The sequence below is a fragment of the Squalius cephalus genome (assembly GCF_949319135.1).
Source record: "Squalius cephalus genome assembly, chromosome: 13".
Classification (NCBI taxonomy): Eukaryota; Metazoa; Chordata; class Actinopteri; order Cypriniformes; family Leuciscidae; genus Squalius; species Squalius cephalus.
The window spans coordinates 8,193,034-8,265,122 of record NC_137134.1 but is presented as its reverse complement, the minus strand read 5'-3'; positions in this window follow the sequence as shown (position 1 = coordinate 8,265,122).

The following is a 72,089-nucleotide window of genomic DNA, read 5'->3' as shown; positions in this document are numbered from 1 at the left end:
GCTCAGTGACAGTTATGTTTAGGGGTGGACCTTCATGCCTTCATGCTTATTTTTTTCTAACAATTGTACATTTTCTGTACGATTCACATCAAAATCGCCACCTTGTAAAATAGTGATGTTTTTCATAGGAGATGGAAAACACTCCTGAACTATCTGGACTGGTTATTTATTCCACATTGTCAGCAAACACAACATGATCTGTCATAAATAATATTGTTTGCCGGGAAAACACTCTGTAATTTTATTGAGAAGGACAAAAAAACCCACTTTGACTAAAAGCATGAAGTCAGAAGTGCTTTGATTGACTGGTGCTTTGGGAGGTTGAAAGTCGAGATGCACCTGGTATCAATTTGTAGCTCATATCATTGTGTTTGTGCAATGCAGCATTACAGTGAGAGAATCTGCAGAACTTGGAGTGAGTCCACAGCCTCCAGCACCTGCCAAACTCTCTTTCAAACTAAAATACTCTACATACTTCCGGAAAACCAATTGACCAAAACTGTCTATTTGGGACTTTTTTTTTTTTTTTTTTACGCAGATGCTTGTGTTTAATCAACTAACTACAAAGTATATTGGGAAATTTTATTCAGATGTTGAGAGAAAAAGTTCAGAAGACAATTATCTAACAATATTTTTTTTTCTAAAATATATTTATTTCGATTTTATTCAATAAAGCCCTTCAATGGTAGAGTAAACAATGATACTACCATGGCACTTTGATATATATACTATGATATGGATTGACAGTAATATTTATACAGTATATACTATGGTATTTACAAAGTACTCCCAAAGAATATCATGCTATTACCAAGTTACTACTTTTGACCAATATGTTTTTTTTTCTTCAATAATCGATACTGATAGAGAACATGATTGGCCAGTGGCCAACACACAGATTCATATATTTTATAGTATAATATATACATTATATTTAATGACACCTTTATCAATGCTTTATCAATAAAATTATTATTATTATTACTACTACTAATACTACTAGTAGTAGTTGTTGTTGTAGTAGTAGTAGTATGAGGAGGAGTGATAGCAGCAGCAAAAGTTTTATTATTATTATTATTATTATTATTATTATTATTAGTAGTAGTAGTAGTAGTAGTAGTAGTTGTAGGAGAAGGAGGAGTGGCATCAGCAGTGGGATTAGTATTATTATTTTGATGAATGAATTTATTGAAAAAATGAAATAGCCCTAGTGAAAATATTTGAAAACAGAAAAAAAATATTTTGGTGACAAGTGATAAGGTGGTTCACCAACACAAAGAGGAACTACCAAACTGGCAATACTGGCAATTATAAAACATCCAAATTATGAGATTATCTGCACAGTATTCTCAACATTAGTGCGACTGTTCCCACACTATTCCACACCTTCCCAACATTCCCGTCTCCCACATATTAATGTAATTAGAACATTAGTCTCACTGAACGCATATCTCCTCATCTTTTGTGTGTCAGGAATCCATTTATCTGATAGCAGTTTCCTGAGCCGGTCTCTCCTCCAGTAAACCATTACTGGATCAGCTGAACCCAACCCAACCCAGCGTCCGTCTGTCCAGTGAGAGAGTCTGCACAACTTCTGTCAATTAACCCCAAAAAGACAAAAATAATGATTTTCCGAAAAAGACCAAGAGTTCACTAAATGGGACAAACACCCAATAGAGACTCTCCAGACCGAGCTGTGCAAAGTCTTGCTACGAGTTCAGCGCAAAAGCCCAAATAATGCCTTTAGAGCAGAATTAGGATTATGATAACTATTCAAAAAAGTCCTGCCAAGAGCTGACGCCAGAGAAAAACACCCTCGGCCGATCGGTGTTAGAGCTGACGTCACAAACTGAAAATAAAAACATAGCCAGACCAAACCGAATCATTAAAACACAAAAAGAAAAATACCTCAAACATTGGACAGACGCAACAGACAAACAGAGTAAATTGGAATGCTATCTGGCCCAAAACAGAACGTATGAATTGGCAGGATACCTGAGTACAGTGAGCGACCCTAAACTGAGAAAAGTCCTGAGCGTGTACAGACTCAGTGAACACAGTCTGACCATAGAGACAGGCAGACACACAGACACAGACACACACACACACACACACACACACACAGCCCTCGCTGCACAGAGAATCAGGTGGAAACAGAGCTACACTTTTTGACATCCTGCCCCAATTACAAACATTAGGGACACTATTACATATATATATATATATATATATATATTTATATATTTATATATAAATATATATATATATATATATATATATATATATATATATATATATATATATATATATATATATTTTTTTTTTTTTTTTTTTTTTGTATAGTGTTATGAATGCTTTGGCAATGTAAAGATTTATTTCACCATGCCAATAAAGCTATTTGAATCTTGAATCTTTACAGTCTGTCAGTCCAGTGAGAGAGAGAGAGAGAGAGAGAGAGAGAGAGAGAGAGAGAGAGAGAGTCCGTCCAGTGCTGTTACATGCTAATAAGATTCAGTACTGCTGTTCTGCTGAGTTTTTTTCGCTTCACTCGAACTCTAGAGTCCCACAGTCTTCAAACTACAGCTAATGTTATTAAAGCCTGAACTAACATTAGCTCCAATGAAAATAAGCTGTGCAGAGCAATTACGCCTAGTACATGTTAATTTTAGGCTTACATTGTCAGTCTTTCTAATCGTGCAAAATTAAAAATGAAAAATCCTGTCATCATTTACACACCCTCATGTCATTCAAAACCCATTTGAGTTTCTTCCATGGAACAGGAGATGTTTACGCTGCCCACAGACTGTCAAGCTCCAGAACTGACAGAAAACTATCATACAAGTAATCTGAATTTATGCACTATTCCAAGTTTGCGTCCGCACTATGTTTGATATGTAAATATAATACACTATAAATAGAATGTGTGAATAAAATTGAAAATGAATATAGAATATAGTAGGGGGAAAAAAAAAAAAGTATTTATTTATAATACTAATACTAATTCAATAATAATTATTATTATAGGCGAGTGTTGTGTTTCATACTATAGATGTGACATCTGAAATTCTCACAATCTCTCTTTTAATGCAATTTTATTTTCCTTAACCTGCGGAGGGATTTGGGATTGGCTCCATTACACTCACTGTCCCCCTCACCTGGGATTCACTAATCTCGAGCAGTTTTATCTTTAATTAGTCTGACTGGTACCTCAGCGCTCACTCATCTGCTTTCGATTGGTAGATGAAAGACTTTTATAATGCGGTTGGCACGATTCCGGACCAAAGTTAAATAAAAAATGACTGTCGTTGAGAGTCTCGCTGAAGTTTGGCAAACGCAGCTGTAACTTGAATACTCTACACGCCTGTGTCATTCAGTTCTTCGTCCTGGCGCTCGGAGGTGCTGCGATTCGAGGCGTCACCGCTGTCGTTTCACAGAACAGAGCCGCGTCTAATCAAAGGAAGGTGCTGAGGATTATTAGAAAAATGTCCTTGAGTTAAAGATTAGATGGGAGACAAGCGGCCACACGGTAATGCAAGCCAGACCGATCTGTCCAACCAAATTACTGAGTGTTAAAACACGACACAACGGCTGCGTTGCGGTGTTTACAAAATCCTTCTTATTTTCTCTGTATCTCTCTCGCGTTTCAATCAAACAAAGGAACACATGTGATGAATGAAAACAAACTGAAAGTCAATGAAAGTGAAACTAAAGATGAATAAGTCCAGGTAACTGTGACACATAGAAATCGTAATTGCAACTTGTGGACTGTGGAATTTTCTGAGATCTCTGACTTCGAGCACAACGTCACATGTTGTCATCTCATAATTACAGTAATTACGGCATGGCGTGAGCATAACTTGCATTGATAAATAAATATACTACGTGACTGTTGAATGCATAACTCTGATTGGTTGATGAACGTTCTTAGAATCAATTATTTTCAGGGAAAATTATTTTCAGGGAAACGCACGGCTAAAGTAGTTCCATTCGGTTTTGACTGAATTACAGTTCCATATCACTTCGCCAAATGATTTCGATTTCAATTATTTCAAAGGTCCTTAAAGCCGTCAACAGAGTTCTCACGAGAGCACAAGTTGAATTTGCTCAGCGAGTTTACTCTGTCGTCGAGTATTGATGCTCATTAAATATGCCCTTGTATCCGAGCTGCACCAATCACATCGGGTTATCTGATATAGGCGGGCCAGAGGCGAGCTAAACAGATGACGACAGCGCTGTGACGTCGCAGTCATTTGTAAACATTGCAAGGTGGCTATGGATGAACACCAGTTGTTTGAAACGGCTTTGGCCGCTATAATGAACGAGTTAGACTTGGCTTTTTATCTAAAACAGGAACAGAAGACGGCGCTCGAATCATTCCTTTGTAAGAAGTGCGTTTTTGCTGTTTTGCCGGCTGGATACGGTAAGAGTCTAATCTACCAGTTAGCTCCGCTGGTAGCTAAGCGAATGGGGCTTGTTGTGATTGGTCGTAGTGTTATCCAATTGTGTGCAGTGAGATTTTCAAATGCGTGTTTGGTGCCGCCCCTCGAGCTGGCAGATTTTCATTAGTCGACGCCAGACCCTTAATCTTTCTGGATTTCCAGGCTAGCCGTCAACAGCAAAAGAACCAAAACCAACAACGACACTGACCATGCAAATAAATATAGTAAACAATAGGATAAAAAGAACAAATTATGTCCATGTTTTTGTGCCACAAAATTACGTTTTATTATGTATAGAAAGCACATACTTTCTTTCTCCCGCTCAAACGCACACACATACAGTACACATACACACACTCGCACAGAAATGTGTTGTGAGCGCTACTCTGACGATTTTATCACTAAAATAGTTTAACAACTTATAAGCTACATGACATTTCTCACTAGCGAGGTAAACGGCGCTGTTCTTGAAGCAGACAAACTTACAGTTTCTCTATTAGTAGAGACGCTTCTGCCGAACATGTTGAGAGACGCACAGACTCATGTAGGAGTAGCGTTAGCTGTGACGCCTCTCGCAGTTCAAACAAACAGGGCTGGGCAACAAACTCAAGCTCCTCCCACATTTCTCCTTATTCTTCTAATTCGTGACCTGTGTTTTGTTTTACTCTATTCTCTGCGCTTCCGCGTTCGTCAATACGTCATGCGCTGGGTCAGAGGTCACTCGTCATGCGCCAGGTCAGAGGTCACTCATCCACCGGAACTAGACTCGCATACGGCCGCTAGCGGAAGCCAGTGATTATAGTTTATAAAGTTATAAATATGGATATTTTTTCTTACAAAAACGAATCTCTTCATTTTTGAAGGCCTTTATTAACCCCTGGAGTCTTATGGATTACTTTTATGATGGATGGATGCACTTTTTTAGCTTTAAAAACTCCCATTATAAAGCTTGGAGGAGCCAGGATATTTTTAAATTTAACTCAGATTGTGTTCGGCTGAAAGAATAAAGTCATACACGATGGCTTGAGGGTGAGTAAATTATGAGATAATTTTCATTTTTGGGTGAACTAACTATGGAAGCTTGTTTCCGCCACTGAATAATAAATAAATAAATAATAATTGCGACTTTTTATCTCACAATTCTGACTTTTTTTTCTCACAATTGCGATATATCAAGTCAGAATTGTGAGATATAAAGTCGCAATTGCGAGATATAAAGTCTCAATTCTGAGAAATAAAGTCGCAATTGTGAGATATAAAGTCGCAATTGCGAGATATAGTCGCAATTCTGAGAAATAAAGTCGCAATTGTGAGATATAAAGTCGCAATTGTGAGATATAAAGTCGCAATTGCGAGATATAAAGTCGCAATTCTGAGAAATAAAGTCGCAATTGGGAGATATAAAGTCAGAATTGCATGATATAAAGTCGCAATTGCGTGTTATAAAGTCAGAATTGTGAGATATAAACTATTCTGAGGTAAAAAAAAATTTTTTTTTAAAAGTCTGTCTTTTTTCCCTTAGAATTGGACTTTATATCTCACAATTGTGAGAAAAGATGTCAGAATTGCGAAATATAATCTCGCAATTATGTGTTATAAAGTCAGAATTGCGTGATATAAAGTCGCAATTGCGAGAAAAAAAGTCAGAATTCTGACTTTATAACACGCAATTCTGACTTTATATCTCGCAATTTTGACTTTATATCTCGCAATTCTGAGAAAAAAAGTCCGAATTCTGACTTTATAACACGCAATTGCGACTTTATTTCACGCAATTCTGACTTTATATCTCGCAATTCTGAGAAAAAAAGTCAGAATTCTGACTTTATAACACGCAATTCTGACTTTATATCTCGCAATTTTGACTTTATAACACGCAATTGCAACTTTATTTCACGCAATTCTGACTTTATATCTCGCAATTCTGAGAAAAAAAGTCAGAATTCTGACTTTATAACACGCAATTCTGACTTTATATCTCGCAATTTTGACTTTATAACACGCAATTGCAACTTTATTTCATGCAATTCTGACTTTATATCTCGCAATTCTGAGAAATAAAGTCAGAATTGCGAGATGTAAACTCGCAATTGTGAGATAAAAAGTCGCAATTATCTTTTAAAATGTTTTATTTTGTGGCGGAAACAAGCTCCCATAACTAACCCTTAGATTATCCAAGATAAATTAGCGTAATATCGTAGCAATGCATTAATTATAGCAATGATTCCTGTTGTTTCATAAGAAATGCACTGTATTAAGATTTTCAACGAGCTTCCACGTGCATTCCTGTCCCGATTAAATCATTTATTGATCAAAAGGCCATGCATTGCTGACAGACAGGGTAATATTGTAGTTGACACGCTCCTTCTGTGTTTGCGCAAGTGCTTCCCTGCTGATGGCTAATTAAAACGTTAGCACAAACGAACAGCGTCTCAGGGTGCCAGAGGACAGTATGGTTAGCAGACTGTGAGGAAAAGCCTGCTATGGGACCGAAGAAGCGCTTTGATGATGAAAATGTGGGGCAGAACGAGAAAGAGTCTGCGAGCTGTATTTGTTTTTTTCTTCATCACTGACAAGCAGAACTTCAGCAAAGCGTTTTCATGTTATTATTTTGTTTACTATAATTCCAGCACGTCTCTTTGTTGAAGCTCAAGTCTATAATTCGAGGAGCATCATGTCAGATCTGCGTCCATCACACCAGGCTTTTATTCGGTTTCGTGTAGTAGTGGACACAGCTGTCACTTTGACGGCTCTCAGACCTCACAATAAAGTGAAGTTAAAAATATCTCTACTCTTAATTGAAACCCTATGGAACAATGAAACGCCATTTAAAGCGATCAAAGTCTAAACAAAGCACAAGGGGATGTAGGATTTTTTTTGTCTTTTTTTTTTGGGAAAAACATATTGATCTGGTTTACAAACAGAGACTCATATTAGATTAGTATGCAGTGTGTTATTACCACAGAAAGATAAATGTGCTTGTTTCTTTAACGGTTATAATCGACAAGCTTTTACTTTCAAGTTGCACAGTGATGGTTTTGTTGTTTGGCCAATTTTCTATGAAGAGGGTAGATCATATTACAGTAAGTAAATATAAGTAAGAAAAATAAAATCTATCTATCTATCTATCTATCTATCTATCTATCTATCTATCTATCTATCTATCTATCTATCTATCTATCTATCTATCTATCTATCTATCTATCTATCCTAAGAATGCTTTTTTGAATTAAAAAAACTAAAATGTAAAAGGTTTTTGATGGTAAAATGTTTGGAGTGTGTTGCTTTATAGTTACTTGGGTATTCCAGTGTTGTTGTTAACTGAAACTTTTTTTTTTATTTAATTAAAAATAAAACAGAATTTCTGTTTTATTAAAATGATTACTAATTGTTTTCAGTAATTGAAATAAAGCTGATGGAAAACTTAAACTTACAAAACTAAATGAAAATTAGTTGTGTTGCCTTGACAATCAAATGAAATAAGTTAGTGAGATTTCGTAATCTCTACCTCTAGGTGAAGATCATGAGTCATATTTTCAGCAGTTGCATGCGTATCTTTTCTTTTCTTCAGCAGGACAACGTCCCTGTGCCCAGAGCGAAATACATAAAGAAATGATTTACTGATCTGGAAGAACTTGAGCGGCCAGCACAAATCCCAGACCTGAACTGAAACGCCAAGTTGACGTCAGATCCCATCGCTAGACCTCAATGATGATCTTGAGCCTGACACCACTGTAAAAAAGAAGTGCACTTTTGCTTTTAAAAGTTATGAAAATAACTTAATAATAGGATATACTTAAGTGTGAACTGAATGTAATGTTTTTGGACACTTAAGTGCATGTTATTTACTATTAAATGAAAATGTATTTGCATTATAATTTATGTTAAATGCAATTAGTTGAAAGTGTGTTTTTTGACCAACTTAAGTAGAACTTCTGTACATTTTTACAGTATGTAATTTCATAATTCTATTTTCTTTAAAATACAGTTAAACTCTACTGATGAATGTGCTGACAATCATTTATGGTTATACTATGACTATATATGTCATTTGAAACTTGTATGTCATGTATTTAAATTTATCTGTAATTACACATTTGTAATGAAGTACATACAAATATATTAACTTTAAATGTAATATCAAACAACACACTGGAGTTAAAATTATAATCACTTGCTTTAGTAGTCAACACATCAAAATGATAATTAAAATATAATGATTTAAAATGTATTTAAAGGTTTTCATTTGAGTGCTAGAGCAAATGTTTTTAAAGTGTACTTAAGTGTGTTAAGACAAAGTCATGAAAGTGTATTATCTTTAAGTACACTTAAGAGACCTTTTATTTCATTGATATTTTAATATCTGCAAAAAATCCTTTTAAGATTTCAAGTGCACATTTAAAACTATTAAGTGCACTTTTTTTACAAGGTTGGGAACATTTCTCTCAGCCATATTCCAAAATTGAATGCAAATCCTTCCATGAAAGGAAGGTAACATCCAGTAACATGCCATTTCTTACTGTATGCATTTTAATGTAAACACCGTATACTTTTTTTTATAGGTTTTTGGTGTCATGGACTGAACTGCATTCAATGTAGTTCCACCTTTTACCACCGCAAGGCAGTATCCTTACAGATAATCTGAGAAAAAGCCAGTGAGAAGATCTCATTTCCTGAAGGATGGAAATACAGACCATCTCAAACCTGATCTCATAAACATGTTCAACATCGCAATATTCTCTAAATGATATTAGTGCCTATATAATGCATCAGTGTCCTCTAGAAGATCACACACCTTGAAGCGAACATCGCCGTTCCCATCCCATGATTCTCAGCTAAATTGCACGGGTCAGCCCAATCTACTGGAGTGCTCCTATAAAAGAAATTGAATGTTCCACTGAGGCAAATCTGGATTGTGATGGACACAGGCAGAACCGGAACGCCGCGCACATCGAGGTTCCCGAGGGCCGGCAGGTGGAAGTTCAGAGGGAAAGGCCTTGGACGGAATTCATAATGAGCTCCAGACTTGCAAAGATGTTGGACGTCCAGCTCACTTTCTCCTCTTTTGCACACTTCCTCTTACCTGTCCGTAGAAGATAAGCCTGTCAGGTGTTGCATGGATATGCTTGGCTAGTCTGGAACAATTGGAATTGCAGATGGGTTGGAGGACGGTGGGGACAGATTCACGGTTTGACAGACTTGGCAGAAATTTTCGAGACAAAATCTATCCACAAACAAGAAATAGAACGGATTCATCTTCTAAGAAAATATCAGCAACTACAATTAGAATAGATTTCCACTATAAATGTCACTGTAAACAGTTTTTTGTTGGTTTAACTTAAAAAAGTAAGTTACTTGCCTTAAAATTTTGAGTTAATTGAAATAAAAAAATTGAGTTGATACAATGAAAGAGATTGGTTTATAAATAGAAACTCAAAATATTATGTTATCTGAACCACATTACGTATCTAAGTTGATTCGACAAAAGATAAAAAAGTTGTAATAAAACATCATGAAAATATATATTTTTTACAGAGTAGTTTAAAACTCATGCTTTATATTTGTGTTGGTTTCATATGGTTTTGAAAAAAAAAAACGTTTACACTATTTTCAGAGAATATTTACACAAAATTAAATAAAAAAGTAATGTGGTATAACAAACATTTCTCTTACACTTTGAATATCATTTTCTTTTTCTTTTTTTATAATTTTTGAGGTAAAAAATAATTTTAATATAATCAAATATCATTAAGTTTTTGGGGAGTCGCACCACATTACACGTCACAACCTGAACTAAACTAAAAGCTAAACAGAAATATAAAAACTAATGAAATTGACTAAAACACAATTACTAAAACTTAAACTAAAATGAAAATATAAAAGCTAAATACAAACATTAATAAATAGTATATTACTATATAGTGAAAAATTACAAATTAGTATTCATTCAATAAGATTAATTTTGTAAGAACATTTTTCAGTAGATGAGTATGGTTTGCAAGCACATTAATCTTCATATTCAAGCCTTATGTTAAATGTTTCCATATGCTTTTATATATCTTAGACATGGCTTAAACACTTTAACAGATAGATAATAAACAGAAGTTGATTGAATGCGTTTTTTTTTTGTGTGTGTGTTTTTTTTACATTTGCTTAACATTATACGTGCCATTTTAGATGCTTTGCATTACAAGGACATTACATTAATAACCATTTCTAAATGTCATGAACCCCCCCCCCCCCCCCCCCAAACATTATTTATCATACATATAATTTCATCTGTCAAAGTGTGTGCATATTTGTGTTGGGAGTAAAGGAAGCTTTGATGGGAATGTTGCAATAATCGATCTCTCTACAGATTTGGGGTGGAGATAAATTTAATTTCATAATGATTTCCATGTGTTTATATTCTAACACAACCTGTGTCTGATCGTGTGTTGTATTGTGCTGTAGGTTCTGTGAGACTCAAAATATTCTCTCTACTTTTTCCACTTACAGTACATGTAGCAGGAGAAGCAATTTATTGAAAACGCTGAATCCATTTAGCATCCACAAAACAGGTGGCAAGTCCAGTTAATTGAGGTCTAAAGCACTGGTGAATAATGTTCATTTACAGCAGGGATTTCTGGGTCAGCTAACTGAATGTGGGTTTCATAATAGAAAAGTTGCCTGGAACTTAAATTAGTTTCTAAAACAGACACTACCTTAAGTAAGCACATTTAAGCCCAGCTATTTCCCAGCTGGAAACTTGGGGGTCTTTAAATCAATCTATATTTTGGTAACATGAACTATTAAATGAACACTAATAAATGAATCAGACAAAATAACCTCACATGTGTTTGTAGACATAACATTACCAGGTCCATCCGGACCAAACGCTCACCGGCGCAGCCAAAACATTTTATACACTCACTCAAATCTACAAATGTGATACTAACCTGTGCTTTTTGCACTCTAATGACATCATTTACCTCATGGCAAGACTACTTTATGCTTGACGCATTTACAAAAGTACGCCAGCCCAGATCTTACCGTCTTTGTTTGAAGTTTAGCACATTGACGGAATAATTGACGCACAAATGAAAATTGTCATTATTTCCACACGCTCATTTTGGTGAAAAACAACATGATATTTAAATCATGGCAGCCTCCTTTGGTTTTTTCTTTCAACACTTCACCCTCCAGTCCAGTAGATGGCGGTAGAGTGCCTTCATTTTCCTTTGGTGTGCATTTTCTGTGTTGTGATGCAGTTTGAGAAACAGATATTTTCAACCCGATCTCATGGCAATTCGTACGTATTTTACGAGGTGGCTAATTTGTAAGAATTCGTACGACCTCACTCGTACGAATTTGTACGATTTTTTAAAAAGCGTCATCAGGAAGGACCACTCCTAATCCTACCCATCACTGGGGTCTAGAAAAATCATACAAAAACGTACAAGTGAGTTCATCCGTATTCGTACAAATTAGCCACCTCGTAAAATACGTACGAATTGCTGTGAGATTACGTTGATATTTTTGTGAACTTTCGGGTGTTTACGTCTAGTTAATATGACAAACCTATAGCCAAATATTTAAATATATAAGTAATATTGTTAAAATTGTGATGCAGTTTGAGAAACAGATATTTTCAAACCGATCTCACGCCAATTCATACGTGTTTTACGGGGTGGCTAATTCGTGCGAATTCGTACAACCACCCCTAACCCCGCCTATAAACCTACCCATCACTGGGGTCTAGACAAATCATACGAATTCATACGAATTAGCTACCTCGTAAAATACGTACGAATTGCTGTGAGATTACGTTGATATTTTTGTGAACTTTCAGGTGTTTACGTCTAGTTACTATGACAAACCTATAACCAAATATTTAAATATATAAGTTATATTGTTAAAATTGTGATGCAGTTTGAGAAACATTCTCACGTATTTTACGAGGTGGCTAATTCGTACGAATTCATAAGATTTTTCAAGAAGCGTCATCAGGAAGGACCACCCCTAAACCTACCCATCACTGGGGTCTAGACAAATCGTACGAAAACCTACAAGTGAGTTCATACAAATTCGTACGAATTAGCCACCTCGTAAAATGCGTACAAATTGCTGTGAGATTTCAGGTGTTTACTTCAAGTTACTATGACAAACCTATAGTCAAATATTTAAATATAAAAGTAATATTGTTAAATATGTCACAATTTAGTACATTTAAAATATAAATGTAATATTGAATAACACACAACAGATGAATTTATAATCAAGTATAAATCCCTTTAGCATTTTAGTCAACACATCAAAAATAAGTGTACTTCCTTGAAAGCATGGCAATTTTTTTTTTCTAAAACATAATGTTTTAAAATGAAGTAAAACGTTTAATTTTGTCAATCAGTGCACTTTTTAAAAGCATGCTGACACAGTCATGAAAGTGCCTTTCATGTTATTAATATTATCAGCAGGTGCAGTTTTTTAAATACTTATAAGATTTGAAGTACACTACAAGTGCACATTCAATACAATTAAGCAGGGTATGTGTGTCTAATCAGTGCTGAGTCATGTTTAGGGAGCAGATCTATGGTTAAAGCTAATTGTAGACTGCTAATGTGTCTGAAGTTGACCCAGAAGGCCACTGGTGTGTTGCATAGACGGCTCTCAGCGTCTCTGAGGTGTGTGTGCGCCGTCTGCGCTGCTTCGTGCCAGAGTAAATGTGTGTCAAACATAAACAAAGCTTTAATCCATTTCTTAAACTCTAGCTTTGTAAAACAAGGTATTTATTTGTCTTTGTCTCCATTCTAGGTTGTATTTCATGTTTCTGCATTTGTGTTTATAATTATGTGTTCATCAGCATTGGTTCGCATCAACTCGTAAACCAATTTAGCTCTTGGCGCCCTAAAGCAGCTCTGGCATGACGCGGCGATTGCTGCGTTTCAGACTTGTTTTCCCCTTCTCTCTACCAGTAAATGTTTACATTTGCTTCAGGTTCTTTTAAACATGTCTCTGTGCTTGACTGGCACAGATAAGATTGAGGTAGATGGACTATTTGCAGTCCAAAAGCATGAGGAATGTTGTTAATAAGGCTAGAAAGCCTCAATGTCTTCTTCATACCTTGTAAAAAAAAAAAGTGCACTTTTGCATACTTTTTAAAAAGAGTATAACGCAAATATAAGTGTGAACATAATTTACAGTTTTCGTACACTAATCGCATGTTATTTATGATTAAATGAAACTATGTTATAGTTTCAATTTATATTAAGTGAATTAGCTGAGCATTAGAGTATATTTTGACCTAATTAAAGGGATAGTTCACCCAAAAATGACCATTGACTTCCATAGTATGTATTTTTTTTTTCCTACTATGGAAGTCAATGGCGACCCTCAACTGTTTGGTTACAAACATTCTTCAAAACATATTTTTTTGCAGAAGAAAGACATTCATAAAGGTTTGGAAAAACTTTAGGGTGAGTAAATGATGACAGAATTGTCATCTTTGTGTGAGCTATCACTTTAAGTAGGACTACTACTACACACACACACAAAGATTACTAAAACAATGATTTAACCTTCTGGTGCTGTTCGGTCATCTTTGACTTTTTTTAATTTATTTAAATTTAATACTTCATAGGAATAGTACAAAACTTGGTAAAGGTTTTGGCACTTGCTTTGTGAGCATTAAAAAATCATTGCCATGATACAAAAAGGTCAAATGGTCCTGAAAAAAATAGTCACACTTGAATTGTTCGCGGTCAAACATGAGCGCATTAGAAATTAATGGGAGATTCATTTCGTTCACTTCCACATCAGCAATAATCTGCCAAGTGTCCCCTTTAAAAAGAGACCAAACGTAAGTCTGTGCGCCAAAGCATTTAAGATTTATGACAGTTTAAGTTAGAAATTTCCAAGTTTAATGCCAAAAATGACCTTTTTTTTTTTTTGTTATTTCAATTTAATGATTGTACTATATCTTTTTTTTTATAACCCTTGTTAAAAGAAACAGTTATGAAAGAGTACTCTCTTTAAGTGGCCTTTTATTTCATTAGTATTATGTTATCGACAAGTACCGTTTTTAAAATATATACTATTAACATTTGAAGCACACCACAAGTGCACGTTCTTCAATATAATAAAGCAGTGCGCTTCTTTCTCACAAAGGATATGCTTGAAGAGCATTTTATTGTATTCAGATCATTCTCACTTCTCACTGATTAAGCGAGGATTCGCTTCAGGATGAAACAGAATTCATTGGAGAGCAATGAAAAGACCTTAATTCTGGTAATTGAATCCCACCAGGGCCAGTTTGACCCAGCTTTCTCATTTGTTCCTTAAGGATTTCAGATCCGTGTTATTGGTGTGACTTGATGCAGCTGAACACACAAAGCAAAGTCAGAGTCTTTCTCATAAAACGCAGCCATTAAAGATGTACGGGATTGCCGTCTGATTGCGCGGCTTCATGGTTGTGTGAGCTGTGTCTGCGGGTCACGCTCAAGGCAGATGTGCAAATGACTGATTGTTAGGAGGCAACAGTAGGGCTGGAAAACCAAGACAGGAAAATACCAGAACGGAAGTGAATTTAGTGAATAATTTGGAGGTTTAGTGAATAATTTGCTGTGTACACTAGGTTTATGGTACGTATCAGTTGCATACAGTAAAGCAAAGCTTCCACTGAATTCACAACAGGTGTGCATGCATGTGTATTTGATGTTGATGAATCCGGATTATTCACTATAAGGTAGCGTGTGCATGCAGTTGGTGTAATTAGCATAATACACACTCACAGCATCTTGAAAAATTGAATGAATTCATATTTGCAGAACCTGTGTGCAAAATGTAGATCTTTTTATTAGGGCTCTCAAAACTATTAATCGCATCTGACATAAAGGTTTGTGTATATATATATATATATATATATACACACACACACACACAAGTAGCAAAGTAGATATTAAATGGTGATGTGACGTGATCTCATGTTTCATAAAGCATTCTCTTCACTGACTTCATTGTTTCCTTCAACGCTATCTCACGACCAATTCGTACGAGTGATAAAAAAGTGGCGAATTCGTACGAAGTCGTACGACCTCACTCGTACGAATTTGTACGATTTGTCTAAACCCACGTGATCGGTAGGTTTAGGGGCGGGGTCAGGGGTAGGTCATTCGTATGAATTCATACGAATTGGGCAATTCGTAAAATATGTACAATTTAGCAAAAATCGTACGAATTCGTACGAGTGAGGTTTTATGAATTCGTAAGAATTAGCCACCTCGTAGAATTCGTACGAACTGCCGTGAGATCAGGCTGTTTCCTTCGTAACCAATTACACAATTTTTTTTTTATGAAAAAAAACAAACAAAAACATATTAGTGACAAAAAAGGTCCCTAAAACGGCCATGTAACACCCATTTATTATTAATATTATTATTAATAGATTACTTGACGAAATGACATAAGGATAAATGGATTAATCTGCCATTATTATCTGCTGCTGGTTGCATTAACAATAACAAGATGAGTAATGAAATGTGCATTACACTTACATAAAATTTACTTTAAAGAGTAAATTTAATCTATAAAGTAACACATCATAAATGTATAGGATTTTCCTCCCAGTTAATGTAAATTGATTCCCCATTCTAATCCTCGAGGAGAGTCCAGGAGCAGGACACAATGACCCCGTGTGATAAGCGGGGCCCCTGGAGACAGTGCATTAGTGTGTCTAATGATTCCTCTGATTGCTAATCAGAACCAGCTAGAGAAGATTGTAGGTTTGGAGACACAGACAACAGCAGAAGCGTCATTACATCACTGCATCATCTTCTCAGAGGAAGTGTGTACACACGAATATCATGTTGAGATCTATAGGCTCTTGGGGGAAAAAAGGTACAACATTTGATTCTTGAATACCAAGTCCCTGATGTATGCGTTGGACAATAACATCTAGGTTTTTACTAACGGCTCTCTCGAACGCTTAGAAAGCAAAGCCTGCAATCATTAGAATTGGGACTATTAGAGTTAAGAGCTGCTTTTTTGCCTTCTAAAGTTTAATTCATTAAAGAAAAGAATCTTGCAGAAACGTCTCGCCACAGTTTGGAGTGGGGCTCAAATTACTATAGATTTATACATTTGGTATTCAAAAATACATAATGTCCCGTTTTCACTGTGTAAATTATATTTTAACGGAAACTTTTGCAGAAAAATTATGAACAATAATGTGGTGTTTTCTTTTTTGTTTTTGTTTAATCATGCGTTTAACTTTGTTTTTTATTTATTTATATTTAATTAATTAATGAATTTGTTTATTTATTTATTTATTTATTCATTCATTCATTTATTTATTATTTGAAAATAAAAATTATTACAACTATATGTATTACAAATTGTCACTCATGCCAGTTCTGTCTATTTTTTCTTATTTTATTGTTATTATTATTTAATTATTTTCATTGTGAGATTATTGTTTATGTTAATAAAGGAACCTCCCCTCAAAATTCTTAATACCATATTCATTATACATTTAATTTTTGTTTTAAATTTTGTTTCTAATTTCATTCTCACTTCTGTTGTGATTTTGGATATATATATAGATTTTGAATAGATAGATAGATAGATAGATAGATAGATAGATAGATAGATAGATAGATAGATAGATAGATAGATAGATAGATAGATATTACAAATAAATAAAAATAAATACAAATTATATATATATATATTAAATAAAATGTATTATTTAAAAATAAATTAAAATAAATAAAATAAAATAATTATGTTGTGTGTGTATATATATATATATATACTGTATATGTATATATATATATATATATATATATATATATATAATTTTTATTTAAATAGAAATATCATTTAACTTAAAAATATTTGAGTTGTTTTGTAATAAAATTAAAATATGAAATATGAATTTAAACCAGTACAACAATTACAATATTTCTTCCTTTCAATTCTTTTTGTATTACAGTTATGATGATTCTGGGAATTATTATAATTGATTATGCAATTATTGTCACAATGGAACTAATCGTAATGATTTTAAAACAGGCTACAAATCATAATTATTATATTATTACTTTATTTCTTACCCAAACATTTAACATGCGATTCAACAATGCATTCAAAAACATAATACGCCTACACACACACACACAGGGGCTTTGACTACATCTGCCATTTGGTTAGGTGATGTTCCCAGACTACGTTTCACACAGAAAGACTACATTTTCTTGGAAGATGTTCACAGAGTCCACAGGGGCTGATGTTCGCGATGATAGGCATGGCGATGAACACGTGTTTGGCTGAAGTTCATGTCTGTGGAGCTTCATTCCGAGCCATTGGAAGAAGAGAGAATGGTTATACCGTTCCAGTCTAATCTGAAAATCTGAAACACTTGTACCGATGTCTGTCGTGTGGTTAAAGTAGTGCCATATTATGATGAATGGATATCTCAATAAGCATCTGTGAAAAAACAATATATATATATATATATATATATATATATATATATATATATATATATATATATTATCACACCGTCCTTTTGGAAAGATCTTGTCTGCTGAATAAACTGTCTAGCCATGCATGTGGGGCAAGAAAGACATTAATACCTGATTGAAACATCAGAACGCTTGACTTTGCTGTGTCTTGAGAAACTAGATACGTCCCAAGCTGCAATGAGTTGCTTGCAGAAACAGGGCTGACGTTCATGAATGACACACACACACACACACACACGGAACAATGTGCCAATCTCCGGCACAGACGTTTAAAGACTCCATGAAATCAAAATGAGGGTTTTGTGGCTTTTAGTGCATGTCTGTAAGCTTTGAGGTCATCTTTATGCTAGTGTACTCCAGAAATATGACACATTTCACTTTTGGCAGATGGGCCAGTGACTCGTAAGAGTGAAAAGAGTAAAGAAAATCTAAAGTTAAGTGTCATTAACACAATATCATTACGTTTTCATTGTCAAATGATCTGATATTTCAAAAGACTATTGAATATTTTTCAAATATTAATAACATTCCTTTCAAGAATTGTATCTTTGTTCTTCATTATGAAATCAGGACAGTTGTACCACCCTGACACTTTAACTTTATGCCCTAAAATAACATGCAAACATATTTTTTAAAGAGGAGGCGCATTCAAGTCATTATATGTATGAATTGATTTTTTAGACTAAATAGATTTAGATTAAAAATATATATTTTTTAAGTATTTTTTTTTTAATCAAAATATGAAATATTCATTCATAATTATCATTTTTTTTTTGGGGGGGGGGGGGGGGGGGTGCACTACACGACATTTGTCAAATCTTCTAATATTTAAAAAAGTTTGTTACACAATCATGAGGATGTGCAGGGGTCCCATTTGTGGTGCATTCAAGTCATTACATGTATGAATAATATAATTTTTCATTTATTTCAATTAAATGTATATTCAATTAACTACTAGAAAAGGTGCGTCATGTCACTGACCCAAATATAAACTTGACAGTCTTACAGTAAAATAGATTACAGTAACTGGCATTATATTTGACATAAATATTAGAACTCAGACTATAATAATTAAACCTTATAAGGCTTAACTGTGATTAAGAGACAAACTTGTATTCCAAGGACAAAGGAGACATCATCAATATTCCTTGTGTTTCTTCAACATCATCATTTTTGCATTGGTTTTGCATGAAAGAACCGTATCATTATGTAGAATAACTTCTTTCTTTCATCTTGCTGTTGTATCCATCTCTTTTCACGGAGGTGTTAATTAGTTCCTGTTCTGAGACACATAGTTGGGGTCAATCCAGAGCAACTGCGGCTGCCACAGCTTTCCATTGCTAATTTCTTATTCAGTCAGTGGTTTTGTTCTCTAAATAATGAGTCTGTCCTTCCATACTGATTTTAACCGGAACAGTTGTTAGCTGTTTTTCTGCACATACCACACTACGTTTGACCTGCTATTCTAAAATGCACAGACACACTGGCATTCACTGGCACTCCGACAAAGACTGGCGGTGAAGCCACTTTTCATGTGGCCAGTGCAGTTGTACAAGCATTTAAAGGCTTCTCCTGAGCAGGCGTTGTGGTTTTTCCAGACAGAAACCTTTGAAGGCTTTCCAGAGCACGCTACAGTACAGTATCACCTACTATTAAACTCTTAATTGATCGCTTGAAAGTTACATCACCAAACAATACTTAATGTGCTTACCTTAAGGGGAAAATGTGACAGACTTACTTTATCTCTCTTCTTTGGCTCATTTTATTGGCTTGACAAAGTCACCCTACAGCACTGCTGCGACATGGATGTGTAATATATAACGTTCCAGCTATTCAAGCTTCTGCTTCCTCGATTAAATATGTCATTTATGAAATTAATTCTGGGTTAGTTGCACATTAAATTCTTGCTGAATGGGCTTATTATCACTGACTGCGACTCCCTGCTGTGATTATTGATCCATTTGAGTTGATATTTTTCATTCACAAATCTATTTGAAGTTGGCTGCATACTGTGGCTGGCTCTTAATGAGGTTTCTTTGCTGTTTTGAGGCTCATTAACACTCTGTTGGCATCAGGCAGACATGCTGGATATTGATCTAATTGTCCAAGAGTGTCGTTCTGGCCTCCAACTTTCTTTCCTAGTTCTTTTTAATGAGAACTCAGTGGTGCCAATTTCATTGACTCTCTCATGCTTCGTATTTATAACGAGACTGTCACTAATTGCCAATTTTCTGTTTCACTGCTTTGTGATCAACAAAGGTGTTGTTGTGGCATGTCACTGTGGATTTAACTGTTTGCATTTGAAGAATCAGTGCGGAATAAAATGCAGGCGTAACTTAATAAAGTGGGTTGTTGATGGGAATAGAATCAGGCTGGACTCAAAACGTGCATTGATGATCCAATGAGAGTCCATATTCAGCAAGATATTCTGTGTAATATTCAGTGTATACAGTGCTGTTCTTATATTGGATGACTGGCTGACCATGTCAGGATGTGGGGAAAGGAAACCAAGCTTTGATTGCTTAGCCAAGTTGACTCTGGACTTTTGACAACTTTCTTTGGAGTGGAAACCAAATCATTGAAGTAGATCTGGAGAGATGGTCAATTGTGTTACAGTATTTTTGGGATGGTAATCTGGCTGGCAATAAAATATTGGAGGCCTACTGTTGTACATACACACAATACAGCAAAATAGTTGTATTTAAGTTTGATAAGTAGCATACACTCTCAGAAAATAAAGTACATAATTGTACCTTTAGGGGTACCATGGCTTGTCACTGGGGCTGTACCCTCAAGGCTACAATTATTGTACCTTAACCTTTAAAAGTAACGGTACATATATGTACCTTTTAATGCTTTTTGACCCTCAAAAAGGTACATATATGTACCTCGAGGTCCAATAATAAGCCCTATGGGGTACGTTAGTGTAGATTGTACCTTGGGGGACAAAAATGGACTCCTACTGTACCCCTATTTCTGAATGGCCTTCAATGGAAAAATATGCTTTTTATAACCAGATGGTGTAGTTACAGTATCTACCAACTTGATGCATTGGTATAGTAAGTTTCGTTAAAGTGTTCAAACTTTAAATGATTCAGTTTAGCAACCGTTTTGAAGATACGGCATGCTAATTCGCTATGTTGACAACTTAGCCTTTCGAGGAGTCATTAGCAAGTGTTTCCTGATCCCTGTCGGCTTTGTGAAATGCTTAATTACAGTAACAAGCCCTTGTGGTGATCAAGGCATCTCAAATGTTATCTCTACGGTTCCTTTATTTCTGCGACTTCCTTCCTACTGTAGTCATGTGTACAGTCATGCCAGCAGGAATTAATCGGCATCTCTGCCCCCTGTTTCTTCTTGGCCGCATCCATCTGTATTTCCACAAGCTTTCTTTATTTATCAATTTCTTCATGTTAAGCTCCCTGGGGACTGGAGACATCTGCTGCGAACACTTTGAAGATGCCCCTCTCGGCTCAATTATTAACAGGGCTACGGCCTCATTTGCATTCGGTGGCATGGAAAGTGCATCGCTAACAGGTGGTGGAGAGAATGCACGCAAGCTGCGCTGTTTGATAAATAAAATATATTATGATAATGCCGCTTACAGAAACGGAAGATCTGCTTGGAGATAAGTTGTCGTCTTCTGTACCCACACCTGTAGAGAGAGGAAGTCAGATGTTTGCTAACACGTTCACACATAGAAAAGCACGTAAAAATCCCACCAGTGCACGATGCGATCTGAACTTTCTTCAAGGTAGCGCGTATGTTTGTGTTTGGTCAGTGGTTCAGGAGTCAGCGGGAGTCATGAGACAGTGTGTCTCCTGCTCAGGAGGTGGAGGTCGAGGTCATCTATCAAGTTTTTGATCTTTAGAGTTACTCCCTATGCTCTTCAAAAGTTCAGCAAAGGTTCTTCGCAGCTTACCTTATGGAAGCCTATCGCTTCACTCTGGAAACCCCAGTTACCAGTACCTTAGTGTCTTAAGTACTTTTTACAGAGTACCATGGTACTGTACCTTAAGCCTTTAACCGAAACACTGTAAACCCTAATGCTCAAAATAATTAATTGGTTTGTATAAGGTAAACTTAAATAATAATAATAATAATAATAATAAAAACTTAAATGCGTATTTAGAACTTTTCTTTTCTTTTGAGTTCACAAAACTGACACATTTTATATAATCTGAATTGTTTCATTGTTTTGAGTTTTATGAACTTGTTTCTTTCAATTTAGACAAAATTTTAACTGAAACTGGGCAGGGATTTCTATTTCCCAGCAAGCTTAGCCATGGCACTCGAAAGGGAGAGTAAATACTAAAATTAAGTGATTTATAATGTTTTTTTTGTTTTTTTTTAGTGTGTGCATGACTAATGTTAAGTGGGATTTTTTGTAGTGTTTAATGTTTTGCTATATGCTAATTTAGAAGAGTTTCTGTAATGTTTTTTTTTTTTGGTTACTATCATGGTGAAGAGTGGACCATGAGCTTGGTTTGAGAACAATATTCTATACTTCTATACTGCCATACTTATTCAGCAATAGCTATGCTATATGCTAATTATATCAGAGCATTGTGTTGCCAATTACCAAGCTAGCATTTACTGAATGCAAGTTAAAGCTAGCCTAGTTTCCACTACTAAAAATATTTAATTTGAGATTACATGATATTTTAAGTTAAATGTATGAATTAGCTTACTTAAATATGTCAAGTTTAGAGCAATTAAAATGTATGAGTAATAAAAAAATAAAATAAAAAAATTCTGCCACCTCTGCTTAATCAAACTTTGAATTTCTTAAATAAAAAAAAAAAATAAAAAAAATTGTAACTGATTACATAATTTTTTTTTAGCCCGAGTTTACAGTGAATATATTTACCATGGCTTGGTCACATTTACTATTGTTCGGCGAATTCTCGAGGGTGAAATACAGTCATTTAAGTTAGAATACGTGATCATGAATGTGAGGGTGAAACATTTTCCCCAGATGATTTCGTAACAGGTTCACTGAAAGCATGGTTTGAAAGTGACATCTGTGTGATCTGTGCTTTATTCATCACTACAGCATTGACCATGGACTTGCCTGTGAAATTTTGCTGAAATTTCACTTATGTGACCACACCTTTAAATTCTACTCAAATACCTTGTATAGTGAAACAAAACTTAAAAGAGCAAAACTCAATCAAGATCAAATTAGATCTGTCTGAACTCTGTCTGAAATGTTCACAAGTAACCTTTTTTATAACACAACTATATAACATTTCATTTCAAAGAACTTTGTGAAGGCACCTCCTAAGGAAACTGGTTTCAGACAGACTTACAAGCACCCAAACATATGTCTAATGATCTAGAACAAATTCAAGTGAGCTTTAGAGATAACCAAGCAAATATTATGCAACTACCGTTTTATTTTTCGTCTAGGCATTGAGTTTGCTCCAATAAATGCCCTTTTTTATTCTTTCCACCAAGGATACATCAATGCTATTTTCAAAATCCGACCAGGAGACGGCATCTTAGTAGACATCTTAACAAGGCAACTAATGGTAAATTCAGATATGGCTTTTCGCTTTCTTGTCTTTTTATACCTTCTCCAAGTGCTCTAACTAAGCATGCTGGGAACTGGAACCTCAGCTTCAGCAATGCCACGTTACACATATTTAAATTAGCAGAGTACTAAATTAAAGTACATAATTAAATGGACGGATGATGTTAGATTAAAAAAACTTCTATCAAGTACTTCCACAAGGTCATTTCCCTTCATCTACATCCAGTTATAGTCAACGGAAATTAGTTATGTAGTCTTGATGTAAATGGATTTTTTTTTTTTTTTTTTACTAATTTATAATTATTGCACATAGTCAATTAATTACAAGATTCTTAAGTTGGCTATATTTTAGTTGTTGGTTCTTCATTATAGGTTTTTCAGTTAAACATATTGCTATTTGGTTCCTTTAATGCACCAGTACATGAACGGTTTTAGTTACACTTTACTTTAAGGTGACGTAGTTACATTGTACATACTCATATAAGTACTGAGTAATATTAATTAACTACATGTACTTACTGTAGAGTTACGGTTAGGCTTTGGTTTAGGGTACAGTACAGTGTTACCACAAATTTTTTTTATAACTAGATAATTAAATGATCTTTGCACGACAAACACTCTCTTTTACGTTTTGTCGAATTGGTGGCAAATTCGTACAATCTCATTCATGTGTCTTTGTACGATCTGCTTCTGCCTCACCGAGGGTTAGATTTAGGAATGAACATTCATGCTTACTTTTTTCTAAAATGTTGACATTTTCGTACTAATCGAATACAAATTAGTACAAAATCGTCAACTAGTAAAATAGTTACGCTTTCTCATGAGATTGGGTTGGACATAAAATTGTTCTCCAATGGCATCACTTTGTAAAATCTCTAAGTTAAACCTCATTTGAACATAAATATCAAATATGTAAGACTTTCCTACACCTTAGAGATATGTAATTGAATTGATTTTGCTGGCCCGTGCAAGCTTCTCCTCACAGGAGTCTTTGAGCTGTCAATCATTAGTCTAATGACAGGGCAAAAGGGTTAGGGTGGAGCTAGGTTAATGAAGGACTAACAAACAATCAGCCAGGAAGGCTTTCCTCCTCTGATACCTGGTGTTTCAGGAATCAAGCCCAGATGTTTTCGAGGGAAAGGGTCTCGAGGAAGTGCCACCTCAACAGGTCACACACGGCCAGCATATTTACTCCTCATTGCGTGCAGCTGTGGCTACGATACACCTACTTTGACCTTTGAACCCTGACCTTGTTGTAGCCCTCTTCAAGAATGTGGGGCTATTGGTTACTAGGGGTCTTTTCTCAAGTTGTGCTCCCAGGCCGTTCGAATCACTGATGATAAATGGTGCTATGTTATCTAATCTATCAAGTTCTAAGTTATCTAATCTATCTTGATTTGTCAAAATTAGGCTATCTATCTAGTTTTGTCCATATTAATTTGTCTTTAATAGTTTTCTAAGGTATAATAACTAGTTTTTTTTTAGATTTTCCAATGGATATTACAGGTTGCCCGGGTTTTAAAGCAGGATCTAAAATGAGATAAACAGAGAGACAAATTAAACATAAGAACTTTTAGTATAAACCTCTAGTTTAAGCTATTTTAAACATTACCAGCCTTTAGTATTGCAATATTAATCCACTGTGGCGCTCAATGTGAAATATTACTTACATTTAATACAATGTGGCAGAAAGAAAGTGTGTGGAAGATGTGGAAGAAAACTATGTGAAACAGGAAACTCTATCCCGCATGATAAATTTCTCTCTGTGAATGCCAGAAACAGAATGAGGAAGTCTGTGGTAGTAATGCGTTGAAAGGTAGTTAGAAGGGTGCTTTATGCTGGAGTAAAGAGTAAAGAGCATTGAAAGTTGGAATGAGAATGAATGTGAACCAGCCCATGTGCCCTGATCGGCATCCACCCAGACATGATCAAGTACAGAGACACTCTATAGTGGCAGTCGATTCCACTCCGTTTCCCTGGAGGATATATGAGAGATTCATAATGAGAATGTTTTTAAAATGCTCCTATTATGCTAATTTAAAGGTTCCTAATTTAGTTTTGAAGGTCTCCTACAATAGATTTACATGCATTAAAGGTCAAAAAACTATTTCATTTTCTCATAATATACATTGCACCACCACCTCATTTCTCAGAGAGATTGAAAACGGTTCGTTCAAAGATTCAGTTTCTCTAAACCCCTTCTTTGATTGGTCTACTCTGCACTGATTGGTCAGATCGTCCAGTCTGCTGTGATTGGTGTACTCTGCTCTGATTGGCCAGATGGTCCAGTCTGCTGTGATTGGTCTACTCTGCTCTGATTGGCCAGATGATCCAGTCTGTTGTGATTGGTCTACTCTGCACTGATTGGTCAGATGGTCCAGTCTGCTGTGATTGGTCTACTCTGCTCTGATTGGCCAGATGGTCCAGTCTGCTGTGATTGGTCTATTCTGCTCTGATTGGCCAGATGGCCCAGTCTGTTGTGATTGGTCTACTCTGCTCTGATTGGTCAGGTGGCTCAGTCTGCTGTGATTGGTCTACTCTGCACTGATTGGTCAGATGGCCCAGTCTGTTGTGATTGGTCTACTCTGCTCTGATTGGTCAGATGTCCCAGTCTGTTGTGATTGGTCTACTCTGCTCTGATTGGTCAGATGGTCCAGTCTGCTGTGATTGGTCTGGTCTGGTCTGCTCTGATAGGCCTGCTCTGCTCTGATTGGCCAGATGGCCCAGTCTGCTGTAATTGGTCTACTCTGCTCTGATTGGCCAGATGTCCCAGTCTGTTGTGATTGGTCTACTCTGCTTTGATTGCTCGGATGGCCCAGTCTGTTGTGATTGGTCTACTCTGCTCTGATTGGCCAGATGTCCCAGTCTGTTGTGATTGGTCTACTCTGCTTTGATTGGTCGGATGGCCCAGTCTGTTGTGATTGGTCTACTCTGCTCTGATTGGTCAGATGGCCCAGTGTGTTGTGATTGGTCTACTCTGCTCTGATTGGTCAGATGGCCCAGTGTGTTGTGATTGGTCTACTCTGCTCTGATTGGTCAGATGGCCCAGTGTGTTGTGATTGGTCTACTCTGCTTTGATTGGTCGGATGGCCCAGTCTGTTGTAGTAGGTCTACTCTGCTCTGATTGGTCAGATGGCCCAGTGTGTTGTGATTGGTCTACTCTGCTCTGATTGGTCAGATGGCCCAGTGTGTTGTGATTGGTCTACTCTGCTCTGATTGGTCAGATGGCCCAGTGTGTTGTGATTGGTCTACTCTGCTTTGATTGGTCGGATGGCCCAGTCTGTTGAAGTAGGTCTACTCAGGGATGCGTTGTGGTCGTGTCCAGATGCAGGTTCACCGTCTGATCTGGATACGGCCTGGATCCGGCTGACTTCAGTAAACCTTGGAATAAACGGAAAGACTAACATTAGCGTAGATGCCATTCTTCTTATAATGTAACGAGTACATCGGGTGTTATAGGAAGTGTCCCCGGTTCCGACTGACCTAATCTATGCAGCCTAATAATCATTTAACTGATTTAAATAATAGAAATTTATAATGTTCTATGTGAATGCCAGGTTAAAGAGATGCGTTTTTAGTCTAGATTTAAACTGACAGAGTGTGTCTGCTTCCCGGACAATGTTAGGAAGACTGTTCCAAAGTTTAAGTGCTAAATAAGAAAAGGATCTACCGCCAGCAGTCGATTTTGATATTCTAGGTATTATCAACGGGCCAGAATTTTAAAATCGCAATAGATGTGAAGGACTATAATGCGTTAACCCTCTGGGCGCCACGGTCGAGTTTACTCGACAAGATGCGGCACTGAATAAAACGGCCGATTTTGTCAAATAGGGTGTCAAATTTCGTTCGACCTCCCCTCCACTAGTTGGCAGACATGTCATACTTCATCCCCGACTCAAAAAAACGTCATGTTTCTATACAAAATCTTCGAGCTAGAGCGCATTGAATCAGTGCGAACAAAAGCGGAGCTAGTGTGCGAGTGAGCCATTTTATCAGAGCAACATTGTCAACGTCAGCGAGTATTTGCATTAGATTATTATTATTATTATTATCTAATGGCATCAATAAAGCTTACCCGCAATGAAGTGTTATGTCTTCTATTCGCGAATGACGGTGATTCTGAAAGTGAAAGTATAGCCCTACACCAAGCACAAACGGTGAATCCTTTGCCCAATATAACGTTAGATGGTCCTTTGCCCAATGTCAGTGGTGGGAACAATGTTTCCCGGGGTCGGAGTGTTCATCGCGAAGTTAGCAGGCGTGTTAGTGTTGTGGGGAACGAGGCGGCCGCGGGAGATTTTTACCGCGCTAGCCATGGTGACCGCGTGCCTCTCCGCAATCGCGGCGACAGTATTGTGGTGGAGACTTTGTCTAATGCCACTGGGTATGTTAGACGAGGTCGAAGTATTCATAGGACAGTTAGGGGGCAACGTGGAGGCAGGGTAGGGAGTCGCAATGACAATGACAGTAGTCCGAGCTGTGCACACTCGGCGCGCGCGCGAGGCAGATCTGGCCGCGCCCGCGCTGCTGCTCGTAGAAGGAGAAGAGGCGGTGTGACACGGGGCAGAGGGGCTATTATGCATAGTCTATCGCAAGACCACACCATGAAACACTACAAGAAATGTCACCTGGATGGATAGGGAGTCATTATCTCTACAGCAAAAGCCCTGCAACAATTTTTTTTTTGTCTGCCATTTATTACACTGTTGATTTACTATCTATTTCCCTGACCATTTAGTAGTGTACAATATGTGTTATTTTTTGTGTGTTCATGTCCTTGTGATGTGTGCGTCTTTGTCAGCTAAAAAAAACACAAAAAAACAAAACAAATAAACATCAACAAAAACCACAAAAAGAAAAAAAAATACTAACATTGTCTCTCGTCTTGTCTCGTCATCTCACTCATGGCTTGCCGTGGCGAGTGAGCTTTTGAACTAAACAGGTCTTGTCTACTTGTGTTTGTGTGTCATATGAATAATATATATGTGCCCCATACATGGAATCAGAGTGCCAACTGTATGTAGTAAATGGAAAATCTCTACAGCAAAAGGCCAACCGCTACATGCATTTGGTTTGTTTCTACCATTTATTAGTAATGATTTACACAGTTTGTTTACTACTTACTATTTACCTGAGCATTCAGTATTGTGCAATATAGCATACAGAAGGTGAGGGACATTTTGGGGGGAAAGAAGTGCTGCATTTTATCATTTAAACATGTGACTTTTCATAAAAATTATATAATCCAAGATGGCCGCCACCATATGACGTCATAATATGCAAATTAGATGGGAAAATGTAATCCCTACATAAACTTTGGGTCATCCTTAATATTTCTCTAATTTACAGAAAGTCTCTATCTTTTAGCACTTTTAAGATATAGCCTTTTGAAATTAAGATGTCAAAATCAAACGTTTTAGGAAAAAACCTCTGGCGCCTAAAGGGTTAAGAGCTCGCTCAAGTACTGCGGAGCTAAACCATTTAGTGCTTTGTAAGTAATCAGCAATATTTTAAGATTTATATGATGTTTAATAGGGAGCCAATGCAGTGTTGACAGAACAGGGCTAATATGGTCATACTTCCTGGTTCTGGTAAGAACTCGAGCTGCTGCGTTTTGGACCAACTGGACTTTGTTTATTAAGCGTGCAGGGCAACCACCCATAAGAGCATTACAATAGCCTAGCCTTGAGGTCATGAACGCATGAACTGTTCCGCATTTTTCATTGAAAGCATATGTCGTAATTTAGATATGTTTTTAAGATGGAAGAATGTTTTACAGATGCTAGAAACGTGACTTTCAAATTAAAGATTGGTATCAAAGAGCACACCCAGGTTCCTAACCGACGACGAAGACTTAACAGAGCAGTCATCAAGTGTTAGACAGTATTCTAGATTATTACGTGAGGAAGTTTTTTGTCCAATAATTAGAATCTCTGTTTTTTTTCAGAATTAAGTAGTAGGAAATTACTAGTCATCCAATTTTTATATCAGCTATGCATTCCGTTAATTTTGTGAATTGGTAAGTTTCGTCAGGGTGTGAAGAAATATAGAGCTGAGTATCATCGGCATAACAGTGAAAGCTAATTCCATGTTTCCTAATGATATCTCCTAATGGTAGCATTTACAGAGTGAACAGCAGCGGTCCTAGTACTGAGCCTTGTGGTACGCCATACTGAACTTGTGATCGATAAGACATCTCTTCATTTACTGCTACAAACTGATAACGGTCAGATAAGTATGATTTGAACCATGCTAGTGCAATTCCACTAATGCCAACATAATTTCCGAGTCTATTTAAAAGAATGTTGTGGTCATTGGTATCAAATGCAGCACTAAGATCAAGTAACACTAATAGAGAGACACATCCACGATCGGATGATAAGAGCAAATCATTTGTAACTCTAATGAGAGCGGTCTCAGTACTATGGTACGGACTAAATCCTGACTAGAAATCCTCGCAGATACCATTTCTTTCTAAAAAGGAAAAAGTTGTGAGGATACTGCCTTTCCTTGTAATTTTGACAGAAAAGGTAGATTCGAGATCGGCCTGTAATTGATTAATTCTCTAGGATCAAGTTGCGGTTTTAATAAGAGGTTTAATAACAGCCAGCTTAAAAGTTTTCTTTACATATCCTAGTGACAAAGATTAATTAATGATATTAAGAAGAAGATTGGTCAGATGGCCCAGTCTGTTGCGATTGGTCTACTCTGCTCTTATTGGTCAGGTGCTTACAGTACATGTCAGAAACCAAACCCTCATTAGCCTATGGATCTTCCTCAGCACTTGATATGAACACAGTGATATGAACAGCAACAATGGCATTGGTTTTACTGTATCAATTTGAGCCTGAGTCCTTATCCTAAGTACCAAAGCCATATTAATAAGCTATTTCTTATTGACTAAGTAGCACAACATATAATTGACAGCATTCGTTTATCTAGTTTATTGTTTGATTTTTAGGACGTTTTGCTGAGGATGTTATGCCTACCAGTCCTTTTTATGAGGGATTCATTTATTTATTTATTTATTTTTCATTATTGAACTAAAGCTGTGCTCATAGGATCCTTATATCTGGCCATGGTTTGTCTTATTTTTCATTATTTATGTTTAATAATTGTGGGGAACGCCTGCTCTACATGCAGTAAAGTAACTGTACACCTCCATATAAATAAAATTATGTATTGTACTTACATTTGCCAAGTCTTTTATAGACATATGGTGACTGGATTTCATTGAGGAGCAATAGTTCAACAGAGTTGTTAAAGTCCAGATATTTGCGCATAGCATATAACACTCTTTTTGCTCACAGTGTAATTTATCATATAGCATGATCACAACTGCATTGAGTTAATAGCAAAATCTACAAAGCCATATGTGATAGCCAGTGCAAGTTGTTTAGTTTTATTTCCCTTTCTTCTACATATTTATTGGTGCATCGAGTACATCGGTGTCTTGCATATTCATGTGTTTTAAACCTAAAATGGTCTTTTTTCCTATTTATTTTATCTGACTGAAAAACGTGTTGCTTTGCATGACTTCCAAGCAGGATGTTATAAACATTCTCAAAAAGAAAATCATAACAGGCCTGTTTTACAGTGGAGGGAAAGTGTTTAATGGCCTTGTAACCTCATCTTTCTTCACTACGGCTCACTGAAAGAGTAAAACATAATAAAACAGAACGTCAAATGCTTCAACTGTGACAACTTCCTATTCTTGGAAACATCCAGTGGCATTCGGGGTCATCCTGACAGATTCCTACATTAACCTCGTCCATCCCGTCAGAATCGTGTCTCCTGAACTGTCGCTGTCAAAACTGCATCTGAATTTGCTCCCACAAGATACCTCCAAGGAAACAGACAATAGATGAAAAGATGCTTTCTGGCAGGATTTTGCTTTGCTATCTGTGTTTATATTGGCTGATGAGACTGTGGAGATTTTCTCATTATGAACACACCAGTGATTAATGTGTACAGAGGTCTTGTTTGGTTCCAGTAGCTGAGGAAACTACGTTATTGAACTACATTTGTCAGAAGTGTGACAGTAGCTCAGTTGTTTTCAAAATAGTGTAGATTTTCTGGTAATAAATGACTTGGTGTTTTTAATGTCACATTCTAGCGCCAGAACAGCTTTACAGCGGAGCCAAGTGATTTAATTATATAAAATGACTATTTTTGTTTTATTTCTCAATATTTAAAAATATATAAATATTATTGTTGCATTAATGCTGTCAGCATATTTATGTAATGAATGCAATGTGTGTGTGTAGTTTTTGCAGATATTTATTGTATTTTATATGCTCATGAAAATGCTGTCAGCAATGAGATGTACGTTTAAGATATATAAAACTCTTATGTATAAAAATAACAAACTTTAAATATATAAATACTATTATATTGTAATGTAATAAATGTTTAATAATTTTTAATATAAGTATATTTTATAAAAAGATATATAAATAAAAATACATAAATACATGCATACATACAACACTGTAATACAATTATATTCATATTTTAATGATTTGAATTTTTTTTATTTATTTAGATATTTACTGTAATATTACATGCTCAGTATTAATGTTGTCAGAATTAAAATGTATATTTAAGATATGCAGTATACCAACTTTTTAAATAATAAATAAATAAATACAATTATAATGCAATTATTTATATATAGTAATCATTTTGTTTTATTTATTGCATTCTTTTTTTGTTTTTAGAATACGTTTATATGATCAATTTGAATGCTGTCAATATTTTTAGGGTATATTTAAGGTATATCAAACTATTTTGTAAATAAAAAAACAAAAATAAATAAATAAATGCTGTCAAATCGGTTAATTTGTGTGTATGTATGTATGCATGTATATATGTACTAATATATAAATAAAAAAATACATAATTAAGTATTATTAACTAATTAAGCATTTTTAACTAATATCACTATTTATACACACACACACACACACACACACACATACATACATACATATATATATATATATATATATATATATATATAGTGATGCATATATTAGTTAATAATGCTTAATTAGTTAATAATGCTTAATGATGTAATTTTTTTTTTATTTCATTTTACTTTAGGTTGAAGAATTCCTTAAAGTTTCACTTTAATAGTAACTTTCTCACCTGCTAACACCACAAGTTCTGTTTGTGTGCTCATTACACAAATTAACTCATGCATTGATTAAAAACTGATCAGAAGAGTTGGCCTTGGACTGAATCGCCCGACCCTGATGGACTGGGACTTTATGAGAATAATGTGACCTGCAGGGTCAGGCCAGGTCAGAGGCAGGAGCCGGAGGAAGGGGTTTGCGTCTCGAGGGTCGTCCCCTAGGGTGTCCCGCACATGTCAATGAGGTCCTGTACGCCCACTTCCTCATTGATAGATTGCCCTTCTAATGGGCACTTCACCCAAGTAATTGTTTTTAGAGAACTGCTGACTTGCTGATTGAGGAACCGCCAGATGCACAAAGGTTTTCAACACCTCGACAACAACATCGGGAAAAGCGATTGCCATTGGAAAGACCTGGCAGAACGAATGAGCAAAGACAATGTTGCCACATTGAAACCAAAAGAGTCAACTGGCAACAAACAGGGCGGCTTTTGGTTTCTGGTTTCGTTTTCAGTTTTTTGGCCTTCCTTTTGAAACTTGAAAAACTTTTGATCCCCCACCATAATCTGATCATCTAAATAATTAAGAAAATACATTATTTTGCAGATGCTTTTGCCCAAAGGCACTTAATAGGTAAAATCATGAGCAATTAAAAAATAAATTCCCCTTTAAATTTAGATTTTTCTTTTTTTGTGTGTAAGTTTTGAGTTCAGTTCAGTTTCCTCCCATTAAGGGTGCGTTTACACGACAATGATATACTAAAATGGATCTGTGAAAAAAAAAAAAAAAAACGAAAACATTGTATTATTCATGCCAGGCCAGTAGATGGCGATGCCACTTTGTAAAGAAACACTAAAAGCCTATAGACTGAACACGTAAAACACATGCATATGACATTTTCACAAATGTGTATTTTTATAGTTTAAATGGAGATGATAACGGTATCGTTTTCGTTTTCATGCCACTAAAACGCCGTTGTCATGTGAATGAACGGCCAAAATGCATTAAAAAGTTTTCAGTTTTTAGTTGAAAACGCCGTTGTGTAACAAGACCCTCACACTCATGTTATTTATTACTAACATCTTAAATTTGTTCAGATGTCAAAACCTTTACTTTTTTTTAATGTTTATTTTAGTTTACTCCATACATTAAGAAAGTGATATTGTATTTCTAACATCAAATTATGTTTTTATGAAAATGTTTCAAATGGACATTTTAATCCTGAAAGGAACACTTCTAAATGAAGCTTTTAAATGAAACTAAACTATGTTTTAATTTAATTTAATTTCAAATTTTTATTTTGATAAGTGTTAGCAAATTAATTTATGAAAATCTTTCAAATAAACATTAAACAATGTAACACTAAAATGAATACTTTTAAATTAATAAAACTTCATATTACTTAAAGAATGAATTAAAAAATATATTTATTAAAATGTGTGTATAATGATGATTTGTATATTTTTTATAACTATACATTTAATAATGATTATTTTATTTTATTATTATGATTTTCAACACCTCAAGAACAACATTAAGAAAAGTGATTACCATTGAAACACTTGGCGGAACAGAACAGTCTGTTGCCACATTGACGGCGACCGCTTCAACTGACGACCCCAGTCTGGACCAACGGGCCGGGCTTCGGGTGGAGTTCTGGCCCGCTCCGCCTCACACAGCTGTTGAGGAAAGCAGAAGCGGACGCCAGGCAGGGCATTCCTGAATTCTGTCCCGTCTGAGGGGCTGAACTCTTGCCCTCTCAGATCCCAATCCATGTTGGCCGCCATGCAGACTAGAACAGGCTTCACCTCTTACCGATTACGCCAAATAATGAAGTCCAAGAAAGCAAAACGAGCCTCGTCTTCTTTTGCGTAATTGAGCTTAATGAGGAGTGCCAGGTAAATCGCTGAGCACTTATCAAAGCGGCAAACCCTGATAAGGTGTTTATAAGAAGTTAAATTTAGCCTTTAATAGTCTTAAGGATGTTTCAGTCGTGTTGGTTTGAGCTATGAACGATCAAAATAATGGGCCGGCAGTTACACGTACAACTCCCTAAAGATATCAAACCGCTCCTCGGGCACCAAAAGTACATTTCTAACAGCACTGGCTCCTTCTAACAGACCATAAATGGGTAAATAACAACAACTAAATATCCAGACCTCTAAATAGCCTGCTTACCGAGGCTGATCTTGAGAACAAAAGAATCCCAGCAGGTTAATTTTGTCGGCAAAGCCAAGGGAAGGATTGCCGGGAAATATTTTGAAAGCGAATTAACTTCACCACAGACTAATGCTTGACTTAATTTGACTTGATTTTGGGCTGTTCTTCAACACCCTTGGCAAGGAGATCTGCTTTATTCAGATTTTCTCTGGTTTTGCAGGATTGATTTAAGGCAAGGAGACCTACCTTGAGTAGTTCATGTTAGGCCTTCGTCATCTATTCGTAAACTTGGTGTCTTAATCTTTTGGCTCTCGTATTTCTTCCCTTGTTAAAAACTCTTTTTTCCATCTTTGTAATATTGCACGTCTTCGATCTTCTCTCACTTTATCTGATGCTGAAACCTGAATTCATGCATTAATCACATCACGTCTGGATTATTGCAATGCTCTATTTCTTGGTCTGCCCTAAAAACTTATTGCAAGATTACAGTATGTTCAAAACTCATCAGCAAGAGTTCTCACCTCCACTCCTCTGTTTCATGACCTTCACTGGATACCCGTGGCATCACGTATTCACTTTAAGGTATTACGTCTAATGTTTAAGGCATTCAATGGTCTTGCACCTCTATATCTCCACATCATATTGTCCATCCCTCATTTCCGGTTGTCTACTGTAGGTGGAACGTCATTTAGTGTTAATGCTCCTAAATTATGGAGTTCACTTCCCCTTACACTTCGTAATATCTCATCTGTGGCTACATTCAAGACTCATCTATTTAACATGTATTTTGGATAATGTGACTATATGTGTCCTTGTGTGATTGTAATGTGTGTGTGGGTGTGTAAATGTATTGTAATGTGACCTTGAGCTACGGAAAGGCGATATATAAATACAACTTCTAATTCTTCCTTATAAAAGAAAGAAAGCAGGATATACTAATGAATGAAACAGGAGACCACACTGAGATTGAGTTTCTTCAGATCACTGGTGGCGTTTTATTGGCTGCTCTTACGTGATTTCTTTCTTTCTTTTGGTCACTCCTCCTTTTGAAATTTGAAAAACTTTTGAACCCTCACCCTAATCTGATCGTCTGTCAGTATTTTGGCCAAAACTTGGTACTTAAAAATGCTAAATAATGGAGAAAATCAAAATATAATTTAGCTGATTCCTCTGTTGAATGGCACTTAAAATGAGTAAAATCACATGCAATTTAAAATAATGACTTTTTTTTTTTTCGTAAGTTTTGGGTTCAGTTCAGTTTTCTCCCATAAAAGCTTATGGTATTTGCTAACATCTTGACATTGTTAGTAACCCAGCGACCACCTTGATATCAATTTGACGTCAAGACTTGATCGAGAGCTTGCATATCATTTTAAGGTCAGTTTTTTTGAAAGGCAATGTCTTCCAGTGGTAATTAGAAAAGATTGAAAAGAGAAAGTTAATACCCACACTGAAATTGGTTTCTGTACAGTATATGCAGGTCAATATGTCTGACATTTAGTTTACATCAAATCAATATCATGGTTTTGACGACAAACTGATGGACATCACATTGACATCAATTTGCCATCAAAAGTTAGTTAAGACTTGATCAAAATGCTGCATAATAATGAAACGTTACAATCTTTATGTCTTGTCTAAACCTGTAGGATTCTTATCAACTGATTGTGACTGAAGTAATCCATAAGAGTAATCCATATTGTAATCCACATAAAAGTAACCCATATCTACATTTCAAGTCTTCCGAAGTCATATTACAGACCAAAAAAAGTTGTACTCAGCGTAAATCTGCCCTCTTTTACTGTGCCTTGCTCTAAAGAGGAAGCGTTTTACCAAATATCTGAGTCCCAGTATCAGCAGTCATGGGGGCAGCTGGTCAGGGTTTTCTGGCTACACCTGTTGAAGTCACTACAGGGTGAGCTGATGCCGACTCAGAGAGGGAACAGGTGCTGTCTGTGGATGAAGAGCGGCGGGGATGTAGATCAAAGCCCAGCGTCTGATGGTGAACCCCACGACTGACTGTGAAGACGATCCGCTCTTATTTTCAATGGAAACTCGTGGACATATGAGCGCTCTGTCCAAACAGAACTGTGCTTTGCTTTCGACAGAAATGAAGATTGTTTTACATTTCTAATCTGTTAATACCATTACATAACTGTGGCAGATGATGCAAAACATTGACTAGACGGAAAGTGGCTTTAGATATCAATAATTGTTTATTTACATAGATTTCTTCAGCGATCCATTCTGCCATCATGTTTGGTCGATCTATCAGACTAAGGGTACATTTACATGACAACGATGTACTAAAAACGTAAACGTTTTCCTTTGGGTTTTTTTCATGTATAGACAAAAGCGTTGTCAAAACGATCCCCGTTCACATAGATCTGATGTGAAATCGACTAAATCGATGTATTATTCATGCCAGGCCAGTAGGTGGCGATGTCACTTTGTAAAGAAACACTATGTAACTATTATAGACTGAACACGTAATACACATGACGTCTTTGTTTACACAAATTCACGTTTTTGTAGTTTGCACAGAGACTATAATGTTATAGTTTTCAAAAACATACATTTTAAAAAAAACATTTTCAAAGGTTTGTGTTTTCAGTCCCCCAAAACACCTTTGTCGTATAAATGCACAGCCAAAAGTTTTCTGTTTTTAGTTGAAAACAGTGAAACAGCCCCTAGGTCACTTCAGACAGGATGGTTTTTATATTCTGCTCGCATTATTTATTTTAATTTAATTGTTAATTATTCTATAAAAAAGTATAATTAATAATAATATTATTGTTGAATATATATTTAATTAATTGGTATTTATAAATAAAATAGTTATTTAATTTAATTAAAATTAAGAAATGTTATTTTTATTTTAAAAAAAATTATTGAAAACCTATTGATGAACAATCAATTTAAAATGTTATTTGAAGAATGGTCATGGTGCTCTTTTCCATATTTTTTATTTATTATAATTTTTTTAAATGAACAAATTAAGGGAATGACAAACCTTGCTTACATGACATTGATTTTCAAAATTAAAGTGAAACCATCCTGACATTTGTTGCTATTGATCTGATTTAATACCGGTTGCTTTCTAAAAAGATTTATTTTTCTCTTCACATTGGCAAACATGCTGGTGATTGAAAGTTGCCCAACGCCATAAATATCAGAATTTTCATAATGCGTCTTTGGGGAGCTTTATGTAAAGCTTCTCTGAAAAAATGACGATTTGCTTCAAAGAAGTTAAAATGCATTTTTAAAATTGATTTCCAAAAAAAGAGTATTTCTTCCAGCTGTTCTGGACACCTGCTGTACATTGATTGATATTTAGTTTTGTTCTCTTCACGTTTGTGACCTGTGATCTGCACTGGATTGAATTGTTCCATCATTTCTTGGACTCGCGCTCTGCTAATGAACTCTTATTTTGGCTAGCTAACGTGTAAACTTTGATAGTGGGGGAAATGACCATGCAGCTGTATGGGAAATGAGACCATAGTCGTGATCTCAACCTCATTACTTCCACAGTAATAACCTCATGTTTTCCATTAATCATTTGGAATCACTTAGAAAGTATGTAGAAAAGCTATTTGTCGGCACCTCAGTTTCCTCAAAATATTTAACACGTTCCCAGACCGACAAATTATTTTCTTCATTATTTAATCTGCTGTGTATAAAAGAGCTTTTCATTCATGATGTCAATTTGTAGTTAAAACTATAATCGCACATCAAAACAAGTGTACTTTAAAGCATTAGTACTTCTTTTTCACCAGGGTATCGATAAGATTTAATCTATTTGTTCTGCTTTCCATATGGCATTGGTGCTTTATGCATAGAAAAAGCCCAATGAGTGATTCTTTGTAAAGGATTTAAACTATTAATGAGCTTTTGATGAGCGTCCAGAGACGATTCATCTAAAAGGGGAGTGTATGGCGTGGCTGATGGATTGATGAATGTCTGACCCTTGTGTAAACAGCCTAAGGAGCACATATGCGTGGACTGGGCCCCCCGGGGCCTCCCCGCACACATTACACATGGGATATCTGTGAGCCTGTGCTGACGGCAGTGAGGGAGGATGATAGATGAAGATGTATGAGTGCAGATAGACCATCAGATTATCGGTAAGTCTATCTGATGCAATGCTGTAATCAATCCCATTTCCCATTGGCTCCTGACTTACGAGCCACGTCTAGCAGTCCACGCCAGTCAAGCAGACCGAGCGCATGAAACGGAGCCCAGCGCTCAGCATGCTTTCATTTCAAACCTGATTTCCTTTTCCCTCCGCTTTTGAGCTGAAGTTAACTTACCACAGGCGTGGAATTCAAAGCCAGCCGATTTAAAGGAGACTTATTGGACATCTTTTGATAATTACGTTGTTTTGCCAATTTTTTCTTTGCGCCTTCACGCGGATGTGATGTGCTTGAGCCGCATATCAGGCGCTCTCTCTCAACTCTTGCCAGCGCGTCTTGTTGAGATGAGCTAATTGCTAAAGGGACAGTTATGGGGAGCAGAGCGTAATGGCCGCCGGTCAATGTGGGAGACACATGTTGAGTACGAGTGGAGCCAAGGCTCAAGGGAAGCCAAGCCACCTTCGTGAAAACTTCCAGCGGGACTCCAAACTCGTGAAAACATCTATACGCTGGGGTAAACACCCAGATAAACGGGATAATAATTGAAGCCTTTGAATCTGAACGCTTTTCGCTTTAACGTTAGCCAAAGGCCAAAGACTTAAACAATGACAACATCTGCAGGCTTTGAGAAATGGTTTCATCATGTACAGTTGATTTCACAATAAATCATCATGTTGCCGGACCTCCTAAATTGGTGGGCCGGTTTATGATTGATGTGTGTTAGCGATCGCAATTATGATGTGTGTTTCAATTAGTCATCTGTGCAACTGAAAGGTTCTCTAGTAGGATTGATATGGCTTCCCTTTTACTGTAGCATTGATGGTCACTAGTGCAAAACACTACTTAGAGGGTTAGTTCACCCAAAAATGAAATTTACTCTCCCTAAAGCCATCCTAGGTGTATATGACTTTTAGCCAAACACAATCAGAGTTATATTAAGTAATATCCTCGCTCTTCCAAGCTTTATAATGGGAATGAATGGAAGCGCATCCATTCATCATAAAAGTGTTTCATACGACTCCATACGATAAATGTGTTTCAGAATCATATGAAACCAACATGAACACAAAGAGTACCTTTATAGTAACTTATTTTAAGCAGAGTAACTGGGTTTGAAAACGAAACAAAATGTCAAAACCTACCTAGCGACTTGTTGCAATCACTTTTTTAGCAAACAGCGCATGTTGTGAATCCACAGAGGCTATTTTAGTTTAGAAATAGCATAGGGAAATAGGAGATGATGAATGAATTGACGGCTTCATGCGGTGTTGGAGCATTACCAATTACTAGGCAGTTTCAGGACACTTGGCAGGGTGTATTCGCCCTGTCAAGCATGTTGCTGAACTGACACAAAGCGAGCTCTCTGTACATGCTGTACGTGGCATCCAACATCTGGCTGTTCTGACAGATAAAGAGGAATAAGGTGTTAGTGCAAGATCAGCAGTAATGGAAGTACAGTAAATACTTTACCTGAGGCCCTCTACAGCTTACCTTCCTCTTTTTCTCAAAAAAACACAGACTTGGTTCTGGTTAAAGCACAGATGTGTTGAATGTTTTCTATGGAAGCTTGTTTCTGACAGAAAAAAAATAAAAAAAATAATAAAGGTAATAGAGACTTTTTGCTTACAATTCTGAGTTTACATCTCGCAATTTTGACTTTTTTTCCCCCTGAGAATTCGGAGTTTACATATCGCAGTTCTGTTGTTGTTGTTTTGGAATTCTGAGTCTACATATTACAATTCTGTCAATTTTTTTTGGGAATTTTTAGTTTACTTTTTTTTTTTTTGGAATTACGAGTTCACATCTTCCAATTCTGCCTTTTTTTCTCTCGGAATTCTGAGTTTACATCTCGCCATTCTGGCTTTTTCCCCCTCTGAGTTCTGAGTGAGTTATACTGTAACTTTCAATTCTAACTTTTTTTTTCCTTTGAATTCTGAGTGTACATTTTGCAATTCTGATTTTTTTCTTACTCTGAATTGTGAGTTTACATCCCGCAATTCTTTTTCTTTCTCCGGAATTCCGAGTTTGCATCTTCCATCTTCCTTTTTTTCTCTCAGAATTCTGACTTTTTCCCCCCTGGAATTCTGAGTTTACATTTTGGAGTTCTCACTTTTCCCCTACCTCTGAATTCTGAATTCCTCTTTTTTTCTCTCTCCAGAATTACGAGGTTACATCTTCCATTTTCCTTTTTTTCAGAATTGTCTTTTTTTTCCAGAATTCTGAGTTTACATTTCACATTTCTGTTGTTTCTTCAAGTCTGAAAAAAAACAACAACTCAAAAGGTTATTGTGACTTCTCACAAATTTTGTTTTTTCTCTGACAATAATGAGTTTTTATCTCACAATTCTGAATTCTGACTTTTTTTCCCCAGATTTTTGTGAAAACGGTCTGAATTGTGAGATATAGACTCAGAAGTGTCTCTTTTTAATTGTTTATTATGTAGCGAAAATAGGCTTCCACAGTTTCCTCTAATAAATTGGTTGATTATAGAGGTAAAGAAAAAGAAAAAGCCATTTCCTTTATTCTACAGCAGATGTTTGAGAGTTGTTGGAGTGCATGCACTGTTCACAGAGAGCGTTGTTTATTACTGAAAACTTTGAAGATCTACACAGAATATGTGTAGCAATTTTATTGCATGATGAAAAAAAGAAGAATCTTTGGACACCAATAGGGTAAAATAAAATTAGCCCAACTTTTTCAACTAATTAGTTACACATGGGAGGCTGCTTGAAAAAGTAGGTTGTGGGAGAGTTACTTGAAAAGGTGATGACATTTCCAACATCTTGCAGCATTTTGTGGTGTGGGAAACTTACTGCAAACAATTCTGTCCAGGACATGAATGTTGCGGCAAACTCTTCCAGCAGAAATTCCATGCAATTGCAAAAGAATAAAGGCAGGATGGGCTCTAGGCTAATAAGCGTTTCGTGATTGATTGCTCAGATCCTAATATTTAGAGGGGGTAGAGGCTTACGATAATTAGGTTCAAATTCGTGTGACGATGGTCCAGCCCTTTCTGCTGTCTCTCTGAAATTCAGTTCAGATTTATTTAGATAGCTCTTCTTTTAATGATGTAAATGTTTTATTAAGCAGCTTTACAGCGCCTGCACTTCCAAAAATGTGCACAAAGCGAGGATTTTGTAAGGAATCAAGACTCAAAAGTGGGTCCTATTTTATTTTTGTTGGACTCGTAGAATAAATGAGTGATAATGTCCTAATATTTCATTAAAATAACAACAACAAACTATTATTGACATTTGTGGCATCAGAGTTCATTGTGGCATTAACATTCATATTTCAAAAATTGGTTTCCTTTCAGTTCATGAAATTGAATTGAAAGAACTGCAATTCAACACAGTCACACAACAGACATTTTATTAGTCCAATGCAAATTTAGTGACATAAATGACATAAGTCTGACTAATTATGCGTATTTATATGTGTATATGTGTATGTCTGTATATATATATATATATATTAGGGCTGTCAAACGATTAATCGCGATAATCGCATCCAAAATAAAAGTTTGTCTTTACATTTGTGTACGGTGTATAATTATTTTCTATATATAAATACACACACATGCATGTATATATTTAAGAAATATTTGCATGTATATACTGTGTATATATATATATATATATATATATATATATATATATATATATATATATATATATATATATATTATATAAATATTTTATATATAAATAACACATTTTTCTTAAATATATATGCATGTGTGTGTATTTATATATAGAAAATAATTATACTCCATACACACACATATATTATGTAAACACAAACTTTTATTTTGGATGCGATTAATCGCGAATAATCGTTTGACAGCCCTAATATATATATATATATATATATATATATATATATATATATATATATATATATATATATATATATATATATACATATATATATGTGTGTGTGTGTGTGTATGTCTGTATATATATATATACACACACACACACACACACACACTTGCATATATATATATATATATATATATATATGCATAATTAGTCAGACCTATTTCACAAAAATAAGTAAAAAAAATAAAATAAATAATAACATCATCAAACACCACAAAATGTCCTCCACATCTGTAAGAACTAATATTGCCATATTTAGTATGCAACTAATATTGCCAAAATATCTCACAGGTTGAGATAGACATTCTAATAAGTCTAAAAGTCTACATTCTCCACCATATTTTGCACATTTGTAGCTAACATTAATATATATATATATATATATATATATATATATATATATATATATATATATATATATATATATATTCACAATGAATTTCTACCTCTGTAATAAGGTGTATTTCAGAGTGAAACAGAATGTTCACCAAGAAAAAAAAAAAAAGGGCGGAACTTGATTGTGTCCATTAGCAATTGACTGGCTGTGAAAATCCTCAAAATCAATCAAAATGTAAATTCTGATAACGTTCTAGTTCACGAATCAGACTAAAAATGTACCTTTCGTGTTCCATTGAAGAAAGAAAATCATCTTGGTTTGGAAAGACAAGTGAGTGAGAGTGAGTAATGACAGAATTGTCCTTTAAAACAGATACAGAGGCCAGTTTAACTTGTCAATGACTCTGGAATAGCTTCCGAATTGTGTCTGCAAAGCTGTTCCCTTGAGTGAGGCCGTTAACCTCAGCTTGCTCCAGGCAGACTATCCATGTAACAAACGTACTGAAAATCCCCTCGGATAAAAAAAAAAGCATCTGCTAACTAAAAAATAACCAACAAAAGTTGTTGACACTCAAAGGTCAACTTATTTTAACTGTGTCTGGCTCTCCAGTGCCTGAATCGAGCTCAGGGCTCCAGTCAAATTTTCTGAGATATATTTCACCAGCACATTGAATTCTGCTCTACAACACGCAGAACTTCAATTTTAAAGTGGCCACTAGGGGATCGACGTCTGGAAACAAACAGACAGTGGCCTTGCCAGAAATCTCCAAAACTGAGTGCAGCACAGTATTAATTTCATTAATCAGCAACACATGTGAACGTGGAGCAAGAGAGAGAAGAATAAATGTGAGGTAGAAAGAAAGTACAGAGCGAGAGAGAGGGGGAGCTGGAGTACTGTGGGATATGATGAACACAATGACACCGAGTCTTAGTGGAATAGTTCACCCAAAAATGGAAATTAAGTCATTATTATGGCATTATTTACTCACCCTTCTCTCATAGCAACACTTTCTGCTGTTCACAAAGGGGTTTTCATGATCTTCTACAGTTTACATCCCCTTTACCGCAAAAATATAAGGTCACATACAGTGAGTTTACAGTGAACTTGGTATCTTCAATAAAAATTCCTCATGGTTTTAGAAATGGTTATTTATTACCATCTTATCCCATGATATGAAAAGGAATCACTAACTTTGGTGGACAAAGCAAACAAATCATGTACTTAAATTATAGTACAGATACCTTGATGAAATTTTACTACAGTAAGAGTAAGTACTCTTTTTATAAATTTTACTTAAACTTACAAAAGTGTTTTATTTTTATGTACTTCAGTATCAAATGTAAAAGTACTGATAGAAGGACTGGTTTATGTGATTAGGAATTGTACCTCATTTTGATTTATAAATAAGCTAGATGTCAAGTTTCAAGCATTTTGTGTAATGAGCGTAAATAGTTGCATAAGATTTAGTTCCCTTTCAGTCGGTCACATTCAACGTCATGTGGGAACGTAACAACGAATTGGGATCTCGCCTGAGAGCCCAATCACCTTAGAGTGTAAACTAAACAAGCCAATGGACATTGGCGTGTGAGATTTGCATCAGCCTACAGCGTGGGTATAAATACAGAAGCAGATGCAATGCACATTTAGCTTTTCGCTTCGGAGCAGAACGGTTCTTCTGTTCTTGCTCTATCCAGTCACCAAGAGTGTTCTACAAGTGTCTGCGAGTGTTCCGCTAGACAGGCTGCATCCGCCCTGTACGCTATGGCTTTCCTGCCGGTCTATCAGGCCAAGGCACTTAAAGGAGAACTCTGGTCAATTTTAACATTAACAATTTTACATTTTTTTGTAAATTTGGAGTGCTGTCAGTACAGAGAACAACGACAAAAATCGGTGTTGCCTACACCGTGTTAACCTCTTTTTAAAATTTGCACCCTGTTGACTTAAATGGGGCAAGTTTTAAACCTGCTTTTAGCGTCTTAACATCCTTGATGTGTCATTACAAGTGCCCAGCCATGTGAGTGATTCCTTCAGAGTCAACACGCGGTGAATCTGACTGCAGTAGATGTGCAAGATATCAAGATAGGTGATCAAACACATCCTGCTGCTTCCACCCTGCCGCCAGGGGAAGCCTCCTCAAACACCCTCTGCCCAACAGTGGAACTAGGTAAGTGTTTCTGCGTTCCACCTCACTGTCCCACTTCGGGTACATCTGTGATTCCTCTGATCCCGCTTGTACAGTCTCTGGGGTCCTGGCTAGCGCTCCCCAGCCTCAGACTCAGCTATGCGATTCAGTTCGCCCGGTGTCCCCCCAAGTTTAGGGGCATTCAGTTCACCTTTGTGCGAGACGACGGTGCTCCTGTCCTGCGGGCGGAGATCGTAGTCCTACTGGCGAAGGATGCCATAGAGCCAGTCCCTCAAGCTGATATGAAGACTTCATTGTATCCAAGAAAAGCTGTGAGTAACGGCCAATCTTGGACCTGCGAGTGTTGAATCGGGCCTCTCACAGGCTACCGTTCAATATGCTAACGCAGAAACCATCTTTGGGTGTACCCGACCCTGAGATTGGTTTGCAGTGATCGACCTGGAGGACGCATACTTTCATGTCTTGATTCTCCCTCCACGTAGACCGTCCCTATACTTTGACTTCGAAGGGTGGGCATATCAGTACAAAGACCTACCCTTCGGGCTGTCCCTGTCACCTTGCGTGTTCACGAAGGTCGCGGAGGCGGCCCTTGTTCCCCTGAGAGAACATGGCGTTCGCATCCTCAACTAGCTTGATGACTGTCTTATACTGGCCCAGTCACAAGATCAGTTGTGCGAACACAGGGACATGGTGCTCAGACACCTAAGCCAGTTGGCGCTTCGGGTCAACTGGGAAAAGAGCAAACTCTCACCTGTGCAGAGGATCTCTTTTCTTGGTATGGAGCTGGACTCAGTCAGCCTCACAGAGGAATGTGCTCAGTTGGTGTTGAACTGTGTGAATTCGTTCAAAGGCCGGACACTGAAACTTTTTTAGGGGCTCCTGGGGCATATGGCATCCACAGCCACAGAAACGCCACTCAGATTGTTTCATATGAGGCCACTTCAGCACTGGCTTCATGGCCGAGTCCTGAGATGTGCATGGCAATGTGGCAAGCACCAGGTGACAATAACCCTGGCCTGTCACCAAATCTTCAGCCCATGGTCGGAGTCAGAAGCAACTGAGGTTGCTTCGTGCCATTCACATTCGGGGCCTGCTCAATCGTGCAGGCGACGAGCTCTCATGACAGCCTGCACTTCCGGGAGAGTGGAGACTCCATCCTCAGGCAGTCCAGCTGATTTAGAGGTGCTTCGGGACCGCACAGGTAGACCTCTTTGCCGTTCAGACACGTCTCATGACCAGTTGTTTTACTCCCTGACCGATGGGACCCTTGGCACGGATGCGCTGGCACACAGCTGGCCCCGGGACCTATGCAAGTATGCGTTTCCCCCAGTGACCCTACTCGCACAGACACTGTGCAAAGTCAGAGAGGACGAGGAGCAGGTCCTGCTAGTTGCCCCGTATTGACCCAACCGAACCTAGTTTCCAAAACTCAGCCCCTCCCTGGCGCATTCCTCTGAGGAAGGACCTGCTTCCTCAGAGATTCTCGCAATTCTGATTTTACTTCTGTAAATTCTGATGAGTTTAAATTTTGCAATTCTGACTTTTTACCTCAGATTTCAGAATTCTGATTTCAAAATTGCAACATCATAAACTGGGACTTGGAGGGAGTCATGTTTTCTTTATTTCGAAATAACAAAATATATGTTTTTGTTTTCATTGTTTTTTTAATGAAATGTAGTCAGGTATGAAGGTAAAATCTTAGTAAAGTAAAAGCATAAACAAAATTCTAATAAAGTACAGCTAATTATAAATGTAGGATACTTAAATAAACAGTAAAATATAACAGAGTACAGTAAAATATTTTGCCCCTGATAAACACACTGTTTCCACCACATAGAATAGAGATAGATATTTGTTTACAGTTTAACAGGGGTTATCTCTTTTCACAGGACAGAACATTCCTGCACATTTAGAAGACTTCTAGATGGAGAAATCTTGGGAAGTAAGCACATAGATACAAATTGAATGTAATAACAGAAAGCAGCTGAATGTCATGATTTGTCAGCAAGAGAATGTACGTCCTCCTAATTCAAAATGTCACTTATAATATTGTCCAGTAGGCTTTGGGTGTATAATTATTTGTAACATATTCCCTGCAGTCGAAGTAGCCTAATATTTCAGCTGTTTAAAAGTATTTGCAGATTCTTTCTTCAGACATGTTTGGCGCAGGATCTTTGGGAAAATTCAAAACATGACCTTGGAAAGTGCTCCATAATTTAGCTCATAGCTTGTTAGAGTAGTTTAATACATCGCTGTAGGTCCTTCACTGGAAATGAATGGTTTTTGATATGGGGTTTAGGATTATTGACTGTTCAGTACTGCTCATCCAGTAAAACTTGTCTATGATTTTGTAATAGTGTTCTTGGAACGCCATCTATGCCTGTTCCACATAGTCTCAACAGAAGGAACTTGTTTCCATCATATTTGCTGAGGTCAAAGCTTTCTAAAACTATTTCAAGGCTATTTGAATTTGTATGGACTCACATTCCCAACAATTTCCCCTTGGCAGTGCTTTCCTTCCTTGACCAGTTCTTTAAGAGAAGGAGGTGACCTGACCCGAAAATTGATTACGAAGGAAAATGAACTTTTGTAGGAGACCCCCCCCAAAAAAGTTTCAATAATAAATAACAATATAGCTTGAAATATAGTGAGATGTTTTTTTTGTTTTGTTTTTTTGCATTTTTTTTTCTTGCTGTAAGAACAAGCAAGCAACACAATAAAGAGAAAATTATGCTTAGAAGAAGTTGATAAAATAATGCCTATGGGGTAATAAAAAATAAAACAAAATCAAAATATACTCTCTAAAAATATAATCTCACACTTCATTATTATGAATCATTATTTATTTATTTATTTATATAAAAATTAGATTTTTAATGGAAAGCAAGGCAAAATACTCGTTAAGATTTTATATATACAAAAATGAAAATAGTGAATAAGCTTCTTTTTTTTCCAAAAAAAACAAATTCTAGCTAATATTGGGGAGCAATGGTCCAAAAAGAATTACAAAACTGAATGCTTGAAAAAAAATATTGCTTGAGCTTTACTTGTGGGACTAATTACAGATGTATTTTCAATGAAAATATCTTGAAATCATTTATTTATTTGAATTCTAGCAAAATGCAGATTGAAGCTTAAAACAAAGGGGGACATTTAGTCTAATTATCTTACACTTAAATACAATTTATTTATTTAAGTATTTTACTTTTAGATTAGATTTGTTTTCCCAATGGATTACAAGACAAATCTAATGATTTAAGATTTTTTTTTTTTTTCTTCAGTCCAACACTTTTTAAGCCAGTATTGGGGAGCAATGGTTCAAAAGTGAATGCTTGGGAAAATAATTCCCAGAGCTTTTCTCACGGGAGATTTAGGTGTTGAAAAATCATCAGGAAGATAATTGAGTGGTAAGCATAGCTGAATCATTAGCAGAGGGCTCTTGGGTCTTAAATTAAGACCGGTTTTGACACTTCAGATTGACTTGTGCTCAAGTGTAAGATGAGTTCCAGTCTAGGGCTCAGGCAGCTTGCAGGGATATCACTGGTGTTATTGAAACACTGCTCTCCGGCAAAGTGAAAGAATCCCGGGACACGGGCGGCAGCACAACGTCTCCATTTAGAACGCTGAAAAACAGCTGCATCCAAATGTTCCCTCACAGTAACCCAGAAGGGTCCCGAGCCATAGCCTCCAAAGCCTTCAGAGGGCCTCTCCGACCCCCCTCGTCCACCGCTCTAGACTAGAAATGGATTCCAGCTCCGGTAATGCTGAGCAGGAACAAATGGGCTGTAGACCACCCCTACAACCCCAGAGCTCCAGCGCTTACACAAATAAACCGGCAAAGATTTAATGACGTTGGGCTTTGGGATCTTTTTTTTTTTTGTCCTTGCTTGTTCATTGAAAGATCAAACAGTCCTCAAGCACCGAACGATTCTGGGAGAGCAGTGATATATTCATCTCGCAGCTTCCCAGCAGCTGTATATTGTCTTTTCCGCATTTAACTATGAAAGGGGCGAAACGCATATGAATTAACTTGAAGACAAATGGCGGATTTTTACTTTCTAGTTTATGTCGACAAATGATGCTAATGCTAAAGTTGTGTAACCCCCTTCGTGAGGCCGTGGAAACTTTATTTCAGCACATCGCTAGTGCGGATACGCTGCGGACGTCAACAAGACACTCGGGTTTGTTTACACATTTAAGTCATCGCGTTAGCCGCGCAACATGTAAAGTTTGCATTGCTAAATCGTAGCTATCCGTCAACACTAGTTTGAGATGTTTTCAAGGCTGCACTGAAAAGTATTTCCTCTCTCTACGAGTTTCAAACATATTTTCACCACAAAGAGACCAGGGATCATGTTCTGGATAACATATTCTCTGGACTATGTCAAATTCCTGCTCCTTTGATTCCTGTTATTCACCCAAACTCACTATGCTAGTTTTTTTTTTAAAGAAAATTTGCACTGTCCAAACCAAAATATGATTTTAAATTGCATTACACATTGACAACAAACATTAAAAATGTGACCAATAAGGTTGGCTAGAAAATTTCCCTGTCATTTCTGACATTAAAGACATATTATATTCAACTGTGAGAACAGTTAGGATTTCTCAGATGACAGCGATTGAAGTCAAAGCGCATTTGGCAAGATAATGTGTTTTTCAAACATATTAAAGATCACTTAGGCTATTTCCTCTAAAGATCCCTCTGGGTTGGCGATTTATATTAGATTCAGGCATAGGCTACTTTTGATCTGTGTATAATTTGCACCAAACGGCATGTTTGTCAATGAAAGCTTTAGCGTAAGTTCTGCCAGGAAGACTCAATTGTTACATCACTTATTACCTTCTCATCCATCCAATTGTGTTCTAATACTCGTAGTATAAAGCTACGGACGGGGCCTACGCCAAAGAACTTTATAAATGCTTGCTGGGCTGTTAATAAATGCATGCTTTGTTAAGCTATTTTGCCTCCCGAGTCTTTCTTGTAGAACTTGCAATTATAGGCTAAATTTAGTTTGGGAAGACAAATGAGAAATTTAAACAGATGCTAAAAATTAATTAATTTTCCGTGGCTACATGAGAGTCGGACAACCATGGCTTAAAGATGTTCATGGCTCTGTTCCAAAGCCTAGTGAGCTGTCTTACTCTCTACTGTCTATTGCTGTGCATACATTCAAATAAAGCTATATTCTGCAACTCTCGTGGATAAGTAGAGTTTGATGTTAGCATGTTGCTAAGCTAAATCAATACTTAAAGGAGAACTCCGGTCAATTTTCACATTGAGCTCATTTTTTTGTAAATTTGGAGTGCTGTCAATACAGAGAACAACGACAAAAATCGGTGTTGCCTACACCGTGTTATCCTCTTTTTAAAATTTGCACCCTGTTGACTTCAATGGGGCAATATTTAAACCTGCTTTTAGCCTCTTAACATCCTTGATGTGTCATTACAAGTGCACAGTCATGTGAGTGATTCCTTCAGAGTGAACACGGGTGAATCTGACTGCAGTAGATGTGCAAGATATGAATAAAAATGATGTTAATTCAGCCAGCGCTCATACCTGTATTTTCTTCCTGTTTTCGGTCAAAGTCCACAGTAGTCAATTGTCGAGTTCACGCGCATACAGTAGGTTATCAAGCACGTGAACTCGACAATCGACTACTGTGGACTTCGACCGAAAACAGCAACACCGATTTTTGTCGTTGTTCTCTGTACTGACAGCACTCCAAATTTACAAAAAAATGAGCTCAATGTTAAAATTGACCGGAGTTCTCCTTTAAGTATACAGATACCAAATATTGGGTAAATGGTGGATTTTTAAAGATACTGTACTCATCTCAGTTGATCTTTTGGTATTAGGCAAAATCCACATAAATCACAACATACTGCAAAAAAACAAAATCATCAATAATAATACTAAAATTAAATATTGATTGTTTTTGTTTCCCAGTAAAATGTTTAACTATCCTTAAAACAAGATAACGTTTCTTTTAAAGTTAATTTTTATTATCCTACTGGCAAATATTTTTGTTTTTAAGTCCATGAAATCTGATCTATTTATTAAATATTGATGTTATTGTACACAATTCATCCGTGCATATTACCTTGCAATTTTTTTTTAACAAAATGTCAATATAAATCAAAATAAGTAAAACACTTCTTTTTTTTGTGTGTGTTTAGTGTGGCAAAAGCAGCATAAATCATAACAGACTGCAAAAAGGATTTATTGAATATTATCATTATCATCATTAATAATAATAATATCTTTTTGTCATGTTTTCAAGTAAAAATGTAATTATCCTTAAAGCAAGATAAACTTGCAACTTTATTTTTACATAACTACATCTTCTGGTCAAACATAATTTAGTCTGCATTAAAACATTTTTTACAGTCGACTGCAAGCTCACATTCATATCTGATTGAATCATAAACCAGTGAAATTATCCAAGTTCCCTCTCTAATGTTTCCCTTTTTGATAATCCATTTCACTCTGATATACACAATATTAAAGAAAATGTCTGTTGCTACTTCCATTAAATTGTATCCAAACTTGGAGGGTTGTATGCTTTCAACACAATCTTGTGTTTGTGTGTCTATGGAGAGTCCCTGTAAAGCACATATGCCAGTTTGTGTGTGTGTGTGTGTGTGTGCGTGTGTGTGTGTGTGTGTGTGTGTGTGTGTGTGTGTGTGTGTGTGTGTGTGTGTGTGTGTGTGTGTGTGTGAGAGAGAGAGATATGGTCCTCTGAACATGTAGAAGAATACCAGCAATGTTCCAAGTTCTGCTTTGCACGTTACAATCTCCAGGGGTGAAGATCTGGCTGGTGGGCTCCGGCCCACAAAAACAAGTGTGGGAGAAAATGCTAATGTAATCAAATATATTAAATACATGTGCATGCATTTAGAACAAGAGAAGAAAATGGCTTTGTTCTGATCCCCAGCACACCACCTCTTTATTCTTGTTTTTTCTTTTTTTGTTCCCCATTCTCACATATGTTTGATGTGTAATGTTTGTTATAAGAGCCAAAAGACTTAACAATCAACCTCGGGGGATTTTAAAGAATACAACCATGAGATCGATTCAAAATAGGTAAGGAATATTTCAATAAAAAAAAATGAAAATCCTGTCATTCATACCATTCCAAACCAGCACGACTCCTGTGGAAAATAAAAGGTAACGTTTTTGAAGAAAGTATCTGTCACTCTCTTTAATGCAATTCCAATAAATGGATGGATTACAATAAATGGCTTTATTTGTGTGAATAAAATGGTTATAATATATATATATATATATATATATATATATATATATATATACACACACACACACACATATATAATGATGCTGTTAAATGATTAACCACAAAAATGTATTTCAACTCCAAAATGTGGATTACAATGAGGCACTTAATGGAAGTGTCAATCTATACATATTAAAATACTCACTGTTTCAATAGAACTTCCATAAGACATTAAAACTTTAGAGCGAATTTTGTTTTAGTTATATCAAATTTTCTTCAAACTTCATTGCCATGGCAACACAATACTTAAAAGAAATATGTCAACTAATTTGCGATTTAAATAATACTCAGGTTTTAACAAAAGAATCAATGTAGGTGCTTTTATAAAATTCTAAGCTTCACATTTCAGCTTTTAAATCCTCAGAAATAAGCCTCATTCACTTCTATAAGTGCATCAAAATTTGTATTTATTTAAAATATTTTTCTTTTCACTACCGGGCTAATACAATAACTGTAATTGAAATGCATTTTTTTGGTTTTTGTTTTACCAGATGAGAGGTTTATCTATGCATCATCTTTATATCTCTTTTAATTCAGTTTATTGTTTGTGTGATAATAGGCCATTCTTTAAACTTTATTAGTTTCAGAAAGATTCTCACGGATACAGAGACTTGAAACAAAGGCAGATCTTTATTTTACAAAAGCACAAGGTTTTGGTGTTATTGTGAATGTACACAAATAAAAGTAGACCCTTTGTAGTTGTCTTACACACTAATCTGTATAATATTTACATCTCTTTTAATTCCTTTTATAACAGTTTTAATTTTCCTTGCTTTTATTTTGTGATTATTTTAATTCCTTTCTGTGTAAAGCACTTTGAATTACCATAGTGTATGAAATGCGCTATATACATAAACTTGCCTTGCCTTGCATTAGTAATTCATAAACAATAATGTCAGGAACGAGGTGAAAAAATATAGTCAAACACAAATGTGAGGAATTTAAGGCGTCTGGTCAGAACTGATATGAATCTGCAGAACTCTGCCTAGAGACCAGGTTCTGCTCACTGTATCGAGCATGTCTAAGAATAGCTGTGTTTTCTGATAGCTGTAGTGTGCACAAGACAAGCAGTGTGTGTGGCCCCCGTTTCCCTCTCTGCCACATGTTCACACGTACTCAAACACATTTCACTTGACTTACATGACATGCCTACACTCACCCCATCACTACGAAGACACATGTCACGCCACAGCTAGGAGGGGTCAGCCGGGTCAAAGCACATCTACATATCACAAATGTGTAGAGTTATTGAAACTAATTAAAAGTCAACCAAAAAATGCATATTCACCAACCAGGTTATCATGCCTTCATTGATGTTTGTTGCTGCATCCCAATTTGCATATTTACACCACACACTAACATATACTTTGATAATGATGGGAAAGTACATAATTTTGAGAGACGGGGCACAGTGTCACATCTTACCTTTGTGTCTTAATCTAACAGCCCCCTATAGACAAGAAATTCGGCCTCAAACTAAATTTCGAGTCATGTGAACATTTCCATTGAAATGACTGAATTTCTTCTGCAAAAATTCACTGAACAATGGCAAACTTGACCATGACTTACGTTTTAGCATTTAGCTAAATTAAGTTACGCAACTATATTCAAGAAATCAATTTTATCATCGTTCTTAATCCGATCCGATTTTTTTTTTTTTAAGCAGAGGCTTTGTTCTTTCTTTTCATATATTGACTGTTTATGCAACTAAATATTCTGGCGGCCATGCAATTTTTGTGAATTTGTGCATAAAAAAAATGCTGTCGCTGGCTGGAAACTGTTTTTAGTAAACACTGGTAGGGAAAGAGTTAACTTTAAATTGAAAGCAAATAAAGTGATAGCTCATCGATAAAAATGAAAAACCTATGATCAATTTTGTTGTTCCAAAGCTCACCTTCATGGTGTTTCACACCTGTATGAACACAAAAGAAGAACGTCTGTTTTGTCCATACAGTGAAAGTCAATGGGGTCCAATGTCTTGTTGTTTTGGACCCCATTGACTTAAAAATAAAGGTTCCAAAAGGGTTTTTTTCTCACAGCGATGCCATACAATAATTATTTTTGGTTCCACAAGAAACCTTTCAGTGATCTTAAAAGATACATGTTTTTTTCTTAGTGTGAAGAACATTTTAATGGCCTAAGACCTATTTTCCACTCTAAAGAACCTTCTGTGCAATGGAATGGCTCCATGGATGTTAAAGTTTCTTCATGGATCAATAAATGCCAATAAAAAAAAAACGTAAAAAGTTAACAGTTAAAAGATAAAAATATCACAAATTCATGAACTTACAGTATGTGAACTGGGCACTGGTTTCATTCTGCCGGATGTCCGTATGAACTCCGCATGGCTCTCTCGAGTTGCTGGAGAGTGCTGAGATGTGCCAAGGGTGTACAGTGCCATCTGTCAAGACAAATTAGCTCCTGCTCTTCACTGGCAACCTGAGATGTGTCAAACAAGGGGAGAAGCACTTGCTTTGAATGATTGACGGGCAGTGATCCCACACTACCTCAGTGAAATCCACCACTTTTACTTTATTTCCCAATGTCTGACAAGGCAAACTGGAAGATCTCAGCCACAGGCTAGCGCTCGAAGCACAGAGCAACAGGTGCTGGCTTCTCGTCTTACAGACTACTCAGCGTCTGTGGTCAGAGCTGCACAAAAATGGTAGATGACACTTTTAGAATTTTTTAAAAAATTATTATTATTAAGCATCAAAATTTTCCCCCTGTAATTGATTATTTCTGGGGCATTTTTACCTTTACAAAAGCATTTTTCTTTTCTTTAATGCATTTTAAATCAAATTTGTATGGCTGCTTCTACCGAACTTCTACCGACAAAAGAATGAAGAATTATAGTTTTGGATTAAACTTTGCATAATTATGCTGTATGTTAAGTATATGTTAAATGTAACTGGTTACCATTTCTGTCTTTTACCCGCGGATGTCTGACCTCGACGGACTCAACAGAAGAAATGAACCCGAGAAGATTTCCATGTGAAATAAGGCGGAGCCTCAGAGCCACACCTACCTAATTTCCGGAAAGTTTGGTTTGGCAAGATATTTCGAACTCCTGAAACAAACACAAAACGGACTTCGTTTTGGCCTGATTTTGTTCGAAATTTCTTCATATCAGATCATTCTTTGATTCCGCTTGAAGTATATCAGGGCCTTAACCTAACAATCTACTAATTAGGGATTTGCCCGAAACCCAATTCGGAAAGGCACGTAAAATGAATAAGGCATTCTACGGAGCCCCTACAGGGACATACAGTACATACAGACTTACATTACAGTACATCAGATTTCTATGGAAGCTTGTTTCCGCCACAGAATAAAAAAGGTAATTGCAACTTTTTATCTCACAATTCTGACTTTTTATCTTAGAATTAGGAGATTTTGGGCCCTATTTTAACGATCTGAAGCGCAAGTATCAAGCGCAAAACGCAAGTAACTTTGTGGGCGGGTCTTGGGCGCTGTTGCTATTATACCGGCGGGATAAATGACTCTTGCACCCGACGCAAATCTAAAATGGGTTGGTCTGAAGAAGCTTCATTATTCATAGGTGTGGTTTGGGCGTAACGTGAAATAAACCAATCGGAGCGACATCTCACATTCCCTTTAAGAGCAGATGCGCTTTTTCCATGGCGGATTGCTATTATAACGGCGGATTTGCCAGGCGCGCGCCAGGAGCGGTTCACAGCCGAGGAGACAGACGTTCTCGTCACGGCCGTAAAAGAGAGAGAAGTTACATTGGGGATGGAGAAACCCACCCAAATTAACTTCGGTTAAATAGGCGTATAATAATTTGGGTAAATGTGTAAGCTAGATGTATGCTTTTATAATAAATTGTCTATATATCTATCTATCTATCTATCTATCTATCTATCTATCTATCTATCTATCTATCTATCTATTGTAATAATGTATGATTTGCAAAAATGAAAACTGCTGCTTCTGTGTGGATGAGAGAATCAAAGTGTATGTGCGTTGTGTACACGCTACATTGATTATGGCCAAGCATGCTCCCTTAAAATAGCATCTGAACGCGCCACTAAAACGCACCACTGACTTTAGACGAGGTTTCTCCTGGTCAGCGGCAGAATTGTTTTCTAAACCTGCAAAATAGCACCGGGGAACGTTTGTGCCGGAACACGCCTCCTCTTTGCGCTGAACCGCCCCCGGGGAGCGCAAGTGTATTTCCTAATTTACCGACGTGCGTCTGTGGAGGGAAAAGTCTGCTATGCGCGGGTACAAAATAGGAATGATACATGTGTCGGTGTACTAAGTCAATTGCGCTGGGTGCAAGATAGGGCCCATAAAGTCGCAATTGCATGTTATAAAGTCAGAATTGCGAGATATAAACTCAAAATTGCGAGAAAAAAAGTCAGAATTGCGAGTTATATCTTATAACAAGCTTCCATACACTGTAAAACTTTACTGTAAATTTACAGCGAATTTCCTACAGAATTGTACTGTATTTCCATAATACAGTATTAGGCTGTATATTTTACAGAACAGCTGTAAATATACAGCACATTTCTGTTTTCAACCCGATAAATTCGTAATACAGTATCATACTGTAAAAGCACTGCATTGTGGGATTGATTTCTTTCGCGCTCAATTCAGTTCAAATGTGACGCGAGCCGACAGTAGCTACTACAGGCAAACTTGATTTGTCAGCGGGATTCAACTGAACAGAATAATCATTCCTGTTAACAAGATAAACAGTGTCTGCGAATCTGTGAGCAATTTTTAAGCTTTTGTGAGCTTCGGTTCGTGTTTGAAACATTAGTTGTCTGTGACGCAGCAGAAAATGGGCGACATTAATGTTACATGAAGACGGATGGAAGAATTTGTCATCTGAATAACCTGCGCCTGTGACGATTAGTGGGATTTAGAGTTTGAGAAGATGGAAAATTGTTCAACTGAGTGATACGGTAAGCCAATATATTTTGTTTTTTTTTGCGTTCGCATTTCTACATTGTTTTCACAAATGCTTATTTGGTTTGATTTTGCGATCGCGGTTTTCTACCGCGGCCGCGCAAACAATTCACTCTGTTCCACCTGTTTACCAAGTAAGTTAACGTTAACTTCGATATTTCACATAATAGGCAACATATACCATGTTATTTGCATGACCTGCTTTTGATATATATTTTTCGTTTCAGGCTTTGTAATCTGATGACGGTCCAGTGCTAATGTAAGTGCTTTTAAGTAGTGTTACAGTTATAGTCTATGTGGTAAAATAAAATAAAAAATGCTATCAAATGCTGTCAGTTCTGTGATCGTGCTTTTGAATCGTTGTCAGAATTTTCAATTTTGCTAGCATAAAAAAATCCATGTTAATGCTGTTTTCAAATGTAGTATTCCTGATTGCTATGCCATATGTTCCTACAAATTGCCTAACAATTCAAAGAGAAGTTAGACGGTGTTATCCTTCAAGCAGATAAGTAGATGATATTCAACAAATCTCATTAATCTGTAATATATGTTTTATGTTTTGGTTCTGTTGATCATGGTTGTGCTGTCCTTTTTAAAAATTGTTTCAGGAATTTGCAACGCTGATGTCCAGCAATCTACATTTGCCAGAGAGTCCATGCCTTATTTCCTGGTATGTAAACATTAAAGGTTTAAGTTTAAACCTAAAATGAAAAGCCATCATTTACTCACTCCACTGCAAAATATGTTTTTCTTAATTAGTGTTTTTTTCTTGTTTCCAGTCCAGATATCTAAAATTCTTACATGAAGAAGCATTTAATTGACAAGTAAAAAGTGTCTTGTTTTCTGAAAGAATAAGTAAAAATTTAGTGAGTTTATGCTTAAAACAAGCAAAATAATATGGCAGTGCGTTTTAGTGTTCTTCTAACCCTAATCAATTTTAATTTTTAGGTGAAAATTTTAATTTATAGAACAATGAATAGATAGACAACTACATCGAACCACAGTGGAACCCACAATAGTTATTTTAATTATTAATATTATTTATTAATTCATTTTATTTTGTATTTTTTTCAATTACAGGTCAATCTCTAAGCAACCAGTGCTGGACATTACGTTTGGAAGGTCAAGGTGTGTGTGGAAAGGATCACAGCCTAACTTCATCGCTGGCCTGGCAGCGCTGTTTGCCTCCTCCTATAACTTCAGCTTGCAGTACAGGAAGAGGCAGCACCTTGAGTTTGTTCAGAGGTTAGTCATTAGCATATTTGCCATTCATATAAATATTAGACTGAATTGTGACTTGTCTTGACAGTATTTATTAAGCTGACTGACTACTGGTATGAACAATATGGCCCTGGTTTCCATACTGGGCTTAGCTTAAAGGGTTAGTTCACCCAAAAATGAAAATTATGTCATTAATGACTCACCCTCATGTCACTCCAAACCCGTAAGACCTCCGTTTCTCTTCTGAAGACATCTTAAGATATTTTAAATTTATTCCGAGAGGATTTCTGTCCCTCCATTGTAAGTGAATATATACATTTTGGTCCAAAATGAACAAAAACTACGACTTTATTCAACATTGTATTCTCTTCCGGTCTGTTTTCCATCCGCGTTCACGAGTCCACATTTACGCTGCTGACGTGTTATCTGGTGCGTCAATATGGACTCGTGAATGCGGATGGAAAACAGACCGGAAGAGAATACAATGTTGAATAAAGTCGTAGTTTTTGTTCATTTTGGACCAAAATGTATATTCGATGCTTCAAAACATTCTAAATAACCCACTGATGTCACATGGACTACTTTGATGATGTCTTTATTACCTTTATGGACGTGAACAGTGACACGTCCATTGACTTACAATGGAGGGACAGAAAGCTCTCGGAATAAATCTAAAATATCTTAAGATGTCTTCAGAAGAGTTCAGAGGTCTTACGGGTTTGGAGTGACATGAGGGTGAGTCATTAATGACATCATTTTCATTTTTGGGTGAACTAACCCTTTAAGACAGGTCTAGGCCTTAATAAAATTAGGGTATTTAAGCAGCTTTTATAAAAATGTCTAATAAAAAAAAAACATTACTGGTGTGCATCTTGAGACAAAACAGTGGCAGTCACATATTTAAGATATGTCAGTGCAAGTTGTTTTCAGTTGAAGGATTAGTGAAAATTCTATCATTAATTACTCACCCTCATGTTGTTCCAAACCTGTAAGACCTTTGTTAATCTTCAGAACACAAATGAAGATATTTTTGATGAAATCTGAGAGGTTTCTGAACCAGCCATAGACAGAAATGTCTTTGCAATTTTCAAGGCCCAGAAAGGTAGTAAAAACATTGTTTAAATAATCCATGCAACTACAGTGGTGCAACCTGTTTTGTGCACAAAAAAAAAAAAAAAATAACGACATTATTCAACAATCTCTACTCTTTCACGTCATTCTCCTACGCTGTTGACGTAGTGTAAACAGTGTCAAGTCACCTTCATTTATATAGCGCTTTTAACAATATAGATTGTTTCAAAGCAGCTTTACAGTGATAATAGGAAATTACAGTAACATAGATTGTTTTGGCTTTACAGCAGCTCTAGAATAAAGTTATTAGATCGACTATTTTTGACTGTCAAAATGCAGGCGGACACAGCTTCCGTGAGTTGTTCAAAATCTTTATTTTTGGTAAACTCTGTGTACACAAACAATGTTCTCAATGCTGGAGTTCATGTGTAGAGCCCCTGGTGATACTTCGAGCACAGTTTCATGTTGTGTCGAGCCTCCTTAGTGTTTTAAAAAATAGCGATTTTTAATGCTATCATAGTCCAAGCACTCCCATTCAAAAGGCAATTAGACCGAAAACGAAAACACGGTCAAACTTAAGTGGCGTTTCCATCCTAATTATGCTTTTAAATGAAAGTTTGCCTCTGGTAGATTAACAAAAAGACCCTAGGTTGCATTTTGGCGAGAGTTACCCTTTAATACACTCCGGCCTACTCATCCTCACAAAACAGTGTAGGAGAATGACATGTAAGAGAAGAGGTTATTTTGGGGTTATTTTGCGCACAAAAAGTATTCTCGTCACTTCATAATATTAAGGTTGAACCACTGTAGTTATATGTTCTATTTACCAATGTTTTTACCACCTTTCTGGGCTTTGAGAGTTGCAATGACATTGATGTCAATGGAGGGACAGAAACCTCCCAGATTTCATCAAAAATATCTTAATTTGTGTTCCGAAGACGAACGAAAGTCTTAAGGGTGAGCAATAATGACAGAATTTTCATTTTTGGGTGCAAACATGCATTTTAGTCTGGTAAATGTCATGTTTAACATTATCATGTAGTCATGTATGCAATAAACATTGCAAGGCTTGCAATTAAAGTTAAATTATTTCTGTCACAAAGGTTTGGGCTGGATTCTGGCAATGTGTGCTCTATATAAACAGAGTCTATGGCTGCCTTTCCACTGATACTCTGATGGGACCTGATGAGGGGATGATATTAAAAGTTGTAGAATAAAACTTTAAATCTGGCAACCCCACTTCCAAAAGTTTAGTTAGTTGACAGTGCGCATGTAAACAGACACATTGAGTTGATGTATTTTAACCAGGGCAGAAAAAATATCAGTTATTGATCACAACATCCAACATTGCATTTTTTTTTATGTTGTTCAGTTTTATCCAAACAGATTAGTCGTTAAAACCGATATCTGTTTTTTATTTACACATCTTTTGTGCTGTCTCTCTCTGTCAAAATATATAAACTCAGTCCATAATATTTCATTGTTTTTTTTCCTTTCTTTTCTGCCTTTTAGACGATTTCCTGACATCAATCCTGAACGTGGATCAAAAACAAAGAAAGGACAAGTAACTTCAAACAAAACTGGCCAAGTTGTGCAAAAAAAGAACACTGTAAGCCTACAGGTGTCCTCACTTCTGCGAAAACTTGAAGACTTTGAATGGGATTTCGTTTGCACTTGTATGGACTTCAAAACAGAAACAGCAATTCACTGCCATTATAAAGCTTGGAAGAGCCAGGACATTTTTTAATATATCTCCGATTGTATTCGTCTGAAAGAAGAATGTCATATAGACCTAGGATGACTTGAGGGTGAGTAAATTTGAGCTAATTTAATTTTTTGGGTGAACTATCCCTTTAATTAAGTGCTAAGTGTTACCTGTTTGTTGTTAAGTGTTAAAATTGCATTTTATGTTTAAAAAATTCAGCCAACATGTTCACAGAAGGCAATTTTCTGATCTTTGCTTTTAACCAAAATAAATGTTTTAAAACCCAGAAAATGTTGTTTTCTTTTTCCTAGTGTGACTACTATACAATTTATTGCTGTAGACAAGTTTAATATTGTAAAAGTATGTGGTATATACTGTATTTGGTAATTACAGTGGAGTACTGTAAATGCTTTTTACTGTACTAGTGCTGTAAAAATACAGTATGTGGCTGGCAACCCAGCTGCCAGTATTTTACTGTAAATTTACAGTACAATGTTTTACAGTACAATACTGTAAATGCTGTCTACAGTACTAGTTCTGTAAAAATACAGTATGTGGCTGGAAACCTAGCTGCCAGTATTTTACTGTAAATTTACAGTACAACGTTTTACAGTACAATACTGTAAATGCTGTTTACAGTACTAGTTCTGTAAAAATACAGTATGTGGCTGGCAACCCAGCTGCCAGTATTTTACTGTAAATTTACAGTGAAAAGTTTTACAGTGTAGATTTCACTTATCTCGTGAAAATAGTAAGGAGAGATGACTGACGGGACGATGTCGGAGGATTTGGTGCCCAACAGATCCTGAGCGTCAATGAGAAATTTCTTATCTTGTCAAATGTGTGGTCAGTACCGCCGCTACCTATACACTGAGTACACATAATCGTGAATTCGAAAGTAAAAAACAATATCAATACCCAGCATATTGATAGCGGCTCCTTAATGCCCGCAAAGTATGTACAATATAATTGCTCAACTATATAATTGCGATTATAAAATTCAACATTAATATTGCCATTTCTTCTTGCCCGTCGTCCCCCATGTTTGTTTTACTCTAAAGTCATGTTTGACTGCAAGAGACTTCGTGAGATTTCCCGTGTTCAGTCGGGTCTCCGGTTGAGTGTGTGATGTGCTGTCTTGGTCACATCGCGGCACTCCACACACTCTAGGAACAAATCGGAGAAAAAAAACAAGTTTTTCCGTCATGTTTGTGGTCTCTCACATTTAAAAAAATCTGATAACATTTTATAAATCTTTCGATGTGGGCCAACCTTTAGTTGACATCTAGATGCAAAGTTACTTATAGTTAGCAGAATGTCTAAAGTGGACCATGGAAATAAAGTGTTACTTCCACTCAAAACCATTTCAAAATGCAATTATAATGATGAATTTTTAAATCAAATTTTCGCGTATTAAAGAAATTCATATGTAGGCATAATGTATATTTGTCTGCAAATGTAGCTAAGCATTTAAGCAAAAGCTTTTATACAGTATCAAAAGAGAAATGTAAAATCAGTCAAAAATGTCCAAATTTTAATTTATTTTCTAATGATGTTTAAAAAAAAAAAAAATATTTATTAATTTTAATGGATTTTTGATTGATTTGATACCAATTTTTACTCTTCTCTGATCACAGTTGAGCTAAACGCATGTTTTCAGAAAAGTCATAACTCAAATTTTTACATTTTTGATGTGCCTTTGTAGGAGAAAGCTGAGCAAATAAATTTCCCCCTTTTACAAATTCCCCAATATTATATGACGTTCAAATAATGGTAATGCAAAAAGAAAGAATAATAATCAGTCTCAACATCAGTTTACATGATCAATCAGTCTCTAATTGTGGTTCAAATTTTAATTGATAAAAAAAATATATATACAGAGATGAATCTGTGTTTTAGCATTGCAGCTGAGAAGCCAAACACACAGGAAATTCAAAACACCTTGAGTCAAGCCTAAATGCATAATTTCTTCAAAGACAGGTCTTTTTTCTTTTTTCTTCTTCTTCTGAACTCTGGGTTTCAGATTTCAATCACTGACATTACAGAGATTGTGAAAAACAAAACATGATCTTCTCTCTCACGCTGCCTGTGGCGGGCAAAGGTTAAGCCCATTTCAAACAAGCTGGTCTGAGCTTACACACACACATACACATATCCTGCATGATAAATCTCACCACTCCCGTCCACTTGCCCCCAGACAATCCCTATACTTGCCCTTAAAACCCTAAGAAAGCTGCTTTGTGGGGAAGTGTGCAAAGTTTGCTCCGTTGGTGGTCACCGCAGTAATAAAGCCGAGAGAGGCCGCGTACTCCATAAAACACGCCGCCAGCCGGGTACAGCTTTTACACAAGCTCAGTTTAAGTAAGCTAGATGGCTTCTTTTCATGGCCAAAGCCCATCTTCTGAAAATCCGTATAGGGTAATAATTTGTTAATAGCCACACTGGTGTTTAGTAATTAAGTTCACTTATGCTGAGTCAGATCATTTACCATTTTCCATTTGGTGTCTCATACAACACATTTTCTCTGCAAGAGCTGCTCTAGAATGAGTGCAAGGAAAAACAGGAACATAACTTTTCTGCATGTGAAATATAAAGCCAAGTTTGGGACTGGAGTGAATCAGAATGAAATCGTGTAGGAAAAACATAAGGCCTTCTCCTGCTGGAGCTTACTTAGACCAAACATCCTGTTATGGCTACATCACCTCGCATAATTCAGTTAACCTAAAGCAGATTTCTCTTGCAATAATTTTAGGCGCTTTTTTTTTACTGAACCATTGACATCTTCTAAGACTCTTAAAGGCCCTATAAAAGCTAAAGGGGCTTGAGGCTTTTAGTCCATGTGTGTTATCTTTGAGGTCATTGAAGATATACCCATTTAAAATACAGTCTTTCTCTTAGGAAATAGTAAATACATCAACAAAAGACAAGACGCTTAAGGGATTTCATGTTGGATAGACCAAGTTGCAGATTTAATAGCCTTACTTTAGAAACTTATGGACGCTTCAGAGTAAAAAAAGAAACAAAATAAAACACACATATAAAGTTGCAAAATTCACTGACAACCTGTTAATTACACCAAATTCTGAAATATGAAGTCTCAATTATGAGATATGTGGTCACAATTGTGAGATATAAAGTTGCTATTGTGACGTATAAAGTTGGAATCACAAATATGAAGCTGTAATTATGAGATATGAAGTTGCAAATGTGAGATTTTAGGGGTTCTGTACAATAGTGTGATATGAAGTCACAAATGTGAAATAAAGTCGCAATTGTGAGCTATAAAGTTGGAATTATGAGATACAAAGTTTCAATTGTGAGATTAAAAGTCTCACTGGAATTGTGCGATATGAAGTCGCAATTGTGAGATGTGAATTTGCTTGTGCGACAAAGTTGGAATCACAAATATGAAGTTGTAATTATGAGATATTAAGTTGCAAATTATGAGATGTGAAGTCGCAGTTGTGAGCTATACAATTTTGAGATGTGTTTGCAATTGTGAGATAAAAATTCACAATGAGTAATTGTGTGATATAAAGTCATAATTATGAGAAGTAGTCGCAATTGTGTTGTGTTATAAAGTCATAATTACGAAATGTGAAGTCACAATTGTGAGATGTAAAGTTACATTTATGAGATATGACAATACAATTGTGAGATATAAATACTCAATTATGAGACGTAAAGTCTAAATTAAGAAATAGGAAGTCACAACTCTGAAATATATAGTCACAACTACAAATAATAAAGTGGGAAACGTGCTTAGAAACTGAACAAAGTATGTGTGTAAGCTGATGTTGTATAATTGTTCTAGTTCATGTAAGGCAGCATTCACGTATAGTTGTCTCTGTATATAAAACTGAAATAGGAAAGGGTATTTCCCTCATTACACGCATTGCATTTAAAGTTTGCAAATGTAACATTGATTCATATACTCCCACTGAGAGATGGTTTCAATTAGAGTGGCGTAACAATCGTTTTGACAGGAGTTGTGTCAGGGTTGGCACGAGGGTTGCCCACTGCTGTCATTCCCCAGAAGGGTTCCCCGCCCAGTCCATAGACACACATTTAACCTGTCTTTAATTTCAAACACATTTCTTTTTGCACCAATTATTGCTAAAGCTCACAACCGACATTTACAACATTTTACCCGATGAGGCCCTACTGAGTGAGATTTATCTCCGTCGATGACGTCATCAAGCGGAAAGTCACATGATGTAATGATGAACTCCTGCATTGGCTAATGGTGTCCCATCTCAATTTTTTGTCCCAAACACAAAGTAGCTTACTACTTTTGAAAGGGCATATTAAATATATTTTCTAATTATCTGATTACTTTGTTAAACTGAATCACAATAATGTAATTAAGTAAATAAAAATAAATAAAACAGTGTGTAACGATATTTATTATTGCAACAAAAAGACAACATAAAATGGCATGCCGAGAGAAAGAGTAATGAATCAGGAAATCCATTCAAGATGTCGGACAAAGTTAGATAAATGCCAAACATACTTATTACTAATTAACATTTCTGAAAAGTATCATAATTCACATAATGATAGAAACCAAATTTGTGTGTGTTGTGTGTTTTAATTGTTTGAGAATATTACCGTTAGCGTAGCAACGCTTAATGCTGGATTCTCCTTGTTAAAAAGAAGTGCACTTTAGCATACTTATAGAAATCATATACTTAAAAATATATATACTTAAGTGTGAACTGAATATATTATTGTCAGACACTTAAATGCATGTTTTCTACAATTAAATGAAAATGTATTAGTTAAAATTTGACCCATTTAAATACATATTTATATGTAATTTCATAATTACTTTTATTGTCTTTGAAATGTGGTTAAAGTGTGCTGATGAATGCATTCATGTTAAACTAAAATGTACTTTAATGTAATTTCAATTGACACTTGTATGTCATGCAATTGGATGTTTTTTACACAATATGTAATGATGAAGTTGCAATTTTGTACATTTTAACTATAAATGAAATACCTAATAACATACTGCATTCAAAATTCAAATCAAGTACTTTACATGTGCTTTAGTTATTCAACACATACAATATGTGTACTACTTTAAAGTTATAATGATTTAAAATGTACTTTAACGTTTGACATTATTAAAAAGTACACTTCCATGACTGTTTCTTATCACACTTAAGTACACTTAAGCGACCTTTTGTTTGATTAATATTATATTTTCTACAGATTTGAAGTACACTCAAGATGTGAATGTGCACTTTACTGTAGCGGCTTGGTGTCGTATAACACACACGCAAATATGAATATATTCAAAATTGACTTGAATCATGAACGCAGGAGAAATACACATTACAAAAGACAATAACTGACCAAGGATTGTACAAAACAGGGAGTTTAAATACAAGACGAACCAAATTACTGAGAATAATTAATAATCATACTTAACCATAGAAACAAACGAGGAGATAGTCAGCAACCAAAGCTGAAAGGAGCCGAGAAACAGGAACTAAACAAAAAACAACAGAATATCAAAATAAGAGTCCAAGTTCGTGACATGTGCAAGTGCACATTTAATACAATTAAGCGCACTTTTTAAAAACTATTGGTACTATGAAAGCTTGACTCGTTTAAAAAACAACTAAGCTACTGTGAAGCTTCTGAAAAATGTTGCTAATTCCATAGCATTGCTAAGTGAAGTTAGTTACTCACTGACACTGGTAAATACTTTAAATAGCATCAAAATCACTATTTTTAAAACACTAAGAAGGCTCGACACAACATGAAACTGTGCTGGAAGTGTCACCAGGGGCTCTACACATGAACTCCAGCATTGAGAACAGTGTGTGTGTACACAGAGTTTACTAAAAAAGAAAGATTTTGATCAACGCACTGTATCTGTGTCCGCCGGCATTTTAACAGTCAAAAATAGTCGATCGCCGAATGTGAATGAACTGACTCTGAATTTTAGCATTATTTCTTATATGAGGATCCTTTTTCAAGTACCAGGTCAATATTGATTTTCACAAACGACAAAACAACAGGTTATCCGTGAATTTATGTTAAACTAAGCTTTAGGAGCTTTCCATCTTTACTCTCCTCCCTGTTACGGTGCATTCGGAGATCGACTATTTTTGACTGACAAAATGCCGGCGGACGGAAACACAGTGACTTGTTCAAAATCTTTATTTTTAGTAAACTCTGTGTACACACACACTGTTCTCAATGCTGGAGTTCATGTGTAGAGCCCCTGGTGACACTTCCAGCAAAGTTTCATGTTGTGTCGAGCCTTCTTAGTGTTTTAAAAATAGCGATTTTGATGCTATCATAGTCATGCCCCATTCACTCCCATTCACAAGGCATTTTAACCTAAAACGAAAATACGGTCAAACTTAAAAGTGGCGTTTCCATCCTAATTATGCTTTTAAATGAAAGTTTGCCTCGGGTAGATTAACAAAAAGACCCTAGGTTGCATTTTGGCGAGGGTTACCCTTTAAGGCTGCTCAGTGCCTGCTCAAAATTCAGTGTAAAGACACAATTCCACATAATAGCCAGACTAAATTAAGCCAGCTCTGACCCACTTAGGGCCTAGTATGTAAGTAAACAGTCAAGTAAAGACACCTAAATGCCACTTCAGAAGCGCTCAAGTGCCACATTTTCTGTATAAATGTGGCCATAGAAAGGATAACAGTCTTTATGCTTAACTTCTTCATTTATTAGACTTTTTTGTTGTTGGTGTGACTAACACTAATCCTGTCCGGTACATTGGCATGATAGCTGCAAATGAACGCCATAATCACACTCAAGATTACAAAGCTAACAGATCTCATTTTAAATAAACCACTGAGGTTTGAGCTGGCGCTAATGCAGAGAATAAAGCAGTTCTTGTACTATAATGCACCAACAGGGACCGAGCGCAATTAGAATTGTACAACTTTTATGAATAATCATTAAGCTGTAACCTACTTACACAAATACCTTTGTTTTCCACATGGGATATTAGAGTAGGTCTACTTTTGTGATCACAAGTATTAATACGATGCAAAACAAACTCCTTTTAATATCTGCCACATCATGGAGTCGCTGATCTGTGCTACTTTGTAAAACATACTTATAGCATTAAAATATTATTGTATTAGAATAAATTAGACTGTTTCTACACTTTTACAACTTTAACTGAAGACATAGCCACAATGCTAGCATGTTGAGTTGTAGACAATGCATTGTGTCTGTGTCCTGACTTGTTTTTAGCGAGTTGTGAAAGGTAAATGATGGTGGTCTAGACAGAAGTAGAGAGGTGAATTCTGCTTTTAAGAAACAATCGTTCCTTGTATCTTTTATAAGGGATTTCAACATTTCATTACTTCATATTCAATGAGTTCATATTAGATTAAAACAACGTGTTTGGCACTAAAACAATGTTTCTTCGTCAGGTAATGACTTTTATACTATCGCTCCACAGTTATGTTGACAGTACTTTCTCAAATACCAGACAACTCAAGACCGAGGCAGATTATCCAGTTATCCTGACATTATCCTGTAACAAAACACCATCACACACATCACTGGTCTTCTTAATAAACGAAGCATGATATCATATAGGGTCAACAGGGAGTCAAGTCTATATCCTGTACTGGAAATGTGACCGCATGCAGGAACTGGAAGGCAGGTTGTGTCCCTCTTTGATCATGTTTATCGCTCACCAAATGACTGAAGCTGACATGATCCACATGCGCGTCTGTTAGCAGTCCTATAGTTAAATCCATAAACGTGATTATGGTCTTTGTAGGAGTTCTAATAATCCACACTAGCAAAACAACAGACTTTTTTAATTGACTTTTGTAGCATTGTCAAATTTGTTGCCTTCTGTAGCGATTCAGCCGAAATTATTCCCTGACCTGAACATGCACATGCATTTCTTTGACTTGCATCCAGACATTGGTCACCAGTGACGGTGCGAGAAAGCACACACAAATCCTGTCCAAGTCACACTTCACTTCACTTAAATATTATTTTTCACTTAAAAATATTATTATTTGCATTCTGACAGTTAAACACATTTTCCTCATTACGGTTTTCAGTCCCCCCCTAAATATTCCCAATATGAAAATATGTGTCTATAATCATTATGTATGTAATACATTTTAATAGAGTTTAACTGCATAAATTGAAATACTGTCATGATATATTGTTATTATTATTATTATTTGCATTTTGTCATTATTTTCATGGAAATTAAACACATTTTCTTTGAAATTCTCATTACTGTTTTTAACTTTTTCCCCCAGAATAATTAACTGTACATGAATTTAAATATGACCATGATGTGATATTATTATTATTAATATTATTAATAATAATAATAATAATTTTGTCATGTTTCCCAGAAAAAATGCCTACATGTCCTTAAAACAAGATAAAATTTTAAATAACTTTTCATTAAAAAATAAATAAATACTGGCAAATATTTTTTCTTGTTTTGAAGTCAGCATGAAATGGAAACTCTATCTATATTATTGTAAAGAATTAATTCGTGCATATGTTTATTTCTTCGAAATGTCATGACACGATCTTCCTGTGAAACAACAGACTTCTCTCTCACTCAGAACTGATCTATTCAACAACCAGTGAAATCATTCAAGTTCCCGCCCTAATTTGTAGTCTTTTTGATCATCCACATTTAATAATAACAATAATACACTCAAATAGAATAACAGCTTATTCATGTTGTCAAGCCAACATAATTAGACTACATTCAACTGGTACTTCTTGAGGTCTGTGGAAAATGGCATTTTTGAAAATTGCAGAGCCCAGAGAAACAACTGGATTTTTCACACACACACGCACACGCACACACACACACACAGAAAAAATAGCAATCACGCTGAACAAAAATACTTGCTTTATGATGCTCAAACAGTTCTGGTTTCCTCTTCTCCTCTGTGAGTTTTTAGGTCATGTTAAATCACAGCCTATTTATAATTTGCGTGGATATAAAATAGTGCAACTGACTCATGATTTCCATCTACCTGGATTTCTATAATGATGGCAGTGTCTGGCCAAAGCTGACCCTCTGCGATTTAAACCAAATAATATATGAGTGTGAGAGTTCATATATAATGTTTAAGAGTTGCATATGATATGCGAAAATAAATTTAACGACCATAAAATATTTTAAAATATAATGTTACCTAATTAAGCCTTGACTAACTGTAACAACAGGCAGTCGTGACGTTTTCCTGGTTCTGCATCATGGCAGCACGCTGTAATAACCGCCACAGGACCTGACTGAGCACCGCAGCAGCGGGTGACAAATGGAACAGGTTTATTTTCTTAGTAATTCATTCTTCGGCCAGAAAATGTAAATTATTTAGAGGAATGGCCATCTTCACGGTCAATAGACCTCACACGAATGTAATCACCTCTTATAATCATCTATAATCAGCTGTTGTTGAAACTCTGTAACTCAATGCCAACCTGAGGTGAAAACCATATGTTCACGTTTACATGACAACGATGTTCTAGAAATGGAAAAGTTTTTCCTTTGCATTTTGTTCACATACAGATGACAAAGTTATCAAAAGGATCCCCGTTCACAGGGATCCGTGAAAACGACTAAAAACACTGTATTATTCATGCCAGGCCAGTAGGTGGCGATGTCACAAAAGTTTCAAAGTAGCGTTTATTATTATTTTATAGCAATGCCCTAGCAACCACCTATCCGACACCATAGCAATCACTGAACACCATACCAACTGCTTAGCTTATACCTCAACACCATAGCAACACCCAAATATCATAGAAACCGACTAGCAAACACCCAAACATAGCAATCAATTAGCAAAACACCCTGGCAAGTCCCTAGCAACCAATCAGACATCCTAGTAACAACTTAGCAAAAACCTGAACATCCTAGCAACTCCCTATCAACCACCCAGAATATCTTAGTAACCACCTAGTAAACACCAAAACTTCATAGCTACTGCCTAGAAACCACATTTAGATCATCTTAGTTACCACATAGTAAACACCAAAACTTCATAGCTACCAGCAACCACCCAGAACGTCAAACTTGCCCCTAGCAAGTACTCAACCTACCTAGCAACCACATAATAACCATCCTGAATACCTTAGTAACCACCTAGAAACACCCAAACATCCTAGTAACACTTAAAACACCCAAACATACTAGAAAACAACCAGAACATCCTAGTAACCAGAAAACACGCGAACACCCTAGCAACTACCTAGCAACCATCCAGAACATCTTAACAACAGCTTAGTAACCACTTAGCAAACACTCAAACACCCTAGAAACCAACCAGAATCATCTTATTTAACACATAGTAAACACCAAAACTTCATAGCTACCTCCTAGCAACCACCCAGAACATCAAACACCCAGAAGATCTTAGTAAACCATAAAAAGTACTCAACCATCCTAGCAACCACCTAGTTACCACTCTGAACATCTTAGTAACCACCTAGAAAACTTCTGGGCAGCCTAGTTACAGCTGACCAAACACCTAAACACACTAGAAACCAACCAGAACATCTTAATAAACAGAAAACACCCAAACATTCTAGCAGCT